This window comes from Pieris napi, chromosome 17, assembly GCF_905475465.1.
Source record: "Pieris napi chromosome 17, ilPieNapi1.2, whole genome shotgun sequence".
NCBI lineage: Eukaryota > Metazoa > Arthropoda > Insecta > Lepidoptera > Pieridae > Pieris > Pieris napi.
In genome coordinates this window covers 9,686,970-9,755,711 of record NC_062250.1, presented here as the reverse complement: position 1 = coordinate 9,755,711, position 68,742 = coordinate 9,686,970, and the positions used below count along the sequence as shown (strand labels likewise).

The 68,742-nt window shown below is 33.9% G+C and overlaps 2 protein-coding genes across 2 annotated transcripts; both read left to right on the top strand.

Moving 5' to 3' along the window:
• Positions 1–20,534: 20,534 nt before the first annotated feature.
• LOC125057919 (macrophage mannose receptor 1-like) lies at positions 20,535–25,813 on the top strand. The gene is made up of 6 exons (XM_047661888.1): positions 20,535–20,613; positions 21,602–21,715; positions 22,797–22,937; positions 23,900–24,094; positions 24,675–24,917; positions 25,511–25,813. The coding sequence occupies exons 1-6, from the start codon at positions 20,565–20,567 to the stop codon at positions 25,696–25,698; spliced, it is 930 nt and encodes a 309-aa protein (XP_047517844.1). The 5' UTR covers positions 20,535–20,564; the 3' UTR covers positions 25,699–25,813.
• A 7,482-nt stretch (positions 25,814–33,295) lies between these two features.
• LOC125057920 (lymphocyte antigen 75-like) lies at positions 33,296–38,461 on the top strand. The gene is made up of 6 exons (XM_047661889.1): positions 33,296–33,394; positions 33,956–34,069; positions 34,856–34,996; positions 36,242–36,436; positions 37,308–37,550; positions 38,180–38,461. Exons 1-6 carry the CDS (start codon positions 33,346–33,348, stop codon positions 38,365–38,367), a joined length of 930 nt encoding a protein of 309 aa, XP_047517845.1. The 5' UTR covers positions 33,296–33,345; the 3' UTR covers positions 38,368–38,461.
• Positions 38,462–68,742: the final 30,281 nt, after the last annotated feature.

Here is a 68,742-nt window from a genome sequence, read left to right as displayed (position 1 = left end):
TTATTAAGAAAATGTTATCGCAACCCTCTTTTGGAAAGCGATTCAAGTCAAATGAGACTTCAGTTCTTAACAGTCATAATAATCGTATAAACTATGTCATCTGAAAACTGCGTATACTGTATACAATATACTATCTTAAAAGCGAAACACAGGCTTGAAAGGTGTATTGAAACTAAATAGTTCTATAATAAAATAATAATAATAAAATATTTATTTGTTTTCTCTCACACAAAAAATACAGACACAAAATACAAATTTCAGCATTAACAGGCAAAATCTGTGTGAGAGACTGGCGACTGTACTAGGATACCTGTATTACAGATTGCCAGTCCCTCCGCATCCGGACCGAATGGAATTTAAGTAGGTACATCAATTTGATCGAGAAACTATTACAAATATTACAAATATACTCACATTTAAGTGGGTGTATGTGATGGTGCATGTATGGTTTAGTGTATGTAAGTGTTAATGTATGTATGTGTTAGTGAATTTATGACTTAGTGTATATATGTCTTAGTGAAGCATATATGAGCATGGGTGATAGTGTACCTATGTACTCGTATACATAACGTGTTAGTGTTAGGTATTAGCTGAGGACTACTAACAACTTCTCAGTCCCCTCGTAGTCTAGATTTTTAAGCCATTTGACTGTAGCTTTTTTACACTCATATTTAGTAAGCGGATATATGTTGATCAACCTGTTTATCTTGTTATATAGGTGACAGCCCATAAAACCAAAAAACCTTCTTGAGAAAGCTGTGGACCAACGGGTATCTGAGGTGCAGACTTTATATTTGCATCGTTTGTTGTCATTCAAAGAAGGATCATAGCGAGTTATGGAGTGTTGTTTGAGCACAGTGTTCAGTATAAATAGTTGACGAACACTCAACACGTCAGATAAAAGATATAGATCTTTGGTAGGGTAAAAAAATGGTTTAGAATAACTTACTTTCAATAACGCACGCTGAGCCCTCTCCAGTTTTATAAGATTAGTTTTACAAGCCCCTCCCCAGACAGTAACACAATAGCTTAAAACGGATTGGCAGAGGGATTGATAAACCATTTTAATTATCGATTTTTCAGCAATATTACGGAGATTCTTAAAGGTGAAGATAAGTTTCCGAGTTCGCGATAGTAGCAGGTCAATGTGGTAGTTAAACTTTAGCGTGCTATCAACAACGACACCTAGATACTTAGTATTGTTGGCAACAAAGATCTTTTGACAGTCACAAGAATCAGTATCAGAACATACATGAGCAGTTAAACCAAGGTTAGTACTAGAACCAGGAGTTTTTATATAGAACGGTATACATTTAGTTTTATTGACATTGATAGTTAGGGCATTCATTCTGAGCCATTTGTTAACAACGTCGAATCCTCTTTGAGCAATGTCGACAGTATCTTTCCAGCTATCACCATGAAACACAAGTGCAGTATCATCTGCAAATGTTATTATTTTACCATTTTGTAACTGGAGGTCACAAAGATCATTGATAAATGCCAGAAACAGTGTCGAACCTAAAACACTACCCTGTGGCACACCATAGCGTATCGGCAAATCGTCACTAACAATGTTGCCCACCCTTACTCTTTGCTGTCTATCACTCAAGTAGCTATCAAATAGTTTAAGCTGCAAACCACGAATACCCAAAGCCTCCAATTTATCCAGCAGAATAGGACCAGCGACCGCGTCAAAAGCTTTTGCAATGTCCAAAAATACAGCTAAAATTTTATTTTTCTTATCTAGTTTTGTAACAATATGATCAGTTAATTGATGAACTGCGTCGCTTGTTGATGAACCCGGTCTGAATCCAAACTGTGAGCTGGAGAGTAGGTTATTACTTTCTAAATAATCGATGAGGCGTTTGTTTATCAATTTCTCAATGATTTTGGATAGCGTAGATAGTTTAGAAATAGGTCGGTAGTTACCGACACAATCTCTATTACCACCTTTATAAACCGGAATTACTTCAGCTAGCTTGAATAGGTCCGGAAAGATCCCTGTAGAAAGAATCAAATTAAATATATATGTAAGTGGAGGGACTAAGATTTCATGATAACGTTTGAGAAAGGCTCCAGAAATATTATCTCTGCCCGCAGCACCGTCCTTCTTCAGTTGCAAGATAAGAGATTGAACTTCAACTTCATCAGTAGGTAGCATGACGAATGAGGACAGTGTAGGATTGATTGATGGTTTTTTATAAGAGCTACTAGAATATGCTTTTTCGGCAATATCTTTCCCGATAGAAACGAAATATTTATTAATGTTGTTGACTGAGACCATCGGGTCCAGTGGAGAGACCAATTCAAGTGCAGTGCTAGTTGTATTGTTAGAGTAGGTTAGTTGTTTGATAGTGTCCCAGAGAACTTTTGTATTAGTCTTAGCAGCTTTAAGTAGGCGGTTTCTCTCATAAGTATTTTTAATATTTTTTAAAAGTGAGTTGCAAAAATTTCTATACCTCTTGTAAGTTAACGTTAATATTTCGTTACTAGGATTTTTTCTTGATTTTTGATGTAGTTTGTCACGATGCTTTACACATCTTAGTAGACCTGCAGTCATCCAAGGCCTCTTGATCCTTTTACGATTTGGGATGGTTAAAGTTTTCGTATTTGCTTTAATTACAGTGTCAAGCGCAGTCAGAAGAAATGCTGTTGCCTCATTGGGATCAGTCATTTTATATACAAGGCTTAGGTTTAAGTTCTTCATAGCATCGTCCAAAGACGGGTAATCAATCTTTTTCAGAGAAGAGTATTTGTCAGTCATAGTGCTACGTTCAAGTTTCAGAATTAAAGTGTCGTGATCCGTGACTGAGGTTTCAGCAACATAACAAAAGACGCGATAAGAACATTTTAGTATTACATGGTCAAGACAAGTCCTGCCATGAGTTGGAAATATGTGGGCTGGCAATAAACCATGAGAAGCTAACATATTCAAATACGTTGAAGAATTAACATCCTTATTGTTATCCAATATATCAATATTGATATCACCTATCAGAACTTTATGAGTACTACTAATCTCAGAAAGAAGTTTGTCAAGAGATACCAAAAACCGTTGAACATCTTTGTAACCAGGTGGTCTATATACTGCAATTAGTGTTACATTATCCTCAAGGTTAATCAGTAAACAGTTGGCATCACAAAGGTCAGGCTCGGATATAACTAATTTCAAATGTTTTTTGTAAAATACTACAACTCCTTCATTCTGTGTGAAGTTTTTCTCGGTTAGAGCAGAGTTGTATCCCTCAAGAGATGGTAAGTTACGATTATTATGCAGCCAACATTCCGTTAAGATTATTAAGTCCCAATCAGTCCTGGATCTAAACAATAAGGTTTGAAAATCAGAGAAGTTACGATTTATACTACGAATGTTTTGATGGATAATTTTTAGACACTTATTCGGGCAGTTCATAAGTCTCTGGCAGTCCTCTATGTCACAAAGAGAAGATTGTGCAACATCAAGTTTATCGATATCATTTATAATTGCATTAGTTTTATCGAATTTTATTTATTGAGTCCGCAACTATGGTAAGACAAAAAGGCACGCGGTACAGCACAACCCTACGAGGATTCCACAATCCCGGGGACAACGCCACACAAGTGAGACCAACACAATACACATACACACGGCACGAAGACAGACTGAGATTGTTGTTAACAGTTACATTCTTTCTATGAGTACACTTTGTATATATTGAGTGTAAGTGATGTATAATTTCAGTGAGTGTGTGAATATAGGTTAAAATAAGTGTAAGAGCAAATACAAATTCAAACGATAATACATTATAGACTAAACGAGAACTTAACATGAAAAAATTGACTAAGGTAATTTTATTACTAGCAAGACTAAAGTAAATCAATAGAAATAAATAACAATATACAGTTAATTGGCAATATAGGTTAATGAGAAAGCAGTTACATGCAATGAGTCATGATTCCTTTGCCAGCTGAGATAAGCATTTTTCTGATTGGATTAAAATCGGTCTACCAGTCGAATCCTTACGCAAAAGTATTCTTCCATTTGAATGCCAGCACGAGTAGTTATGTTTCTTGGCAAATTGACGGGTTTCAAACATAAGTTTTCTTTGAGATGGACCTAGATGTTCGTCAATGTAAAGTGGAGTCTTTATTCCTGGCAAACCGATAGTATGAGTATTGAGCTTCTCAGAAACCGGCCTTCCTTTGTTAAAGTTTCGCAGCTTAGTCAATAAATCATCTTTAGCATTAACACTCGTAAATTCAACAACAACAGGTCTTGATACTCCTGGTCTACCCGGCAGCCGATACAAGTCACGTACATCACTCCTATTTATATCGACATCCACAGCTTTGCCGATGACAGAAAGGGTCGAGAGTAAGTTGTCAAACTTTTCGTTTTCAGAAATCGGGATATTGCGAATCTCCAGAGTTGCATCTCTTGTACGAAACTGTATATCCTGGATATGCGATTCTAAGTTTTTTATGGCATTTTTATTATTTTTTTGGTTAGTTTCAATTTCCTTTACTCTGTCATTGGTCTCCTCCTGAAGCTTGTTAATAAATTCTATTCCTTTTTCTATTTCTGAGTTAGACTTCTTTATTTCCTGGAATTCAGTTTTTATATTGGATAATTCAGAAAATAATTTGTTTAAGGTGTCATTTAGAGTGGACTTCCATTCACGTAGGTTTCGTTCTTGATCCTCTCTCCATTCAGAAAGCATTTTCAGGACATCCGCTCTTAAGTCGCTACTTTCGGAACTAGAATGAGCATTCGGGGAAGAGGTCTCCATTCGTTGTCGCTTGGAGCGCGTTGTTATATTGGTGTCACCCTTGGCAATACAGCCCGCACTCGTCATCGGAGACTTCGAAAGATCAGACTCCGATCGGGAACAAGACATCACAGAAGTGTTACGAGGGGGTGAGTGTTGGATATTGGGCATATCTTCAATGAACCCAGAGTTCAATATCGCAAAGCAACAATAGACAATCGCACCAGGTGATCGTAGCAGGTATAACAGCTTTGTAGTAACGTAGCAAATCACAAGCGTCGTAGTCTAACTTACGTCATTAGCCGAATGTGATGTAGAATTTCGACTCGCCGGCACTCAACCGTTTGGTGTAATGGCAAACAACAGCGCTCACCTCACAGCTTATCCAAGAAGAGGCACGGGTTCAAAACCACAAAAATCCAAATAGTTCAATTTAGTATTTTAATTTAAGATTTTAAATTTAAATTTCTCACAAAACTCAACACAGTGGACACGTCCAAGCGCTTCCGCGGTCCGGAGGGGAGAGGGTTACTATGTTATCCCAATAGATGGCGTTATATTAAACACTACTAATATTTCTACATATTATATTTATTTGATTATTACCTTAGCTACCTTATTATAGAATGAACGTGTGGGAACTAGTTTGAGTTTTTCTTTCATTCTAGGCGAAAATTAAGTCTATTTAGAAATATTTAGTCCACATTTCTTATTAGATTAATGTAATTGTAAGGGACTTGTTGGATTATAATAGATCCAACCAAGCTGATATTTTAAGGTCTTTTGTAAGGTCCAAGCAAATACTAATTAGCTAGTTATACATATTAATTAAGACTCTTTAACTTTTTTATTATAATTATTTTTTTAGATTTTAGTTTAGCATTGTATAATTCTAGTGTTACGTGTTATTTTATGCTTTAGATAATTATATGAATATTATATTATGTGCTTCTTGTACCCACAAATGTTGGCTGAAAGCTATCGCTTGTTATTGATAAGTCGCCGTTGCCTAACCTGTAACCTCTTATTTTTATATGTAAGTGCATTTTCTTTTGCGAACTAGCGAACTGTGGAATCGACTCACGGTGGGGGTCTTCCCTCAGAGATACGACCTCCAAATGTTTAAAAAGCGAGTGTACTCCTCCCTCAAAGGCCGGCAACGCACCCACTAAAAATGGGTGTCTATGGGCTGTGAAGACTGCCCTTTTTGGTCGTCCCGCAAGATCGTTTGCCCCCCTATTATATAAAAAAAAATTGTGGGGTAAATAAATATATAATCTTAGGGTGTATGTGATAAATACTATTATCGAGCTACATCATGTACACTTTTTATAATGCGGCACGAGAGTTGTCCAAACAGTGTGAACTTTCTAACGGAGCAAGGCTAATGTGGTGTTTTTTGTTAGAAATCTAACACGATCGAAATTGTTCTTGGCTACAATTTATGATGATCCGTTCAAATATTTCAAGATCATCAGCTCTTTGTCAGGTGCAGCAGTAGTCTTACAAGCATAATAGGTATTTAGGTTACCCAGGAGGCTCATCTGATGTTAAGTTATACCGCCCGTGGGCTCTCAATGCTCCAGGGCTCGCAAGTGCGCTGCCAGCCTTTTAAGAATTGGTACGATGTTTTGATAAGAGGCCCTAAGTCGAATTGGTTAGGAAATACTTCAGTGGGCAGCTGGTTACACATAGTGGTGGTGCACGGCAGAAAATGTCTTAAATCACGCTCAGTTGTGGAGCGTCGGACGTCGAGGTGATACGGGTGGACTTTCCTATTCTGCCTCGACGTCCGATGATGAGGTAAAAAAAACAGCTGCAGGTTATCCGAACAACTTCTCTGAAGTAACATATGTTTTCTTACATTTCAAACACCAACGTACCATACATACCTATACCACAGAGCTTGCAAGCGACCTCGAAAGTATTTGATAATTCTTAAGTTTATATTAAAATATACATATAGTAGTAGGAGAGTCCACGATGGTAAATGGGGATTTATTCGAGCGTATAGAGACCTAATGAGTTGCGAAGCTTAGATAATAAAAACAAAAAATGTTCACCTTTTCATCGGTGGGGAGAGCGGCATTTTATCAAAAATGTAGTAAGAAAATCTGAGCCATGGACATACTCGAGCGCGTCAGATATTGACAGCATCCATGTCCTACGTATTTTCGATAATGTACGTGGGTTAAATTGATTGTTTGGATGACGGGTTTGGTCATACGTAGGGGTTGAAAATAAGAAAAATATTTTAATCGAGCGCGTCAGATTTCTAAGGGTATGTTAATTGGACCTCAAAAAAGCTCTCCTTCCTACTATAGTAAGCGAGCAAAAACGTAATGCTTACGCAAATGTCTTTTAAACTGTGCCGTTTTGGTTCCTTTAGTTAAAGCATTTGGCGGTTTGTCGAATTCACCGGAGAAAATGATAGCTATTTAAAGTCGCTCAGAAAATTGCCATTCAAGATAACCGTAGTAATTGCTGACGATTATTGGGTTGAGAGAGATTTCAAGGAATTCAGGAATCGTATATATTTGTTCTCAAGGATTTTCGGTTCCCTCCTTTATATATATGACTACTGGGATCCAACGTCAAATCTGTGGTGTGGTGATGTAAAACGTGGCAGGTCACTAAAGACATCTAGCACCGATTCTAAGTCTTCGTCAACCGCTGTCTTCGCAGTATTCTGGGCGGTACCCTAGAATATCTCTAATGAGCAAGCAGATCAAGCGATGCAAGTGGAAATGGATAGGCCATATTGTCATGTATTTTAGAATAGATAACTTGTAACACTTACTGTAGATAAAGTATTGTATTTGATGTGGTGAACGTTAATTAAAAAATAAATATTAAATAAAAATGTGTGCGTGTACTAGGTGTACACACGTAAGAAGTGAAACTTCTTTATGACCTTATTTTTCGAAAAATGATCTACTATATGCAACTTAACGAAATTGGTTAAATAAAGTTAAACAAAAGGCTTTTATTATCATAGACATGAATACAAATACAATTATTTCATTTTACCTTATTACTACTAAGATTATTACAGAATTTCATTAATTGTAATAGAATTATTACTATCATTGTTATCGTTATTATATATTTTTGTTATTAATGGCTTCGAATCTCTTCGGATCAACCGTGGTAGGGACAAGAAAAAGATGGCGCGTAACCGAAAAACGTGACGATTTGCTACAAAATTTCTCCCATACGTCGATAAAAAATTCATTCTAACGCCCATAAAGAAGTCTGACTTCAAAAAGCAACATGGCGCGTAACCGAAAAATGTGACGCGTAACTAAAAAATGTTACACTAAATTTTTTTCCAACCCCGATAAAGAAGTTTCACTTCAAAAACTTAATTGTTGCCTAAAACCTAATTCATTCGCATTCGCTATCCGACCGAAACACATAGCAGCTGTTAACCTCGTATCTGGGTTAGATACTATTTAAATTCAAAGCAATATACAAAAAGTACATAATAAGAACTATTTAGAACGAAGCTGTCCCCGGAGCGTAGACAAATCGCTCGTAGCGTTGCCTACAATTAATATTTAGCGTAATGGTGTGACTGTGACGTTTCCTTAATTGGATGTCAAAAGTTGACAAATAAAGGAAGCTTACAAATTAGTCTACTGTCCGTCCGAAAAGATAGCCTTACCCTTATATAAGTTACTTACCTTGTATTTACGACCAGAAGTTAAATATGTACTACTATGAAATAATTCTTTTGTCTGGGATTTTTATTTTAGTATTTTTAGCTTATTGTTTAATTATACTTCAAGTTTTACACATTTCCGGATTACGTTTCCTTTGTGATTTAAACAATGAAATACAGGGAATGTCTAAATATTCCTTTTTTAGTTGATGTCGTTAGGATTGAGTAATAATATGTAAAAATCATTATTAATATGTACAGTGTACACATGTGTGTGTAGTTTTCTATTTATCTGTTTTTAATTATTATTATTACTGTAGTTTAGGAATAATAATAACAAAATGGATTGGATATATAAAAGCGAGAGATACAAATAATGCTACGCTTTATTTAGGTTTCTTTAGAAAAAGAAAACCCGTAAGTTTTGATAGATGTTACATTGTTGGAATTCGACAATATTGAATAAACGATCTATTATAGTTAAGATGTCATGTGGAACATGATGTAATGGTTGCAGCTCCTTACAAACGTTGTGTAAAAAAAACATGGCGATTAAAAAGAGTGGCGGAGAGTTTATTGCCAGTTCTTCGTACCGTTCTACGCCCTTGATTTGAGAACTGGCACTAAATATAAAGTTAGAAGCATTTCATATACATTTCTTCTTTCTTCTCTTTTTTTTGACGATCATAAGTGTACCTTGTGTTACCAATATGATTCATTGATTTTTGAATTGAATTATTTAGACCTTCAGGCAATTGTGCTTAATTTGGTTATCTCTAACTTCTCTTAAACCAAAGGCTATATAGGCGTGTATATTTCAATTCAGAGAACAGTCCAAGTTTTGACGATATTCCACGAATTTCTAAAGGGGATAATAATTTCTATATGATATTAAGTTAATACCCAATATAATAATAAACTGGTTTGAATAATATTGGCAGGTATTTAATGGTAATTTAAACATCAAAATTCTAAGCAAGACGGAATATGTTTAATTTCTATGATAAATTATTATTAATTCAACTTATAATTAACTCGACAACGGCGTCTCCGAGAGAGTCTTTGTTACAAAATTGATTTCCAATTACGAACGATCTAAGCTAACCTAGCTCGGGTCTAGACAGAAATTAATTGAAGGTTTTATCTAGGTTTCAATGCAATTGTACATTCTGTATACTCAGCTTAGCTCAATGTTGGCCATCATTGGTGATTGTTCGCAAACTGGTTTGAATTGGATTCAAATTCAGCTCAATTTAATTTAATAGTTCTTGTCAGGAAGTGACTTTCAGTTACACTTTGAAATATAATATTATTGTTACACTATTTTATTGACTCACTATTAAATGTGCTCAGATTGAATAATTCCTTTGTTACAGCTTAACACTGTGCATAATCTGTGGGTTAAGGAACCTTAACCAAGCCACCAACCCCCTTAACTTTAAAAAAAAAAAAAAAAAGATGACGAGAGGAACATATTTATTTTATACTAGCTTCCGTATTTACGTTTTTTTTACCTAGCTTTTAAGAACAGTGTTGAACTAGTGGCGTGCGACTATTATACCTGAGGTCGTAAGTTCGATACAAAGCTGTGCACCAATGGGCTTCCTTTCGCTGTGCGCATTTAACATTCGCTCGATCGGTGAAATAAAGAAAAAGAAAAAAAAGGTTGACAAATGATTATGAAACAGATACAGAAATCCAAAGCCCAGACCTAAAAAAGGTTGAAGCGCCACTGATTAATTTTAAAATAAAGAAAAGCAACATTTAGCTATGCTACCCTATAGAGTCTGCCCTGCGATTCTGTAACTCATTTCACGAACTCACACAGCGGTTTTCGCATCGGCGGTCGCTCTCAAATCAGTCGTGAAGCAGTCATTTTATGATTTGGCATTCTGATAAACAATAAATTACAAGCTCCCACCTTTTCAGAATGCCAAATCATAAAATGACTGCTTCACGATTAATTTGAGAGCGACCGCCGATGCGAAAACCGCTGTGTGAGTTCGTGAAGTGAGTTACAGAATCGCAGGGCTGTTCGCTTTTGTTAAATAAAAACCTAAGTACTGGTAAGTACTAGTACGTAGTAACCTAAGTAGTAAATAATTTTTATATATTTTACTAATTTACTTTTCTTAAAACCTTTCTCAGAGTTCAAATAAAAAAAACATTCAGATTGGTCCAGCCGTGTGTGAGTTTTCACTTGGCAACATATTTTCAAATTTTTATTTATATAGATAAGTTTCGGCTTCGAAATTTATTCAATTAGTGCCCTAATGGATGTCAAATCCAATATTTTTTGACAATTGACGCAGCCATAAGTCTTGTTGTTGAATCTTATCATAGTGTCTGCTCTACGTACTGTACTGTTACGAAACTTACGTGATTCACATCATGTATCACGTACATTACATACCTAAACTTCTCTATAGCCGATGACTCTTGTCGCAGTGGTGGTCACTACCAGTTTACCATTGTTTTGTCTTGAAACTGCTACTCCCAATACTATTTTTCTCTATTATTCGGCACGCACACGTGCGATTAAGACTTATTTGTACAGTTTAGATATAGACATAGACATAACATTTATTACAAACGAAAACACACACGCATAAACACACAAAATAACAATACTTAAAGAAAAAAATAAAATAAGACATCAAAAACAATAAAAATTAAAAATTAAAATTAAAAAATCCCTTTTGCCATTCGGTTCGCTTCCAGTGTGCAATGTGTATGTACTGTGGTTGTAATTGGCCCCGGCTCAGCATTATGCTGAGGAGCAAAAAGTTCCACAGCGCTGGTCATTCTGCCAGAGACCACAGCAGCTAATTTGCGCCTCCAATAAAATAAAATAAATAATAATAATACCAAGTAGAAAATAATAATAATATTAAAGTTAGAAGTGTGAGTAATGAAGATCGTGTGTAACGGTGTATAATAAATAAAATAAAATAAAAAGTTAAAAAAAAGAGTAATTGTAAATAAGAAGATATTTTTTGTTTTTGTTTCTATAAAATAATTAATCAATTTTCACATATTTATACTGAAGAGATAAAATTTCTGTAAATATGTTTACATTAATAATATCGTAAATTTAATTAATGAAGTAATAGAAAATATAGTGTAACGTTAAAAAATTTATGCGATTTCATAAATATACTATAAATTGTTGTAATTAGTTATGAGATGTTTTTTTTAATATAGCACAAGCTTTTGTACCATTTTACGATGAAGAAAGTTTCATTGTTACAAACAAAGAATGGTTTGTCATTAAGAAAAAATAATTAGATACAAAGTATTCTTTAACATGACACAACTAGCCTTTTATCCATAACAATGGAGGCTACGAGATAATTGTATAATACCATGAAAATCTTAACCCACTTTTTATATGCTTACAATTTATGTCAATATTATTATTGTTCCTATTCTTTCTCCTGAAATTGCACTTTTGAATTTCGAATATTTTGAATGAAAAATCTCTCAAATGGACATTTTTGTTCAGAGACCATAAAGAGATTATGAAAATGAAGCTTGTGGAGGATACATTATTTCGACTGAGAGCTAAAAATGTTGTGCTGTAGGTATTTTAAAGAGGACTTTTACGTAACGTTAATAATTGTATTTTTTTGATTGTTGTAGAACAGGGGAGTTGTCCCCTGTCCCCTTGGTCAGGAGGGGTGAGTGATACCGCCACCCATGGACGCTCTCGTTGCCAGAGGGCTCGCGAGTGTGATGCCGGTCTTTTAAGAATTGATACGTTCTTTTCTCCTCCGATCGCCACCGTTTAGTCGTCCCCTTTTATATAGTGACCCATTCTATATTACTCAGAGAATAAACTGGGACTAGTTTATTATTTATTTATTAATTTATAAAATATTTTAAAACGTCCTAAAACCATTAAAATACGAGGATTAAATTATTGAGACTACTTATGTCACGTGACACGTTTGCTCCGTCTCATCTCTCTTGGACAAGCAAAATAGCTGGGCCGACCTGGGCGGAAAATAAGAAACGGCTCAAATATAAGTCTTTCCACCAACTTAGATTTTATTCCCTTTGGAGTAGAATTCAAGTGCACACGCGCTAATTAAAGATTTAAGTTGGCACCTGGTAGACAGTACCGGTGACCCCAGAGCTGGTGCTTTCCTCGCTCAACGATTAAGTATCGCAATACAGCGAGGAAATGCTGACTGCGTTAAAGGTACACTGCCACAGGGACCAAACTTTTTAAATTTGTTTTAATTTTGTTTTTATTATTAATTTTTATTATTACTATGGTTGAGAAAATTGTAAATACTGTATATTTGATTGTTATGATTACTAATCAATTTTATAGTAAAATATTGAGATGTAGAAATAGAAAACTAAAATCTAGGAACATAAGTATATGAAAAACAGCAACAACACGCAACATTTTTGAAGTGAAAACTTCTTTAGCGGCGCTGAGCACTTTTTTGTATGGGTAAAAACTTTCAAACTCGCGTCAGGGTCACGTGATGCTGATCGAAAAAGCGTAAGATCGAGGGGAAGGGAGAGGAACTAGTATCTCCCACTCTTTCTACCGTGCCTGAGTGTGCTGCTCTGTTTAGGCGGCACAGGGCGCTTGCGCGAATGATCAATCATTAATTGAATTTTTAAATAATGAATTAGGTTTAACTAAGTATGTCAAATGATCGCAATTTTAGCACAACGAAATACAAAACTACTATTGATGCGGTCTTTATTAGAAACTTAAATAGGTTCGAATCAAAACTGTTTGTTTCTTACTTCAGTTATCATAAACCAATTGTATCAGTTGTAAAAATTTGCGATGATGATTCTGATAATAACGATGGTGTAGAAGTCGTCGAAGTTATGGATGGAAGTTGATTTTTCTGAGAGATAAAATTTAATGTAATATATAAGTAATGATATAATATTATAAATAACAACATATAAATTGTCATATTTGTGTACGATAGCGCAATAAATAAACATTGTATTCTACCTCATAAATGATAGTACTTTTATACTTATAATTAAACACAACGTTAATATTGAAGTTTTCACTTCTGCCGGCACTCCCGGAGTGCTACGTTTTTTTTTTTTAAAGACTATTCACACCAATTGACCTACTCCCATGCTAAGCTGGTGAAGCTTGTGTTATCGGTACTAGGCAACGGATATACGTATACATATTATAGATAGATAGACATATAAATACATATTTAAACACCCAAGACCTAAGCACAACACCAAATGCTCATCACATCGATGTTCGTCTCAGCCGGGGATCGAACCCGGAACCCATGGATTCGCAGTCAGGGGTACTAACCACTAGACCAATGAGTCGTCTCACATTAAAACTAAGCAAAAATTTAAACTTCATTAAGAGAATAAAATATAAGGTTTCATAGGAAGTTATTGAACATATCGTTCACATCATTTATGTTAGTCATTAAGTTATATGAACGAAATAGCGTATTCATAGAAGCGTTAAAAGGAGAGGCTCAACTGATGTTAAGTGATACCTGCTCACGTATACCCACATTGCCAGAAGGTTCGCAAGTGCGTTGCCGGCGTATAAAGAATTGGTACACTCTTGCAGGACCCTAAGTCGAATTGGTTCGGAAATACTTCAGTGGGCAGCTAGTTCCACAAAGTGGTTGCCAAATGACTTTTGAATTACATGGTAGCACATAAACTTATAGGCAAAAAAAGTAGTAGATGGCGCACCCAGATTAAACACTTGTTACAGTTGCATATCGGCAAACAATGGATACTCTAGTTACTGTAGTAACTTAACTGAAAATAAAGTATACGAATTTGGCAAACACTGGAATTTTTTTAGGCAGTTTGCCGCGTACCCACTGGGCAGAGTGGGCACCAGACCTTGATGCCGATCCACTAATTGCTGGACAGATAAAGGTCCTTACAGGTCTTACCATCACCACAGAGGCTTGCGAAGAAAGTGGAGATTGCAGGAAGTTATGCTACTAACGAGACCTTCAGAAATGAAGAGTGCGACTGAAGAACGGTGTCTTGTCGCATGTGTTAAAGATCGTCGACTAAAGAGAATCGCATAATCGTCTTTTGTATTTCAAATATATCTAAACTGTTGAATAGTCATTATCTAGTGGATAAAAGGGCCTGGGACTAGTGTTAGATAGACTACTTCTAATTAATTTGCGATATTTGTTTTAAAAGAAGTGTTGTTTGATGATTTGCTATTTTAAAAGAGTATCGAGAGTTTTTTACGCCGGCTTTTTCTCTCGGCCTACACCCTCTGTCTTCTTTGCCGATGAGTAGGGATGCCTACAAATTCAAATTTAATGACGTGGACTAAGTGATACATGTATCTTATGTTCCTTAGTAAACATTTTTTTTTTTAAAAACAATCGTTTATCAAATTATCGTTTACTAGATAAATCCATAAAACGATGTTAAATCCCCTTGAAACTTCAAAACCTTTTAGTAGTGAAACGTAGAAAGTATAAAAAGCGAACACACGCCACATTCCTTTGGCTACGAGCCTCGGGCGCTGGTTTTTTGCCAGAATTCGCAATGAAACTGCAAAGCCTCCGCGAAAATGGGGTTTGTACTTAACTTCTAAGTCCTTTTGAATCGTTTTACACTCTTATCTTTAGTTTTAAATAGAGGACTATATGTCTAGTTATTATATATAAAATTTGGGAGAAAAATGCTCAAAACAGAGAGATGGAGTCAATTGGAGGAGGCCTATACTCAATAAGAGTTCCTTGGAAAAACTGAATATATTTATATATATATATATGATGTGTGTATATATATATATGTTTGTATTTTATATGTATGTGTATATTTTGTAACTTTTTGTAAATTTTATTTTGTAAATTTATCGAGGAATAAATGAGGCTTAATTATTATTATATAAAATTTGGTGTAAGTTTGGAGTTATGGTACAAAATAAGTTATTGTAAAGTTATATTCTTGTTGTTGGCTGAAGCCTGAAGCGTGCGACTGTCATCAGGTTCGATCCCCGGCTGTGCACCAATGGACTTTATGTCTATGTGCGCATTTAACATTCGCTCGAACGGTGAAGTAAAACATCATGAGGAAACCGGCTTGCCTTAGACCCAAAAAAAGTCGAAGGAGGCTGATCACCTACTTGCCTATTAGATTGAGATATGATCACTAAACTGATTCAGAAATCTGAGGTCCAGAAATCCAGGCCTAAAAAGCGGTAATGATTTATTTTTATTTAAAGTAATATTGTTAATAATTTGGTAATGTTTTTCAAATGTGAGGTCGTGTGTTCAAACTCCGACACAAATAATTTATGCGCGTAATTAACACGTGTTCGCACGAAGGAATACATTGTGGGGAAATATGCAGTAGACGAAAAACCAACGTGTGATGGCAAAAATTCCTAGCTACGAAGAAATAGATTTCAAAAACCGATTGGGATTCTAGGATCTCTTTTTTTATAACCATGAGCCATATCCAGGAGCTGCGGGATGCCCAAAAAGGGCACATCCCAGCTCATGGACACCCAGATTAAGTGGGTGCGTTGCCGGCCTTTGAGGAGAGTACACTATAACTTTGAATAGTAGAAGGTCGTATCTCTCAGGGAAGACCCCCATCTTTGTAGCGTTGCAAATATATTTTCAGAACGTGTATTTCAAGAATCCGTCGCTCATATATTTTTTACATAGAAAAATCCTTTTCCACAACACTCAACACGATTTTAATAAAATTATGCGAATATTCGCAATCGTGGGTATAAACCTACTCACGTGGCACTTCATCACGCGGCCAATACCAAAATTAGCCCAGTGATGTCCAAACTACAGATATAAAGGATTCAGGGGGTGACGGGCCGGGAAGGGGAGGGTTAAGTGGTTGCTATGACAGATGACTCTTTTAGTCGTCCTATATAATGGATTCGATGGTTCGAAGTGAATTAACGATAAATATAATTGTGATATATTTTAGCTATACGAGATTCTAGTTATTTGAAGAATTCGAAGTCGAAGTAAGAAGTAGACATGGGGAGAATTTGCCTGTGCGGAAAATCGATCTGAAACTGTTTAGGAAAAACTTTTTCTATGTCCATTAAGGTGTACAATAATTTACCAAAAGAAGTAAGAGATTTGACTAGTCTTTAAAATCGACTTGGTGTATTACTTTTGAAAAAAAACAAATCAATAAATGATTATTTGCGTGAGACACTGTAGTTGATATAAATTTAATAACGTATGATATGTACGATACAAATAATATAAGAACTGACCAATTCATAAGACTAATAATGTAAAATGTAAAGAGCTTTAAATACAAATATGCGCGCCATTGTGTGTGGCAGAATATGCGAACTTACGATTGTACCACCTTACACATTTTTGTACCATATTCTTGCAATAAATTATTGAAATTATTATTATTATAAGGTACGGGAAATAGACGCATTGGACGCATTTTGGTAGATGGACTTAGATACTGTCATGGTACGACGGCTGCGTGATATATTTTACTTTTTATGTTTTAAATGAGAGTAATAATAATAATAGCCTTATAATTCAGATACTTTTACATTTAAACACTTTTCTATCTTTTAGGTATCTGTGTGCTCTTTTTTGGCAAAGGCCTCCTCCAAAGCCTGCCATTCCTCTCTGATCTGTGCCACTCTCTGTCATGTACCACCTGCTGTTTCTTTAATTTGGTCTATCCACCTTCTAAGTTGTCTTCCTCTTTTTCTTTTGCTGTTCCTTGAGCACCAGTTCAGTACTTTTTTTAATGAAAATATACTTTATTCTCGTTAATCAAATTTCGTTATTGTCGTAATAATGATATACAGAATAAATTTACACGATTCCTTTTTTACAGACTGTATGGCGTCTATCCATTCTATCCTTTAACGTATCCACATTATTTGTCTTAGATATGGTGGGGTACAAAGAATTTGAAATAGTTGGCCTACTATTATATTTATAGTTTATACTATTATACTTATACAGTCAAAACCGTTTATAACGACATCGTTTACAACGACCTATCGGTTATTACAACCACATTGTATGGTCCCGTCCGAATCCCTAGTAAACTATTCAGTAAACAAACCGCTTATAACAACATCGGATACAGCGACATATCGCTTACAACGACGAAATTTTATCGATATTCATCGGCTATAACGACCAACCGCTTCCTGTCTCAGCAAAACAAAACAATACAAACGATTTTAAATCTTATTTAAAGGCATTGAATGAATATTTAGGCATATACCTACGCACTTTCTCCCAACGAACAGTTTCAGCCAACAACGATTTCGGAGGCTCTTAACGCTGTAACAATTTTGCAAAAATTTGTTGCCTTTAACGAACAGTTTGATACTGGTGATACTCATACCTTGAGGAGTATGAAACGTAAAATGCAAAAAATAATTAATTAATAAATGATTGATTACTTTTGTACCTAATTATTTCGTAATAAATATTTTTGTTTCTTTTTTGACTCGTTTACATATTATAATATTAACATACCATATTATAACCCATACCTACCTATTCTAGATAGATAACTATGAAAATATAACTTGTAGATAGTGTACATACATATTAACTATACTTGTGTATATATAATATATGACATTGCTTATAACGACTATCGGATATAACGTCGGCAACTATACGGTCCCTTCAATGTCGTTATAACCGGTTTTGACTGTAGTTTCAGTTTGTATGTGTTGCAGTTGAATGACCGTTTTAAGAGTTGCTCTGTAGCTATTGGATATATGGTAAACATATGAATAGCTTCAGTACTCTTTGTGAAAGGCTCTATATTAGTTCTCTTTATCGAATCAGTTCTAATTCCGTACCACACACACACGTAAGCGAACTTTTACGCATTACAATATTATGATTATCCTTTTTTTTTAAATAAAACGGCATAATATTTTAAAATTTACCATCGCGCTTTAGTAAAGCGAATTTCCAGTACATTTACGAAGCTTCAGAATTAAGACGCGAAAGTCACCTGATTAATTTAGATGCGCGCTCCGTGCCTCGCGATTCAAAATCTTCGACATAATCTCTAAATTCGGGTCAGGCTCATTGGATTAACGAGAATTCTACTTTCCTTCATAATTAGCTTTTATATTAATTAAGCATATTCAAGGTTTTAATGATTTTGTTTACAGATTTCAGTCAAATTCAAAATCATTTATTCATTTACACTTACAATGTAAAAAAGAAATACAGTCATGTATCGTATACCTTCAGATTATAACAGAAATTACCAGCAAATAGATATATGTATTTAATGTATCTAAAAAATGCTTAAGAAATTATATAAAAATTCAAGTAGGTATCCTTTATTAGATAGAATGGCTTTGTTATTCCTCATGAACTATGAATCTTAGAATTTAGAATTTATTATAAATACATATATTCTTTATATTTTTGTGCTTTGTGTGTGTTTATACACATTGTATTCCGTTTTTGGCATGTGTATAGTGTAATTTTTTGAATATTGTATAGTACTCGTAAGTAGCTGTAGGAATACCGTTAAGCAAATAAATAAAATAAATAAATAAATATTAAATGCTTCTAATTTTTATTTACTGCCAGTTCTTAAGTCATGGGCGTAGAACGGACGAGATGAACTGGCCATAAACTCTCCGCCACTCTTTTTACTCACCAAGTTTTTCGTTTTACACAATGTTTGTAAGGAGCTGCAACCATTACACCATGTTCCACATGACATCTTAATTAATAGTTAATTAAAAATTAAAATTAATTAAAAACCAAATTTTTGTCCTCTATCAGCAGTAGGCATGGTGAAATAGAAGCACGCACACATTCTCGTGGGAACAACACGCAAATACATTATGAGAAGGTCAATGTATGAAAAGCAACCTTTAATAACTCAAAAGGCTTTTGGACAGTTAATAACGAAAATATCTTTTGTTTAAGAGGAGCTTGAGATTTTTGATAAACTATATATTTGAATTTTCGTAACTCAAATCTGAAAGAGCATATCCATCTCATCATAGGATTTTCTGAAAAACTACCTTTAGGAAAAGACAAATTCCAGTTTAATTGGAGTCCTTTTATGTATGACACACTCTTTAAATCTTCTGTCTTAATAATCTGGCTATTAGTAGGTTAATATATAACGAATATATAAGGAATTATGTTAAGTAAAGTTTATTATAAAAATTAGTTATGGATTAACCAAGTCCAACACAGCCATAGATGTGTTTCATTCAGCTTTTGCTGAAACTTCGAACAAAGTGGAAAAAATAAACGAATCCGTCTTTAGAAGTTTCCCTATGGAATATATCAAAGTGTACATCTGTTTAGGGTTTCCATTAAATTTTCCGTCCAATTAAGCGAAGTGGAAACAGACAAGTTGAGAATGTATAAAGAGATAATTGTATGTTTTACAATTACAAGACCTGTCTCGGTACCTAGCCATCCATTTATGTGTGTGTTAGTCTGAATTTCATACGTTTGTTTGTCTTCTACGATACAGAAACCATTTTATTTATTTATACTTCATTGACATAATACAAATAATTATACATATAGAAAAAAATCCAAAAAGTAAGTAGGTTACATAAGTTAATAGGCAACGAGCAGCCTTATCGCTAACAAGCGATTTCTTCCAGGCAACCCAAAAATGGAACAATAGAAAAAAATAAACACCTACAGAGGGTAAAGTACAAGAGATCCATAATTTATTAACAAAAGGATACTAAAAATAACATGCAACTATAACTAAAATTAAATAAAATAAAATCTAAAGAAAAGGTATAAATAATAGTATGTATAAACATACATGTAAAAGCTCAGCCTAAGCTTAATTGACTCACAATTAATATATAAAAGTAGTAGCTAATCACGAGGTAGAAAAAAGATGATCAAAAGGAGATTTTTAAATAAATCATCCTAGTTTAAAAGGGTATAGTCGAACAAGCTTCTTGAAATATCTATTTTTGCCACTTGATGTTATTGTTGGTTTACAATTCAGTAGAATTTGATAAAAAAAAGCAAGGAAGCGAAAATTTGGTTGATAATACACGCGTCACCTTACCGCATCCGACTTCGACCACAATTATAAAAATGAAATAATTAATTTCTGAGTTGTATTTATTTCTCTGTAGTTCGTAATAGGTGGTGGTCATTGAAATGGGAACTAAATTATTTGTTGCCCTTTTCCTAGTTTTTAATATTTATGGTAAGATTTTTATTTCTATTAAATAGCCCAGTATATAGATATACAATATATTCATATGAATGCCCACGAGTATTCTCGAATGCCAAAGCCACAGTTTTTTCAAACTTTTGCAATTCGTGAGTTATGTGACTTAACATTAATTAAGTTGTACATATTTATTTTAGTTAATTATTAAAAGTGTAAACAATATGAGCCCTTTAGTTTTTACCACACTCATAAATTGTAATTTAACATTCTCGTTTCCGATAATGTCCAATAACATAAGTGTCACTTAGATTTAAGAAATATTCATGAAGTCAAGTAAGTTTTTTGTTAATCCAGCGTCGTCCACTACCCCTAATGTTATCTTAGTTATAAGCTCATGTTTTAAACAATTAAAGCCAGTTCTTACCCAGCTTCAACAAACTTAATTCGCGATATGATTTAAATTTTACTCACTCACTGTGTTATAATCAGATATTTTTAGCTTTTAAGTATATATTTTGTACAAAAAGTACAAATCATGTTGTTTTGCCCCTTAAAGAATAATGTCTGATAGCAAACCTTTTTTATAAATTATAAATAAATGGACTACATCTTCATTACTTGCGATAAAGTACTTAAATAAAAGAGTGGAATTACATAGTTGCATAAAATAACATCCTACCCACCTATCATATACGATAATTTCGGGTAGGTATTATATATATATATATAGAGTATTATATATATATAGGTAGAGAACGTTGAGGTACCGCGGCTAATAAATGGTCTACCCAATCAGATATTAGATTGCCGAACGCCAACTAACATAAACAATAAATTAAAAAACTACTTTTATATGCATTTGTCGCGCTCCTAAACAAGACTGCTATGGTTACATTAATACAAACCACAACGGTTTTCTAATGTAACATATTGTGATTATATTATATTATTTTGTAAAATAAAGAAATTTATTTTACAAAATAATATATATAAATATGTATGATTATATATTTTTTTTCAGAATGCCGTCAATACCGCTATGATTATAAATTCGTAACGGAAATTGACGGTTGGATAAAATTACACCAAGTTCCTGCTACCTGGGATGAAGCCAGGTTGAGATGCCAACTAGAAGGTACACACGTGTGAATTTCAATATACTTTATATTCAGAAATAAACAGAATATGAAAGGTCGCGTGAAAGAAAACATTCATTTGTTTAAAGAAAACCAATTCGTGTCAGTTCAGTCTGGGTTATTAAAGAAATATTGTTTTCTTTAGCGTGGGACTCTCATCCCTGAGATTGAAGGTTCGAAACCCGGCTGTGCTGTGACTGTTTCTATATGCGCATTTAGTGTGGCCATAGACGGGGACCGCATGTTGCTGTCAAAACCGACTGCTGTAGAGAGGTCGCGTTGAAGTCGTGGCGTGCGGTCGGCAGCAACCGCTTGTAGCGGTCCGTGTATGGTGGATCCGGCAGCTCTAAGCAGTCGACCGCAGAGCGACTGCTCCAACCGCTTAGGAACTGCTCGAGCGGTCCGTGTATCGCGGATATGAATTTATAATGGAAACTGCAGATCGCCTTGCGGCGACCGCTTCGATGGCCATCTTTACACTTGCTCGTGTGGTAAATGAAAACATCGTCAAAACGGTATGCCATAGACCCAAAAACGTTGACGTCGTGTGTCAGGCAAAGAAGGGTCACATTCATCAGAAATATCAGGCCCGGATTTACAATGTTGTCGCTTGTTTTATTTTGTTTTAAATATAATAAGCGATAAAGATATGAAAACTGGAACAATTAGAAATTTAAATTTATACCGTTACAAAGCCTTTGTACATAATACACAATTATTGAGAATAAAGTTGATCAAAATTTAACGATCATTTGTAATAGTTCTAGTTAAACCAATAATGGTAATATACTCAAAAACTTAACTTAATCCAACTATATGTTCTCAGACCAGTAGGGTTTCTCAATAATTTTCTGTAATTAATAGTCTCTAAGAAACAAATCAATATTCAATCAAGTTAAGATTTGTTCCTATCTTCTTTGACTAGTACCTACAAAGAAGGGAGTGTTATTGTAAATGCATATATTGTGAATATCATGAAATATGTAAATGGCAACGAATTACGAAAAAAAAAAAGAAAAAGATTGATCTTTAAATGGTAACGCAATTATTCGTTAAATAAAAGTTTATTTATTATTTTAGGAGCGATCCTGTGTTCACCTAAAACAATTAACCTAGTGGCGGTAATGAAGTTTGTCATGCAAAATACTAGGGCCGGGGTATCCGGTGTGTTTACAGGCACACACGCAACATTCTCTAAAGGAGACTTTCATTCAGTTGATGGTAAATACACAATTTTTTTTAATTAAAGTTGATATGCGTAGATTTATATGACCAATTCAGTGCATTTGCAGTCCAGAAGTTTTGTTTAAACCATGAGACGTTCTTCCACGCGCCAATCCTTAGGGTCGGTTCATATCTAACGGAAAATGCGTTGTGCGTATCATTCGTCGCGTCTATTCGGTCAGAATAGACCTGTCACATTACGCGTCTAGGCAGTTTCTGCGTTTAGTATCTACAGAGCGGTTGTGTTGTGTAATATTTAATTTATATGTAGCCTATCGAACTAGACCGAAAAAGGAAACGTATATATTGGGTCCTTTAAATACCAAAAGAATATCAATTAAAATACATGTAGCACACGTTACTGCTCTTATGTCGACCGTCAACCGACCGACGCGTTTAAGGAAACGGAATAGACGCTATACGCTCGACGCACTAACGTATCATCGGTTGAGTGTGAACGGTCGAGGGTTTTTCTATACATTTGTCTGTTCTGGCGTTACGTGACCGACAATATGCGACGAATCATCCGTTATATGTGAACCGAACCTAAGTTTAACACTTTAAGGGTCTGTTTCACAATGTATGGATAAAGTACCAAATAGCTATGCAACACATAAATTATTTGGAAGATAAATTGTGCTATTTGACACTTCATCGGACTCATAACTTATGATGGACTTTATGTGACGAATAGCGCTATCTGACAGTCGTGAAACGCAACAATAGTGTTTATCTTACCAATAAGTAATAAATACCTAATTTGGAACTTATGTAGAACTTATCCGTACATAGTGAAACAGACCCTAAAAATAATTATATGTTATACTTTTCATCAATGTGTCCCATACGCTATTTTTTTCAATTCACAACTATTGCTAATTTACAAATCATATAAAGAAGAAATTACTTTATAGAATAATGTCACAGAAAATATATAGGAATATTTTATTCCCATGCAGGTTTTCCCCTAAGCAAGATGCCAGTAGAATGGATGCCAATGGAGCCAGATAATGAGAATAATAGTGAGAGCTGTATCGTGATGCTTAGAAATGGTACCATAGCTGATATCAACTGTGACGAGGTTTTTCCATATATTTGCTACAGAAAACGTTCAAAAAAGGAGGTTATAACTGAATGTGGGACTGTTGATACAGGTGCATATTTTCGTTCTGGTTTATTATCTTCTACATATGTACTTTGTTTTTTGCGGCTTAGTGAAGTCATTGGGGACGTTCAAGTACTACGTAAGCACTATAGATCTTTATATAGGTTTTTGATTCTTATTCTCTCTTATTCTAATTTGGTGATTACGTCAACAGTAATTATTTACTTTTTTACACATATTACATGAAATGCTTTTTCGAGGATTCCTACAAACAACTAATATGTTTATGTTCTATTATTTTTGAGAAATTTGCTAACTTTTGTCTTCCTCCTTGGGGGATAAATTGCAGTAAAGCAGCTTACACAATAATTGAACGGCACCATTTATAAGAATTAATATTCTTGGCATAGTAAAATAAAAAATATTGGCGCTCCAACCAATCCGCTTCATGATCATTTGTCAATTTAATAGGCAAGTAGGTGATCAGCCTCCCGTGCCTGACACACATCATCGACTTTTTAGGTCTAAGGCAAGTCAGTTCCCTCACGATGTTTTCCTTCACCCATCGACCGAATGTCTAGCCACTAGACCAACACTGCATTAGACATTTACCAGCAAATAAGTTTCAGCATACAAACTGGATCAAAGAACCGGAAGTTGTTACAAGTTTCACACAGATGAGAGAAATTGGACGCGTGCTTTCATGACGTGTGCAGCTGAGGGTGGACATCTTGCTATCATCAACAGTGATGAAGAAGCCAAAGTAATGAGGGACCTTTTGAAGGTGCACGCAGCTGGCAGTATTCGGTATGACACTGTCTTGATGGGGTTCCACGATTGGGGAGAACGTGGTGTTTGGACAACAATACATGGTAGGTTTTGTTGACCAGTATTAACACTTTACAAAGACAACATCTAATATTAAAATTTTCGTGTCACAATGTTCGTTCCTATACTCCTCCGAAACGGCTCGACCGATTCTTATGAAATTTTTATGCATAACTTTCAAACCCTTACGTGATAAGGGGTATTCAGCCTAAAATTTTATTTTCTTAGACATTTTTTTTTGTTTTTATTTTTTATGATATATAAACCCTTAATTTTCATCTACCCTCTACGATCAACCCTTATTTTTTACTTGTTAGTAAGAACTTATAACTTGAATTCAGAGGTTTATATAGAGATAAATCTCAGAAACACCTAAAAAGTTTTCATTCCGGAAAATCGAACAGTCTCAGGGGTAGCATAGCAAAATGTTCCATGTTGGTATGTACTAAAAAGGTAGGCTAAATAAAATCACATTAAGGAGAAACGAAGTTCGTCGGGGCAGCTAGTAATCTATATGGATTTGGTAGTGTTTAAAGAAAGTACACATGTATAAATTCTCGCTGTTATATATTTTCACTTGAAAGCTATGTTGGATCTCCATATATCCAGTTGGTTTCGATGTTCGTTTGTTTTACAGGTCAATCATTACAAGAGGCTGGGTATGACATGTTTGAACCTGGCCAACCTGATTCAGCAGCTCCAGGCGAGTACTGTGGAGGGATGTTCAGGGCTGCTATATTGAATGACGTGTGGTGTCATGAAAGTCTTTCATTCATCTGTGAGAAGACTGTTGACAGTTTACTGGATTGGAATGATAATTATTAGTTACTAACTGGCCTGGTGAACATCGTACCGCCTAACAGTCGATTCTTTATTTTTTTTTAATACTTTTTCTGCTATTCGGGACACCGGCACCGGTCTAGCTAGTAAGGTAAAAAAAAAGAAAGTTGATAAGACAACAAATACATTATGTCAAAAAATAAAAATTTACCTTCCCGGAACCCCTCCACTAACACTTGAACTTTATGATATGGTATTAAAGTTCAAATTGACTTTTAAGTATTATTACGAATATTTGTATGGGAATATAGAAAAGTATTGTTTTTAGACTTTTTCACTCAATTTTTTTAAATTTTTCTCTCCGTAAGAACCATCCTCGTACTTCAAGGAATATTATAAAGAATAATTGGTCAAATTGGTCCAGGCGTTGTTGAGTTATGCGCTTATGCAACACATTTTGCGATTCATTTTTATATTATAGATTATTAGTTTAATTTGTGTATTTATTTCTTTTACATTACCTATTTAAAAGAAAATCTATTAAAGATGTACTTAGAAATACATGTTTTTATTTCATAAATTTCTATCTAATATATAAAATTCTCGTGTCGCGGTGTTTGTAGTTAAACTCCTCCGAAACGGCTTGACCGATTCTCATGAAATTTTGTGTGCATATTGGGTATGTCTGAGAATCGGAAAACATCTATTTTTCATCCCCCTAAATGTTAAGGGTAGGCCTAAATTTTTTTTTTAATCTATTGATAATTTTTTTTATGATACAGCATTAAAAAATATATACAACCCCTAATTGTCACCCCTCTACGATCAACCCCTATTTTTTATTATAAATGATATACATGGCAAAACGACGTTTGCCGGATCAGCTAGTGATCTATAATTTTTTAGATTGCAGTTGCTTTTTCGCTCGAATTATGCTAGACGCATTTTTATTTTTAATCCCTTTTAGCCAATTATATTCATTATTCGTTTATTTTTTATTAAAGGACTTATTTATTAATAACATTAATAAGTCCTTACTTCATTAGTTCACAAGTTAAATGTCATAAGAGTCTAAGGGTCTGTTTCACAATGTACGGATAAGTCCTACATAAGTTCCAAATTAGCTATTTATTACTTATTGGTAGGATAAACACAATTGTTGCGTTTCACGACCGTCAGATAGTGCTATTTGTCACATAAAGTCCATCATAAGCTATGAGTCCAATGAATGTCAAATAGCACAATTTATCTTCCAAATAATTTATGTGTTGCATAGCTATTTGGTACTTTATCCATACCTTGTGAACCAGACCCTAAGAATTAAAAATAAAATATTTTTTGGCATACGAGTTTATCATTCTACAGTGACGATATATTGATTTCAGTATTATCCTCGTTAACGAATTCAAAATGAATTAATTAATTTTGTCTGCAATTCAAATTTTCTTTGAGAAGTTGGTTCGTTTGTTAATTTAATTACACTGGAGTTTGTTGGCCTTGTTTTATTTGTGAGGGCCTTCATATTTCGCCATTTAAGTGCCTTTTAACCTTAGGGTTTAGTTCCGATACAATAGCCTTAAATTAAGTTCTTGCTTTTATTATTACGGATATTTTACATTGAAATTTGGAGAATGTTCATGTACTTTTATTAAATATTAAACAAGAATTATCACTGCTGCTTAATGAACTTTAGTCCAGAGCTGACGGTGAGGTATACGTTCATCTAGTTGTATTATTTATAATATTTTGAATGAATTTCAAAATTTCAAATTCAAATTTCAAAAATTATTTAATCATAGGTATAGGTAACACATTGTACACTTATGATCGTCAAAAAGTTGGACTGCAAAATACATAATTTTCATTTCGAAAATAAAAATCGAATTGCTCACTTGAAATTTTAATGATAGGTTATAGGAAGAAATTACTGGGAAACTGTTAACGAAACACAGTAAGTACATTACAAAACATTTAATTCATAACTAAAATTACAAATAATTATTTAAAAATAGAAAAATTTGATTAACTATCAAATTGAATCCCCCAGGGTCGTGGGAAACACTGGTATAGACTATTCTTATTTACTAGAGAGAAGGATTTTCCATTTTAAGCGCTCGTCGTCACTAAGGTCGTGAGTTCAAATACCGGTCGGACATTTGCTCTTGTTTAATCAATTATTTTGACTACTCGTGAGTGAAGTTGAGTGAAGGTAAAAATCGTGTGATTCATGTCTTGACTCAAAAACGGATGACATGACGTGTTAGACACAGAACACACACAGAGACTGATCTAGTTGTCTATAAAATAATATAATTAAGAATATACTGTGCAAGTAGAAGCCAAGGTAGTTTGATTCTTATATTACTAGAACTTCGTTTCGCCCTAATATGAGTTTTAATACGTTGCCTACCTTTTTAGTAGCTAAAAACCTAAGTACTAGAAATATTTCAATGTTTTTTTTACATTCTTCCAATTTTTCTCTTCATAAAAACCGTCTTCAGAGTTCAAGAAATAAATAAAAAATAAACACTCGAATGGTAATAATTAAGTTAATACAGGACAAGATTTCTTGAAATATTGACTATATTTATAAATGTAAAATGTGCAGTGATACAATTTACATGGAATCACTAGAAATGCTCACATGAAATATCTTTTGAGCTCGAATAAAATTTGATTCGCAATTTGTCGAATGCTTTCCGCGTAGTTCATAGTGACCTAACTGTATAGAAGCTCACGGAGAAATGAGAAAACATTCCACTCAAATGTACAGGAGTTCCTAAACGGGAAATATTCTGTATTAAAATATGTATTTTCTTATGACCTAATTCTACAAAAACAGTGGGACCTTTAGGTCTGGGCCTCAGATTTCAGCTTCGTGATTGTGATGTTCCAAATAGGCAAGCAGATGATGAGCCTTCTATGACACGTCGTCGTACAAGCGAGTGTTAAATGCGTACTTTGAAAGATAAATCCATTCGGGTGTGACTCAAACACACGACTTTAGAGTTGAGAGGCGTACACTCAACCCACTAGGCCATCATTGCTCTGTATAATTCGGTATGTTCTTTACAACCATTTCTCGAAACAATTCAGGCCATTTTCGACCCTCTGTAACTTCGTAGTGTATAAAACTAGATACCTGGTTTTCATGCGGGATTGTATAAATACAGTGTATTTAAAATTTCATTAAATTTGAACCAGTAATTTAAGATTTATAACTAGTCAAAGTTTCTTAATTTTGTCACTCACTCACTCACTGAATGACTGACCAATCACCAACACTCTAAAAGTCATAGAAGCTTCAAATTTAGATTACAAAATTAGTGTTTAGTGTATAAAATATTTAGAAATTTCAGTTGTAGATATTTATATACACTAGCTGCAAAAATTCATATGCAGTGAATGAATCAATGTACCTGTATATGTATAATATAAGGGAATTCTGAATTGTTTAAAAAGTAGAAGTTACCGGTAAGGATAAAACGTTAGACTATCTAAAGACTTAAAATACCTTAGAAAAACCAAGTCTCGTTCAACCGTACAAAGTTGTAAGTAACAACATCTTATAGTGACCATATCAATATTAAAAATCTTTTATGTTTTAAATAAATGGATGAGACTAGTTTTATTTAATACTTTGTTGTACACGCAAAAAAAGGTTTAAACGATTAGGCAGGTAACGCTGTGTTGCTTAAGAGAAATGAAACTGAAAACAAAAGAATGTCAATTGGATATTCATTTGTTTTCATATTGTTAGGAGATTGTGTGCGGTTTTGTTTATTATGTGACTAAGACCACAAGCATATTATAAACTTGAGACGTTATAAGGCTGAATACAGCCAACGTAACCAACTGTAGAGCACAGCTACGCGAACGTGAACACAAGTTATAGAAAAGTGATTGAATGTTTGCCATTTTATTGCTAATAAAACTGATACTTCTTGATTTATTTAAATTAAATTCTATATATTAATTGTTTGACCGGAACTATAACTATGTTGTTGTATGTAACACATCCTCGATCTGAAAACTCAACAATTTTTTGAGGGCGGATTAATAAAAAAATATTTGTATTCAAAATCTTGGTTGAATCATGATTTTGAATCAAGGTCAAATATTTTAATTCGTGTCTCATGTCACAATCTCGAATTGAGCGCTGTTTAATGTGTGAAACTTCATACAGAAGCCGCTAACATGAAGACGGGTTCGGCAGAGATTACGTACTTTTCATATAGGAAATCGGAAACATCTTTTTTTATTTCTTTCAAAAACCGATTGAGCTTAGTAACGTGTAACTATAAAAACTTAAGGTAAACAAACAAACATATTTAGTGTGTGTGTATTTGTGTGAATATCACGGACAGTATGCATAAGATGACATGGACAGTGTGTATGTTTTATATTGGTAGGATTGTATCCGCTCGGCGACTACAAATTTATGTTGTGAGACGAGATTGTGCTAAGGTCGTTGAAATGGGATGGGCCATTGCACGCCACCAGTGGCGGATTTAATTTAGGCTGCGTAGGCTGGAGCCTAGGGCGGCAAATTTAGGAACCGATTTTTATTGCTACCTCATAGAAATCAAAAAGACGGTTTTCTAGTGTTTTACAGATAGAAGTCTGCAACAAATTTTGACCAACCCGTAAACTGTAACATAACTCAATGTTTTTACATGTAAACTACATTTGATTACCGCAAATAATCTTTTTACATAAACACGCAATCTACAACTATTCATTTACTAGACCAGTGTTACCCAACGTGGGGCACACGCCCCACATGGCGCAATTTGTTGAGGTTGAAGCTTACCAAATTGGAACCTATTTTAAATCTCAGAAGTAGCATCAAGATAAATTAATATAAAAAAATTTTTTTGTTGTTTTGAAAATTTACTTACTGTGTTTCGTTAACAATTACCTAGTCATTTCTTCATAAAGCCTATCAATTAAGTTTCTTAAGTCAACAATTCAGTTTTTTAATATAAAAAAATTGTAGAATCTTAGAAAGTCTAAGGCGCATGGCACAAAAAAACACTGTACTAGATAAATCAGAATCATCAAAATTATGGCCGTCCAAAACAAATCCTATAAAGAACGCCATAAGTTGTGTTCGACTTCTATACATTATGTATGATCTAAGAGCTCTATTGTAATGGTATTCCACTGTCTTGAACTTAAGCTGACTGCTTCTTAACTAATTCAGAGGACGTCTGCGTCACTCCTAATGTAGTCAAATTAAATAGAAGTCAGTGTTGAATTGCAATTCCAATGCGATTTTCTCACTTCGGCTTCTAAGCTTCATTTTAATATGAAAATTAAGCGAAACTTTAGTTATATTAATTTTTGAAATCCTATTAACTCAATTGTAAACGATAGCTTTTATAAGATTGACACGATTGGATATCTACTATATAAAAATAAGTCGGGTTTTCCTTCCTGACGCTATAACTCCAGAACGCACGTACCGATTTCCACGGTTTTGCATTCGTCGAAAATTCAGGAAAAATTTCAACAGAAAAGCGGGATCACCAAACGAAATGTTACATAAAACGAAGCCATCTGGTGGTGAAACGGAGTTCGCCGGGTTTGCTAGTTTATCTTATAAAATAGTGTTAGAAATGGGTTCAGTAATTATCAGTTTCAATTGTCAAAAGTAAAATTGTGTAATTAAACAATGTAATGAATATCAAACGACCCTAGTCAAGGTGTTTGTGAATTCGGCTAAAGTTTAGTAAAATAAACGTCGCATTGTGGCGTAATTATATTAAAACACCAATGTTCAGTGTCCAATAGCGAAAATTACGAACGTACAAACAAAAGCGTTGCGCTTTTAAATGTGGACCAAGTTAGAGGAAAGAACGTATTAAGGGGAGGCATGGTGAAATAGAAGCACGCACACATTCTCGTGGGAACAACACGCAAATACATTATGAGAAGGTTAATGTATGAATAGCAACCTATAAAATAACTAACAACAACTCAAAAGGCTTTTGGACAGTTAATAACGAAAATATCTTTTGTTTAAGAGCTTGAGATTTTTGATAAACTATATATTTGAATTTTCGCTACTCAAATCCGACAGAGCATATCCATCTCATCATAGGATTTTCTGAAACTGAACTACCTTTAGGAAAAAACAAATTCCACTTTAAGTGGAGTCCTTTTATGTATGACACACTCTTTAAATCTACTGACTTAATAATCTCGCTATTAGTAGATAAATATAAGGAATATATAAGGAATTATGTTAAGTAAAGTTTATTATAAAAGTTATGGATTAACCGAGTCCAACACAGCCATAGATGTGTTTCAGCTTTTGCTGAAACTTCGAACAAAGTGGAAAAAATAAATGAATCAGCCTTGCGATTCTGTAACTCACTTTTCGAACTCACACAGCGGTTTTCGCATCGGCGGTCGCTCTCAAATCAGTCGTGAAGCAGTCATTTTATGATTTGGCATTCTGATAAGGTTGGAGCTGCTTGTAGTTTATTGTTTATCAGAATGCCAAATCATAAAATAACTGCTTCACGACTGATTCGAAAAGTGAGTTACAGAGTCGCAGGGCAGTCTTTAGAAGTTTCCCTATGGAATATATCAAAGTGTACATGTGTTTTGGTTTCCATTAAATTTTCCATCCAATTAAGCGAAGTGGAAACAGACAAGTTGAGAATGTATAAAGAGATAATTGTATGTTTTACAATTACAAGAACTGTCTCGGCACATTTATGTGTGTGTGTCTGAATTTCGTACGTTTGTTTGTCAAAGTCAAATCATTTATTTCAACTAGACCAATGGCACTTTAGAACGTCAAACAAAATACAAAGAAGATTCTAGTTGCCCCTTCCAAAAGGTAGTTTCGTGTGGAGAAGAATGGGCAAGAAACTCCACACTTACTCTTTTAAAATAGGTTTATAATATTTTGTTTACATTAGTTAAATAATTATACATATACGAAGACAATGTACTCTTAGAATAAAACTACTATACCTACTAAAAAAGTTAGTATACTTACATGTTCCTACATAGTTACAAATATCGAAACCGTAGAAAATTATACATTAGAGAGTAATAAAAATAATAGAAAAAACACAATAAAACACAAAAAAATGTGTGAGATAACATAAATTATTACATTTTGTTGTATAATAATTAAAAAAAACATAACAAAAATATGTTAAAGCAAAAAATCAGCAACCAATTTGATTTTGTCCAGGCTCTATGATTGTCCTATGGAGCAGGACCAGCATGTTTCCAAGCAATCTTATCTTGACTGTCTTCTACGATATAGAAATCATCTTAGTTTAATAGGGTATAGTCGAACAAGCTTTTTGAAATATTTAATTGCCACTTGACAATAATAACTTTTCTATGTTTGATGTTATTACCGCTCTACGCCCTTGACTTGCGAACTGGTAGTAAATGTAAATTTACAATTAATTTAACTTATTTTTGACGATTCATAAGTGTACTTGTTTACCTATATGAATAAAGATATTTTCAGTTTGAGTTTATTGTTAGTTTACAAATTCAGTAGAATTTGATAAAAAAAAGCAAGGAAGCGACAATTTGGTTGATAATACACGCGTCACCTTACCGCATCCGACTTCGACCACAATTATAAAAATGAATTAATTAATTTCTGAGTTGTATTTATTTCTCTGTAGTTCGTGATAGGTGGTGGTCATTGAAATGGGAACTAAATTATTTGTTGCCCTTTTCCTAGTTTTTAATATTTATGGTAAGATTTTTATTTGTATTGAATAGCCCAGTATATAGATATACAATATATTCATATGAATGCCCACGAGTATTCTCGAATGCCAAAGCCACAGTTTCTTAAAAATTTTGCAAGTCGCGAGTTATGTGACTTAAGATTAATTAAGTTGTATCTACATATTTATTTTAGTTAATTATTAATAGCGTAAACGAAAAGCCAATTAAAGCCAGTTCTTACCCAGCTTCAAACAAACTTAATTCGCGATATGATTTAAATTTTACTCACTCACTGTGTTATAATCAGATATGTTTAGTTTTTAAGTATTTTGTTCAAAAAGTACAAAGCATGCTGTACTTTTGTACAAAATACAAATAAATGGGACTACATGTTAATTATTTTCGATAAAGTATTTAAAGAAAAGAGTGCAATTACATAGTTAAGTTAGATTTTACGAATAATTTTTATAAATAAAATTAGGGGGCAGGGGATTAGATTATTAAGATTTAAATATTCTACCTACCTATCATATACGATAATTTGGGGTCGGTAGTATATACATAACATTATTCTATTTATTTTCAGAATGCCGTCAATACCGCTATGATTATAAATTCGTAACGGAAGTTGACGGTTGGATAAAATTACACCAAGTTCCTGCTACCTGGGATGAAGCCAGGTTGAGATGCCAACTAGAAGGTACACATGTGTGAATTTGAATATACTTTATATTCAGAAATAAACTTATAGAATATGAAAAATCGCGTGATTAAAATAAAACATTCATTTGTTTAAAGAAAAACAATTCGTGTTTGCTTCAGCGTGTGACTCTCATCCCTAAGGTTGAAGGTTCGTAACACGGCTGTGCTGTGACTGTTTCTATATAATATGCGCATGCCTTAGACCCAAAAACGTTGAGGTCGTGTGTCAGGCAAAGAAGGGTCATCAAGGGTCAAGGGTCACATTCATCAGAAATCTCAGGCCGAGATTTACAATGTTTTCGCTTGTTTTATTTTGTTTTAAATATAATAAGCGATAAAGATATGAAAACTGGAACAATTCGAAATTTAAATTTATACCGTTTTTATGACACAATTATTGAGAATAAAGGTGATCAAAGTTTAACGATTATTTGTAATAGTTCTAGTTAAATCAATAATGATAATAATGCTTCATAAGTTAATTTAATCCAACTATATATTATATGTTCTCAGACCAGTAGGGTATCTCAATAATTTTCTGTAAATAGTCTCTAAGAAACAAATTGTGACATCATTGACCTACACAACCAAGTTTCGATACTGGAGATACAAAATCAATATTGAATCAAATTTGTTCCCATCTTCTTTGTACTAGTGCGAGTGTTTTTATAAATGCGCATAGTGTGAATTTAATGAAAGGTGACGAAAAAAAAAAATAAAAAAAATGTTATCTTTAAATGGTAAAGCAATTATTCGTTAAATAAAAGTTTATTTATTATTTTAGGAGCGATCCTGTGTTCACCTAATACAATTAACCTAGTGGAGGTAATGAAGTTTGTCATGCAAAATACTAGGGCCGGGGTATCCGGTGTGTTTACAGGCACACACGCAACATTCTCTAAAGGAGACTTTCATTCAGTTGATGGTAAATACACAAAAAAATTGTAATTAAAGTTGATACGCATAGATTTGTATGACCAATTCAGTGAATTTGCAGCCCAGAAGTTTTGTTTGAACTATCAGACGTTTTTGTTTTTTTTTATTTTTTTGTATGGCTCTGGCAGGGTTGTGCATTAGCCAGCGACAAGTAAAAGGATTTTTATAATTCGTGTTTTTTGCCTTAGAAATTCGACCATGTCCTCCATGTACGGTTTAGGCACTCGCCCGGTACCGCACAACCCTCCCTAATGCCGAGAACAAATTTAAATTAAATTAAAACTTGCCCTTGAACCGGGAATCGAACCCATTACCCTACACCTAGCTGCCACTTAATAAGACCGCTAGGCTATGAGGCCCCTACTATCAGACGTTCTTCCACGCGCCAATCCTTAGGGTCGGTTCATATCTAACGGAAAATGCGTTGTGCGTATCATTCGTCGCGTCTATTCGGTCAGAATAGACCTGTCACATTACGCATCTAGGCAGTTTCTGCGTTTAGCATCTACAGAGCGGTTGTGTTGTGTGATATTTAATTTATATGTAGCCTATCGAACTAGACCGAAAAAGGAAACGTTGATATTGGGTCCTTTACATACTAAAATAATATCAATCAAAATACATGTAGCACACGTTACTGCTCTTACGTCGACCGACAATGCGACGTCGTTTATGGTAACGGAATAGACGCTATACGCTCGACGCACTAACGTATCATCGGTTGAGTGTGAACGGTCGAGGGTTTTTCTATACATTTGTCTGTTCTGGCGTTACGTGACCGACAATATGCGACGAATCGTCCGTTACATGTGAACCGAACCTAAGTTTAGCACTTTATGGGTCTGTTTCACAATGTATGGATAAAGTACCAAATAGCTATGCAACACATAAATTATTTCGAAGAAAAATTTTGCTATTTGACACTTCATCGTACTCATAACTTATGATGGACTTTATGTGACGAATAGCGCTATCTGACAGTCGTGAAACGCAACAATAGTGTTTATCTTACCAATAAGTAATAAATAGCTAATTTGGAACTTATCTAGAACTTATCCGTACATAGTGAAACAGACACTAAAAATAATTATATGTTATACTTTTCAACAATGTGTCCCATACGCAAATTTTTTTCAATTCACAACTATTGCTAATTTACAAATCATATAAAGAAGAAATTATTTTATAGAATAATGTCATACAAAATATATAGGAATATTTTTTTTCAATGCAGGTTTTCCCCTAAGCAAGATGCCAGTAGAGTGGATGCCAATGGAGCCAGATAATGAGAATAATAGTGAGAGCTGTATCGTGATGCTTAGAAATGGTACCATAGCTGATATCAACTGTGACGAGGTGTTTCCATATATTTGCTACAGAAAACGTTCAAAAAAGGAGGTTTTAACTGAATGTGGGACTGTTGATACAGGTGCATATTTTCATTCTGGTTTATTATCTTCTACTTATCTTCTACATACTTTGTTTCTTGCGGCTTAGTGAAGTCATTGGGGCCGTTGAAGTACTTCTTAAGCACTATAGGGTTTTTGATTTTCTTATTTGGTGATTGCGTACACATACACACATTACACATACATTGACACATATTGCACATTGTCTATTTTCGATAACGAAATGCTTTTCGAGGATTCCTACAAACAATTAATACGTTTATGTTCTATTATTTTTGAGAAATTTTCTTACTTTTGCTGACGGGAGGAAGGGGGGGGATAATATATTAATATTTCAGTAAATCTGCTTACATAATACTTGAACGGCACCATTTATAAGAAATAAATGACTACTACGCGACCTCTCATTACGGCAAACAGCTCCTACGAGCACAAGGCACAGTGGCCCTGTGTGACTAAGTTATTGCGGAGCTATGAAGTTTACTCATACATAGAACCTTGGTAAATAATATAACGTATATGTACGGTCTCTACATGAATAATCAGTGAATCGATTTTAGTTCTGTGCGTCGCAATTATCGTTAAACTTTCTGTAGGGCTGTATAAGAACGGCTTAATAAATATTCTAGGCATAGAAAAATAAAAAATATTGGCGCTCCAACCTTGTTAGGTTTGGGCCTCAGATTGTTGAATCTGTTTCATGATTATTTGTCAATCTAATAGGCAAGTAGGTTATCGGCCTCCAGTGCCTGACACACACCATCGACTTTTTGGGTCTAAGGCAAGTCGGTTCCCTCACGATGTTTTCGAGTGTTCATTGGTGCACAGCCGGGGATCGAACTGCCACTAGACCGACACTGCATTAGACATTTAACAGCAAACAAGTTTCAGCATACAGACTGGATCAAAGAACCGGGAGTTGTTACAAGTTTCACACAGATGAGAGAAATTGGACGCGTGCTTTCATGACGTGTGCTGCTGAGGGTGGGCATCTTGCTATCATCAACAGTGATGAAGAAGCCAAAGTAATGAGGGACCTAATCAGGGTGTACGCAGCTGGCAGTATTCGGTATGACACTATCTTGATGGGGTTCCACGATTGGGGAGAACGTGGTGTTTGGACAACGATACATGGTAGGTTTTGTTGACCAGTATTAACACATTACAAAGACAACATGTAATATATAAAATTCTCGTGTCACAATGTTCGTTCCCATACTCCTCTGAAACGGCTCGATCGATTCTTATGAAATTTTTATGAAGATATGCATCAAACCCTTAAATGATAAGGGTTGTTCAACCTAAAATTTTATATTTTTAGACAATTTTTTTGTTTTTATTTTTTATGATACAGTATACAAAAATAGATACGACCCTTAATTTTCATCTACCCTCTACGATCAACCTATTTTTTATTTGTTAGTAAGAACTTATAACTTGAACTCTGAGGTTTATATAGAGAAAAATCTCAGAAACACCTAAAAAGTTTTCATTCCGAAAAATCTAACAGTCTCCGGGGTAGCAAAGCAAAATGTTCCAATGGTATGTACTAAAAAGGTAGGCTAAATAAAATCACAATAAGGAGAAGCGAAGTTCGTGGGGGCAGCTAGTAATCTATAGAAATCTTTTAGGATTCGGTAGTGTTTAAAGAAAGTACACAATACACATATATAAATTTTATTAAAAGCTGTATATATTTTGACTTGAAAGCTATGTTGGATCTCCATATTTCCAGTTGGTTCCGATATTCGTTTGTTTTACAGGTCAATCATTACAAGAGGCTGGGTATGACATGTTTGAACCTGGCCAACCCGATTCAGCAGCTCCAGGCGAGTACTGTGGAGGGATGTTCTGGGCTGCGACATTGAATGACGTGTGGTGTCATGAAAGTCTTTCTTTCATCTGTGAGAAGACTGTTGACAGTTTACTGGATTGGAATGATACTTATTAGTTACTAGCTGGCCTGGCGAACATCGTACCGCCTAACAGTCGATTCTTTATTTTTTTTTTTAATTCTTATTCTGCTATTCGGGACACCGGTCTAGCTAGTAAGATAAAAAAAAGAAAATTGATTAGACAACAAATACATTATGTCAAAAAGTTAAAATTTACCTTCCCGGAACCCCTCCACTAACACTTGAACTTTATGATATGGTATTAAAGTTCAAATTGACTTTTAAGTATTATTACGAATATTTGTATGGGAATATAGAAAAGTATTGTTTTTAGACATTTTCACTCAATTTTTTTTAATTTTTCTCTCCGTTAGAACCATCCTCGTACTTCAAGAAATATTATAAAAAAATAATTGGCCAAATTGGTCCAGGCGTTGTTGAGATATGCGCCTACCAACACATTTTGCGATTCATTTTTATATTATAGATTATTAGTTTAATTTGTGTATTTATTTCTTTTACATTACCTATTTAAAAGAAAACCTATTTAGGATGTACTGAGAAATACATGTTTTTATTTCATAAAATTTTATGATCTATAATTTTTTAGATTGCTGTTGCTTTTTCGCTCGAATTATGGTACACGCATTTTTATTTTTAATCCCTTTTAGTCAATTATATTCATTATTCGTTTATTGCTTGTTAAAGAAATTATTTATTTATAACATTAATAAGTCCTTACTTCATTAGTTCACAAGTTAAATGTCATAAGAGTCTAAGGGTCTGTTTCACAATGTACGGATAAGTTCTACATAAGTTCCAAATTAGCTATTTATTACTTATCGGTAGGATAAACACAATTGTTGCGTTTCATGACCGTCAGATAGTGCTATTTGTCACATAAAGTCCATCATAAGCTATGAGTCCAATGAATGTCAAATAGCACAATTTATCTTCCAAATAATTTATGTGTTGCATAGCTATTTGGTACTTTATCCATACATTGTGAAATAGACCCTAAGAATTAAAAATAAAATATTTTTTGGCATACGAGTTTATCATTCTACAGTGACGATATATTGATTTCAGTATTATCCTCGTTAACGAATTCAAAATGAATTAATTAATTTTGTCTGCAATTCAAATTTTCTTTGAGAAGTTGGTTCGTTTGTTAATTTAATTACACTGGAGTTTGTTGGCCTTGTTTTATTAGTGAGGGCCTTCATATTTCGCCATTTAAGTGCCTTTTAACCTTAGGGTTTAGTTCCGATACAATAGCCTTAAATTAAGTTCTTGCTTTTATTATTACGGATATTTTACATTGAAATTTGGAGAATGTTCATGTACCTTGTTTAATTATCACTGCTGCTTAACGAAGTTTAGTCAAAAGCTGAGGTAGACGTTCATCTAGTTGTATTATAATATTTTGAATAAATTTTAAATTCAAATTTCAAAAATCATTTAATCATATAGGTAACACATTGTACACTTATGATCGTCAAAAGGTGAAAATGCGATTTAGTCTAATAATAATATGCAACATTAGTTTGTATAGACCAGCCTTAATTAATTCTTATACACCCTTGTAAAATACATAATTTTTAATATCTAAAATAGAATTGCTCATTTGAAACTTAAATGATAGGTTATAGGAAAAAATTACTTGGAAATTGTTAACGAAACACAGTAATTACATTACAAAACATATAATTCATGACTAAAATTACAAATAAGTAATTATTTAAGAATAGAAAAATTTGATTAACTATCAAATTGATATGATTAATATTTTGCGATTAATTTTGATTTATTTATAGATGATATTTTGCAATCTTTGAACGAAAGTATCTTTTGCCTCTTTTTATCAAATAGCGCTTTCGCTATGATGTAAAAAGACAGACTAAACAGTGCTAGATAAAGCTATTCTGTACTTCCTTTTGAATTAGATAACGATATATCTGTGAATTCATGAATAAAGAATATTTTGTATAAAAAAAACTTTAAATAATTTTTGATTTATTTAACACAAAGCACTTCTTAAAACAAAATATCACTATTTTAATCTAAATCTTAAGTATTACAAAATAATAATTAAGTTAATACAGGACAAGATAGCTATTTCTTGTAAGTCAAATACTATAAATTATTATTAATTACTTAAGATGTCATGTGGAACATGGTGTAATGGTTGAAGCTCCTTACAAACGTTGTGTAAAAAAAACATGGCGATTAAAAAGAGTGGCGGAGAGTTTATTGCCAGTTCTTCTCTTCCGTTCTACGCCCTTGATTTGAGAACTGGCACTAAATGTAAAATTAGAAGCACTAATATGTATTTCTTTAATGACGCATCACAAGTGTACATTGTGTTACCTACGTGAATAAATGATTTTTGAATTTTGAATTTGAATTTATATTTATAAATGTAAAATGTGCAGTGATACAATTTACATGGAATCACTAGAAATGCTCACATGAAATATCTTTTGAGCTCAAATAAAATTTGATTCGCAATTTGTCGAATGCTTTCCGCGTAGTCTATAGTGACCTAACTTTATAGAAGCTCACGGAGAAATGAGAAAACATTCCACTCAAATGTACAGGAGTTCCTAAACGGGAAATATTCTGTATTAAAATATGTATTTTCTTATGACCTAATTCTACAAAAACAGTGGGACCTTTAGGTCTGGGCCTCAGATTTCTGCTTCGTGATTATGTTTCTAATAGGCAAGTAGGTAGTCTTCTGTGACACGTCGTCGTACAAGCGAATGTGTACTTAGAAAGATAAATCCTTTCGGGTGTGATTCAAACACACGAGATCAAAGTTGAGAGGCGTACACTCAAACCACAAGGCCATCATTACTCTGTATAATTCGGTATGTTCTATACAAACATTTCTCGAAACAATTCAGGCCATTTTCGACCCCTATAACTTCGTAGTGTATAGAACTAGATACCTGATTTTAGTCATTGTATAAATACAGTGTATTTAAAATTTCATTGAATTTGAACCAGTAATTTAAGAATTATAACTAGTCAAAGTTTCTTAATTTTGTCACTCACTCACTCACTGAATGACTGACCAATCACCAACACTCTAAAAGTCATAGAAGCTTCAAATTTAGATTACAAAATTAGTGTGTAGTGTATAAAATATTTAGAAATTTCAGTTGCAGATTTTTATATACACTAGCTGCAAAAATTCATATACAGTGAATGAATCAATGTACCTGTATATGTATAATATAAGGGAATACTGAATTGTTTAAAAAGTAGAAGTTACCGGTAAGGATAAAACGTTAGACTATCTAAAGACTTAAAATAACTTAGAAAAACCAAGTCTCGTTCAACCGTACAAAGTTGTAAGTAACAACATCTTATAGTGACCATATCAATATTAAAAATCTTTTATGTTTTAAATAAATGGATGAGACTAGTTTTATTTAATACTTTGTTGTACACGCAAAAAACGGTTTAAACGATTTAGCAGGTAACGCTGTGTTGCTTAAGAGAAATGAAACTGAAAACAAAAGAATGTCAATTGGATATTCATTTGTTTTCATATTGTTAGGAGATTGTGTGCGGTTTTGTTTATTATGTGAATAAGACCACAAGCATATTATAAACTTCAGACGTTATAAGGCTGAATACAGCCAACCTAACCAACTGTAGAGCGCAGCTACGCGAACGTGAACACAAGTTATAGAAAAGTGATTGAATGTTTGCCATTTTATTGCTAATAAAACTGATACTTCTTGATTTATTTAAATTAAATTCTATATATTAATTGTTTGACCGGAACTATAACTATGTTGTTGTATGTAACACATCCTCGATCTGAAAACTCAACAATTTTTTGAGGGCGGATTAATAAAAAAATGTATTTGTAATCAAAATCTTGGTTCAATCATGATTTTGAATCAAGGTCAAATATTTTAATTCGTGTCTCATGTCACAATCTCGAATTGAGCGCTGTTTAATGCGTGAAACTTCATACAGAAGCCGCTAACATGAAGACGGGTTCGGCAGAGATTACGTACTTTTCATATAGGAAATCGGAAACATCTTTTTTTATTTCTTTCAAAAACCGATTGAGCTTAGTAACGTGTAACTATAAAAACTTAAGGTAAACAAACAAACATATTTAGTGTGTGTGTATTTGTGTGAATATCACGGACAGTATGCATAAGATGACATGGACAGTGTGTATGTTTTATATTGGTAGGATTGTATCCGCTCGGCGACTACAAATTTATGTTGTGTGACGAGATTGTGCTAAGGTCGTTGAAATGGGATGGGCTTCTGCACGCCACCAGTGGCGTATTTAATTTAGGCTGCGTAGGCTGGAGCCTAGGGCGGCAAATTTAGGAACCGATTTTTATTGCTACCTCATAGAAATCAAAAAGACGGTTTTCTAGTGTTTTACAGATAGAAGTCTGCAACAAATTTTGACCAACCCGTAAACTGTAACATAACTCAATGTTTTTACATGTAAACTACATTTGATTACCGCAAATAATCTTTTTACATAAACACGCAATCTACAACTATTCATTTACTAGACCAGTGTTACCCAACGTGGGGCACACGCCCCACATGGCGCCATTTGTTGAGGTTGAAGCTTACCAAATTGGAACCTATTTTAAATCTCAGAAGTAGCATCAAGATAAATTAATGTAAAAAAAATTGTTTGTTGTTTTGAAAATTTACTTACTGCCCTGCGATTCTGTAACTCACTTCACGAACTCACACAGCGGTTTTCGCATCGGCGGTCTCTCTCAAATCAGTCGTGAAGCAGTCATTTTATGATTTGGCATTCTGATAAACAATAAAGTACAAGCTCCCACCTTTTCAGAATGCCAAATCATAAAATGACTGCTTCACGACTGATTTGAGAGAGACCGCCGATGCGAAAACCGCTGTGTGAGTTCGTGAAGTGAGTTACAGAATCGCAGGGCTGTGTTTCGTTAACAATTACCTAGTCATTTCTTCATAAAACCTATCAATTAAGTTTCTTAAGTGAACAATTCAGTTTTTTAATAAAAAAAAATTGTATGTTACGTAAAAATCTTAAAAAGGCGCATGGCACAAAAAAACACTGTACTAGATAAATCAGAATCATCAAAATTATGGCCGTCCAAAACAAATCCTATAAAGAACGCCATAAGTTGTGTTCGACTTCTATACATTATGTATGATCTAAGAGCTCTATTGTAATGGTATTCCACTGTCTTGAACTTAAGCTGACTGCTTCTTAACTAATTCAGAGGACGTCTGCGTCATTCCTAATGTAGTCAAATTAAATAGAAGTCAGTGTTGAATTGCAATTCCAATGCGATTTTCTCACTTCGGCTTCGAAGCTTCCCATCTTCATTTTAATATAGAAAATTAAGCAAAACTTTAGTTATACTAATTTTTGAAATCCATTTTACTCAATTGTAAAAACGATAATATTTTATAAGGACTTTGACACGATTAGATATCTACTATATAAAAATAAGTCGGGTTTTCCTTCCTGACGCTATAACTCCAGAACGCACGAACCGATTTCCACGATTTTGCATTCGTTGGAAAGGTCTCGGGCTCGGTGAGGTTTATAGCAAAGAAAATTCAGGAAAAATTTCAACAGAAAAGCGGGATCACCAAACGAAATGTTACATAAAACGAAGCCATCTGGTGGTGAAACGGAGTTCGCTGGGTTTGCTAGTTTATCTTATAAAATAGTGTTTGAAATGGGTTCAGTAATTATCAGTTTCAATTGTCAAAAGTAAAATTGTGTAATTAAACAATGTAATGAATATCAAACGACCCTAGTCAAGGTGTTTGTGAATTCGGATAAAGTTTAGCAAAATAAAGGTCGCATTGTGGCGTAATTATATTATAACACCAATGTTCAGTGTCCAATGGCGAAAATTACGAAGGTACAAACAAAAGCGTTGCGCTTTTAAATGTGGGCCAAGTTAGAGGAAAGTACGTATTTAAGATTTTTTAAATATTATTAATTTTATTGGAAATGATACGGACTTGTATAAATAATGGGGCTTTTATTTAATACTAGTAAACAACCAGGGCGGACAGAATACAAGAGACCTCCGAGCATTGGCGTAACTATACCATCTGGGGCCCATGGCAAATTCTTTTGATGGGGCCCTATCAGTAAAAATCGTCACGTTGTACTCAGTGTAATTTTTATATCTAAACTTCGAGATTTTCGGCGTACTCAATTACACGTTGTATAATATGTCCCACTAATGGCCATAGGCCTCCTCTCTTAGGCGAGAAGGAATGGTCAGTAGTCCCCACTCTAGCCCAACGCGTATTGGAGACTTCCCATTCATCCATATAACATAATATCTCTTGGTCAGGGGCCCTCTTGGGTCAGGGGCCCGTGGCAGTTTGCCAGCCCTGCCACCCTATTGTTACGCCACTACCTCCGAGAGCGAGAGAGCCATCTAAAGTAAACATTATTATTATAATATTCTATTTAGAATATCATTGTCAGTAAAGGAATAACTCTTGATTAATCTGCAATATTATATTTGAATAATTTTAACAGTGCACCGTGGGTATTTGGAACTTAAAAACAGCGCAAATGTTATTCGCTTTATTAATATTTAACTGTGTGTATTATACCTAGTACAAATTCGTATAGAATACTATAATATATTGATAAAGCTAGCATAGTAGTATAAATAAAAACTCTATTCTATATAATCCAGTCTTTGCGTCTTATTTGCATTTGTTTTTATCACTTTATAGCCACAGCCTTCTGTTGGGTCTAAGACATGTCCAGTTCCTCACGACGTTTTCCATCCCGCTACAAGTTCTAAGAGTGCACATAGATAATTCCATTGAAGAGTCGAAGCTCGAACCCAAGACATCGAGGTGAAGCTCGCATGATTAATGGGCTCGGGCGCTAGGCAAAGTTTAAATAATTTAAAACAGTTTTTTATACGGAAGGAAAAAAGTCCAAGCTCCGAAAGTTCATGTCGTAAAACTCACCCTTCCGGCTTTCGCCACGAAATACATTTTAATTGTTTTATAAACGAGCCAAGGCGCGGCTCAATAAAAGCTTATTACAAGTTACAGGGAACGCCTGTGGCGTGTAAACTTTGCACGAATAGACATAACCACTGAGAAATATCTTGAAACTTTCAATATTTAATACTTAGCGGAAGCTCGCATTTTTCATGTTTAGGCTTTTAAACAATGTTATTGTATCCATTGTAGGTAATAAGCGATATAATGCTATCCTTCTGAGATATTCCACTATTTGTTTGAGTTACGTCTAAGCACTAATAAAGTTATTATGGGCACTTTCTTGAAGCAACATATCGTGAGCTAGAATGTCGTCAGCGTTAATCAAAATGCAAAACTTCTTGGAATAAATAATTGTTTAATTTCCTAAATTAAAAATTCATCCCCCTAAATGTTAGGGTTAGTCCACCCCTAAATTTTTATTTTTATTTTTTAGACAAAATTTTTAATTTCTATTTTTTTATGATACAACATTAAAAAATACATACAACCCCTATTTTTTATTATAAATGATATACATGACAAAACGACGTTTGCCGGATCAGCTAGTAAATAATAATAAGCCTTTTGTTTACTCTAAAATTTACAATGGATTAATTGTTTCACTATTTATGAGTTAATAGTTTTGGAAACTGACTTAATTAATAGTATAAATCCACTTTTGGGTAAGTCATCTCTATTTCCGTCCAATGTTCTGCTGGGGTTTCTCGATGCCGGTTTCCTCACGATGTTTTCCTTCTTACGAGCGAGTGTTAAATGCACACATAGACAGAAAGTTGTTTGGTGCACAGCCGGACATAGTGCTCCACTCTATTCCACTGTCCTTGTATAGACAAAATGTAAAATATATTATATTTCAGACAATGGAGAAGGCTTATCCTTGATAAACGCACATGGCGTATAATCCTGATCGATTCCCGGTGAGACCGTAATTTCAATAGTATAGCATAAAGGGCTGAAAATCTGAAATATATGTTAACGTAAAATTGTAAAAACCGTTAGATTGTAATCTATCGGTTATCGGTTATCGGTATTCGGTAGATTGTACTACACTAACTTAGTTATCATTCAAACTTCTTTGGTCAATTACAGATTAACTTTACTTCCCAACAATTTCATATAACTACCGAATTAATACGTTAATTTGTAAGCAAATCGTTGAGGTTCACAATCGTTCGACAGTTTACAATCTCGCGAGATAGATTACAATCTAACGGTTTTTACAATTTTACGGTGACATATATACCCTCAAGGCGTTAATAATCTTGTCGATATATTTTTCAATCCTTTGGACTTAATAAATTATTACAGGAATGCGGAAGCTAACAATAAAATCGACATTGGCCTGTAGACGTTGAATAGCGGAATCCGAATAACGATCAAAATACATCACTTTTACGACTATTTTTACTCCCAGTCTCGGAATATTTACGACAAACAAAGTTACGATCTACTAGTGATGCTATTTGAGTTATTTAGTTTCATAAAAATGTTACATACAGTGTAACTTGGGTGTCTTTATACCGTCAGTTGTGTTTATTGTATAGATTAGGTTGAATGTAGGATTGGTCATTGTGAAAAAAAATACTCAAATTTATTGTGTGTAAGCAAAAGGAAGTTGTCCGAAATAATGATATTTCATTTGTGTATACCTTCTGCGCAATCATGTAAAACTATATAGTTGATAAAATTAGAGTTCTTTTATGTAGTTCATTGACCTCTATAATATGGATATGGTTAATAATTAGATTGAAACTGAATTATTTATTATTAAAAAGAAATAAGTACTTTTTATGAGATTAACGTCACCTTTATTTAAAATACCAACAACAATATAACTGGCGGTCACCTTAACGAAATACTGTTTGCAAAAAAGTATTAAAAGTAAGTTGTATTAAGTAGTGCCAGTTAAATGTTTTTACTACTACAACCTACAAAATCTGGACCTTATTGAGATATGCTAATAGTAAAATTTGAATTAAATTTGTTTAATCTTATCGAACTAGCACGGCAATGCAAGAGGTTGCCGCTTTTGATTGTCGGATTGAGTTTGCAATAGTGTATAATTAACAATTTTATTATTTACGACTAACGGACCCGACAGACGTTGTCCTGTCTTAACTATGAACATACATAAGGTTACATCAAAAAGTTTGAATTGTAAAAGCGCTATGCACTCTGACATGTGACACAAAAGTCAGGATTACTCAATATGGTGGTTAAGTATTATTAAAATTTCTAATTTTCCGCGCAATTTCCTTTTTTTTCTTTCATAAGAAAAAACCTTTCTTCTTTCTTTCCTGCCAATAACAAACAGAAAAAAAGAATTAGCGAAATCGGTCCAGCCGTTCACGCGTGATGCCGTGACTAAGGGAAATAGGGATTCATTTCTATAGATAATATCCAGATTACACATATTACACCCATATCCTTGCATTACAGAAAAATCCCACAACATTTTTCTACTTGATATCACTTTGTTCTGTCAATAAGTCGTAATGTGGAAAACATATTGTGTTTTGCTTACAATCGATCTTCCCAAACACATGTAATCTCATAAAAACTTATTGCTTTGGGCCGAAACATTCTACGAATTAAGATATTTCTACGAATAAGTGTTAAATAAAATCGTGAACCCTTTGTATGCGTAGGGGCCTGAAGGACCCTTCAAGCACACAATAAAACTAATAAACCTTACCGTATTATTATTGGGTTGTGGCAAATACAGTTTCATACTCATTGTATCATAAATTATATTCTCTAAGGGTAATCTTTTTGGTATTTGATAAATTTTTGCAGGTTTACAATTGAAATATTCTTTAATAATATATGGCACAAGTTAATTAAGAGCAAACAACGAACCGGTAAATCAGAATAAGAACAAAAGCATAGGTTTAGATTCTTCAAATCTTAGGATAAGATTCATAGTCGAGACTTAGCTTAGTCAAAAATTAATTTGACAAACGGGTGCCATACTTAAAAATAAAAATAAATCAGTGGCGATACAACCTTTTTAGATCAGAGCCTCAAATATCTGTATCTGTTAAGGACATCAAAAGTCAACATCATTTATTCACATAGGTAACATAATGTACACTTATGAACGTCTTAAAAAGAAATATACATTAAATGCTCCTAATTTTATATTTACTTCCAGTTCTCAAATCAAGGGCGTATAACGGAAGCGAACTGGCAAGAAACTCTCCGCCACTCACATGATCATGATCATTTGTCAACCTAATAGGCAAGTAGGTGAATAGCCTCCTGCCTGATAAACAATAAACTACAACCTTTTCAGAATGCCAAATCATAAAATGACTGCTTCACGACTGATTTGAGAGCGACCGCCGATGCGAAAACCGCTGTGTGAGTTCGAAAAGTGAGTTACAGAATCGCAGGGCTGTGCCTGACACACGCCGTCGCACTGTTAAATGCGCTCATAGAAATAAAGTCCATTGGTCGCACGCTTAAGCTACTAGGTCAATACTGCCCTTGACAGGGTTATTATTATAATTAGAACTAAAAGGAAGATTGATAAGATATTACAAAGTCAACTTTTATTCATTTAGAATAACATACTATCTTTCAAAAGTCACTGAAGATTAACTTATTCTTTACACAAAATTACACTTTAGACTTAGAGTACTGGTTAGAAGCAATAACATGTCCTCCTAATAACACTCTTAAGCAGTGTTTCTCAACGTGGGGCCCACGCCTCACAGGAGGGCAATTTGATTATTAAGGAGGGCTAATTGAAAATTTATTAAAAGTACTTGGAATTTAAATTTCAGTTTTTATGTATTGAAAATTTCATACTGTGTTTCGTTTACAATTTCCTTGTATCAAACCTATTTAAGTTACTTAAGTGAACAAATCAATTTTTTAATATTAATAATTATGTATGTTACATAAGACAAAAAAGGGAAACACTGTACTAAAGGCAAATTGGACTCGTCCATAACTAAACAGTCGATCCATAACAAAGCCACAAGGTATACATAACTTTATAAGCGATGACGTTCTTAAGGATTTAGCTGTAAGAAACGCAACATGCATTTAGCCTGGGAGCAAATCGTTAGCCGGGCTTGTTCGCTGAACGTGTGAACTACAATTGGTGTTCTCTCGATATGCAGATGTTCCCTCTACTCGTTAACTCGTGTGAGCTTGTAACCGATTCCCACAGGGTTGTAAAAACTCCTTTGCTAAATTATACCTCTTCATTGTATAAGTGTTCTAAAATAAACTCTGAATACAACTTCACGTCCGAATTTGCAATTTCAATACTATAAATGTTATATTATAAGGTATCTTCAAATGTGTCTGCGGTTTCAATCGTTTTTTTGAAATAAAAATACATATTTACCACAAAACTTAATCAACTTAAAAACGCAACTTAGTCGCAGCCAACTTTCATCTTTTTTCATATTTATGTCACATGGTCACTCTATCGTACAAATGGCCTAAGAATTAACCAGCCAGTTTATTAAATGTTGTAACAAACGCTACGGCTGAATATATTCACTCATATTCAATATATTTAATTATATATATCCTTCAGGCCGCTAGTTAAACGGCGCTGTTTAGTTAAGACGCTAGGCTGTTTATTGAACAGCTGACTAGTTGGCTATGACATATTACTAGATAACTAATGTCTCATTAAAATTTTAAAACTTTGAAACATTAGTTGCTTCACACTATTTGACAAACAATATCAAAATTGCATGAAAAATCAGGTTATCCAAAATGGCTGCAATTTTCATTGTACAAGTATAACTTTTTTTTTGTTTTTGTAAAAAGTTTTGTAAAATTTGCCAACCCTAAAGAAGATGAAATTGACAAGATGTAAAACGCTCTATTTTTTTGCATTACAGCTATCCTTGTTTGTTCAAAATTAGATTGTCTAGGATCCAGATTTATCCATACATATACTACAATGGCATCATTTAAATTTTAGATATTCTCTAGAAATGTACCTATATCTAGTTATTTGAAATTCCAATACTAAATGTATCAAATAAAAAAGGCGCACTTTTAAGTTCCACTAAAGTCATATGGAACAGGTTTTACCTTTGCGACTAACACAAGTGCAATTTACTTTAATTACATTCGCCCAATCCAATAGAACAAAGGATTCTATTTAAAATTAAAATCCTTAGTTACACAAAAACAAAAGTTAGTTATAGTCTAGAAATACCTTCTACTATACGCCGACAACGAATTATATCATATCGGTCATATAACTCGCAGATGCGATGAGAACGTGGAAAAGTAATCGTGGTTGGTAACAAAGAAGGCGATCACGTGTTCGTTCACCAACCAGATGGACCAATCAAGTAAAAGACTCATCGTCCTCAAAACTATACAGTGTTATAAGAGAGGCGCTGAAACCGGTGGAAACAGATTGTCCGCTCCAGATGTTTCCTTGCTGACCACTCAGACATCAGCTACTGAAAAGAAAGAGAGAGAGAGGGATAGTCTGATGTTTTTTCTTCTTTATGAGACGCGTTTGCTTTAAGTTTTTATAAGTGAATCACTTTATCTAAAAAAAAATGATGAAGTGAGTGTCAAGTTAGCTTAGTTTAATAAAAGCCAGAGTTTTAACCCCCTCGACGGTAGCATACTACGTACAGATACCGGCAAACATTTTGAACATTAAACAAGGGAGTGGGTGAAAGTTCGCGCAGCGCGGGACAGCAACGTCAACTGATTTACCAATTACGTTGACACGTCACTCTCCCGCCGCCGCGCACCCCCACCCGCCGAGACCTAAAAATCGCTTCTGCGCAGGCAAGGACATTTTTTCAAGATGTTTGCCGGTATCTGTATTTTACATACGTAGTTTAACTAACACGGTTAGTTTAACGAATTGATTAAGTGCATTTACATTAAATGAAATATTTTAATAAGGCAACCATTTCTCCACAAGGAATAGCGAGAAATGCATTTAACAAGTCGTTGTCATTCTAAAGTCGCCGCTTTTAGGTCAACAGTTACACTTGGGACGAGAATGCTATCTGCATTTTGTATTTGTCATTGTTTTTACGGTTTTGGTGATGGAATTTTTTGTTTCCATTGCTACAATCACGCATATTTTATGTAAAAAAACAGGTTAAAACCTTCGTGGCTTCAGATTTCTGTATCTGTTGACATTTTTTTTTCATATCAGCCTTTTGTTTATGGATCTTACGCGGTTCCGGTTTCTTTCACCGTATGAACAGTGTAATATGTGGAATGACGTTACAAAACTCAGCGATGAGAGTCGCACGCCTATGGACTACTAGGGCTGTGTAAACCTTAGATTAAAGACTATTAGGATTAGCTTCAAAGCTTGTTCAAAGATTCAAAATTATTAATACGATGTTTGATGTGAACAACCGTGTGAACAATGCACTAAATTATTCTTTCACTTCTTCGTACCTGGCCGTAAGTTAGCTCTTTGTGTCTTAAATAATTGATCGAAACTTAATGTATGTTTTAAACTAGAGTTAAGTTTGGTTATGAAGTGAAAAAAAATATAGATACAGCCTTGCGGGTAAGGAGGGAGGTTGTAGTTTATTGTTTATCAGAATGCCAAATCGTAAAATGACTGCTTTACGACTGATTTCAGCGCGGCCGCTGCTGTGAAAACCGCTGTGAGAGTTCGAAAAGTGAGTTACAGAATCGCAAGGCTGTTCTTAGTTCTTAATGTTTGAAAAACATTACTCATGCATACATGCAGCAGCATATAACATTTCCGCTGCATTTTTAAAACGTCTGCCATATGGACATATCACAATTATTGTCACGCATTGAACCTGAGATCTCTGTGTCAATCCACTAAGTTACGGATGCGCGTTCATCTTGCAAAAAACTCTCAGTTTTATATTAAAACTACGGATTGAATTTTGAAGATTTTATTTTTTATAATGCAACTCGAATTTTTTAAAGGTTTTATTTTGTGTTAATAAAATATTTTCTCTTTTTATCTCACATAATATTTTTAAGTCAAATAGTATTACGGAACTTATACTGATACGCAACCTCTAGTGGGCTAACGAGCTTATAGAAGTTGGTGGGGAAGATCGGAAGAAAAAAGCTCAAGAGTGATGATGATAGAACCGGTTGGAGGAAGCCTTTACTCAAGAGGTCCTTGGAAAAACCATAGTTTTGTTTTGTTTTGCTGGTAATTTTTTTTCTGCTTAACAAATATTTCTGGTATTTTTATTTTATCTTTTATATATTTTAATTGTATTTTTGTAACATTATGTTTACCAAAATTGTAAACTATGATAAATAAATAAATTAAGTAAAGTAAATAGTATTATTTCCAGGAATAAATGAGGTTTAATTATTGCAGTTTTTATTCTAAAAAATAATAGTATTTTCATCTATGTACCTACTACTACTTATCTCGTTTAAAATGTTAGTCATGAGCTAGTAATATTAAACAAATAATTCCTGCCATTGTAAGCATTGAAAACAGATATTAAAAAAGCAATCGCAGCAGGTGGTGAAATTAATTTCGCACAAATCACCGATCTTTTTCATTACAACCTTTTTTCAACAACCTTTTTCGATTAGGACGTCCGCATTGTGTCTGAGTAATTGCAGAGCCATTGTGATTTCAAACCAGGATCCAGGAAACACTCCTGCTTCCTGGTAACTGTTTAGATTTTCCAAGACGTCCGAGGCAATTAATAAGGCTTCATTGCGGGAATTGCGGCTCCGAAATAATTAGAAGGTAAAATTGGGGTAATTGTAAGAGTTTGTTCATTTATTACACGCTTTTAAGAATAATCTTTTATAAGTTTTCTTCAAATGCCAAGTAATAGTTACTTAAATTGGCTATATTAATTAATGATTATAGTATATATTATAATGAGCTTATTGTGAATATGAATTATAGTGTTGGCCTAGTGGCTTCAGCGTGCGACTCTCATACTTGAGGTCGTATGTTCGATTGGCTGTGCACCAATGGACTTTCTTTAACATTTGCTCGAACGGTGAAGGAAAACATCGTGAGGAAACCGACATGTCTTAGACCCAAAAAGTCGACGGCGTGTGTCAATCACTGGAGGCTGATCACCTACTTTCCTATTAGATTTAAAAATGATCATGAAACAGTATCAGAAATCTGAGGTCAAGACCTAAAGAGGTTGCAGCGCCACTGATTTATTTTATTTTAAATGAATATACAAGTATATGTAGGGCAATAATATATAAATAATGTTGGATATAGACTTGAATATTTTATATTAACATTATGAGCCGTTGTTGTGACACAAAGAGGTAACATTGTACAGTTGACGTTTAATTAATTAAAATTGGTAATTAACCATAAAAGTTGTATGTGTGCTCAGAAAAGTTTAGTTGGAATTGGGACTTGAAAAACAATAATGGTTTCGGATTCGTAGATTATACATAACACAAATAGGCAAGTTAAACGTGTTTCTAATCTCATACCAGAACGCTTAGCAATTACGTCATAATGCTAATTGTTATAGAATTTCCAATTGCGTTTATAGTACCTACCAATTATTACATTGTGATCAATAATTAATTATTATTGTGGCGAATGTCAGCGGCGTGTTAAGTGATTGATGGTCAGTTAGGTTATGCTGAGTGTTCAATAATTAATTAATTAATTACTCAAGGAAAAAGCTGACTGAAATGTCGTGGAATACGTAATGGAATACGACAGTACGTCGTCTAGCCTATATTGGAAGTAGTGTTCTATGTACAAAACTAGCCGGCGTTTTTTTAAATTATTAAGTGGCTTATCAATAATTCTGGTACGCGACCTATTAAGTCACATGAATGGATAGCTGGAAAAAACCTGGTCCTGGTAAAAAGATTACGGAGGCGGGAGGCGTAGCTATTACTCCAATAATATTTCTAATATAGGAAAACACAACTACTCCCGTCCTACGCATTTGATGAAGTGAGTGTGTTTGTTTATTTCGAGTACCATTATATCGATCAGGCCCAGCGGTGTTATCAGCGTTAATTCGGACATAAAATGATGTATTGTGGTCTTTCCACGCACAACATTTTTTACAATTCAAAGGAGAAGTTCCTACGATTTCAACCCAACAAACTCACCTTTATAGTGTAATGAATTTTCAAAGACTAGAAAAGTGAGCATAGATCAAATATAACGATATTTCAACTGGTTGATAGTATCTATAGGCTATAACATTAATACTAGCTATAAAAATTTGTCTTTATATATCTCTCATCCGAGTTGTTAATCATCTAGACTTATAATGCTGACGTGAGTTTGAATCAATATTACATATGAAATTGTCGTTTTGTATGGGAGGAAGAAAAAAGGGTGCGTGTACTTATGTACGCGCGTAAGAAGTTATACTTCTTTGGCAATATTAAAAATAGTTTTTGATTGCATCCAAAGATTTAATTACAATTAAACAATCAAAGACTGGAAAATGAGTCATTATAGTCAATTAAGTTCAGTTTCGACTCCCCTAACACAGTTGAATTTTTTACCTTGCAAGAAGTAATCCTAATTTCGAAAAAATGGTAATCTATTACCATTACAGAACAAGGTCCAGAGAGTAGGTACAATGGATGTCTAAGATATTCCAATTGAAGCTCCTCTAATTTAGTAACGTCTGTTATGTAGTGTGTGTTCAATTCAATATCATCTATTTATTTACCTTCTAAAAGGTTGCCAAACTCAGTTTCCCAAACAAATAATTGTTATTTAAATGATTGGCTAATAGTATTTCATATCCTTACTATAATTTATTTAGTAATTAATTATTGTGCGCTGATCCTCCACAGACATGGGACGATCGGGGTGCCATAAACTGCAAAGTTTAATTGTTTATGGTTTAAATTTCAAAGTTCACTTGTTTGTGATCAATCTACATTGCCAACAGCGAGGCGTCGGTTGAACTTGAGGGAATTTATGTTTACAATGAAGGGTTAGAACTTTTAATTGTATGGATCATTGTGTGTTTATAATTGGTTGTTATGGCTACATTGAACAATATTGATGCTTGAACAAAAAACATATTTGTTTATTATAATTTTAATTAGAAGAGTTGACGTGATAAGGCTTTTCAGAGTTATTCTGGTAATGTTGCAAATGTATAGATCACTTATTGTTTAATACCAGGTAAAAATGATCAAATAAATATATATTTAGTGCATAACGCGAACCTAATGTTTTGCTGGTACTTTTTTTTAGCTTAACATAAATTGCTTATGTATTTTTTTACATTTATGAGCAGTGTTGGCCTAGTGGTTTCAGCGTTCGACTCTCATCCCTGAGTTAGTAGGTTCGAGCCCCGGCTGTGCACCGAAACCGTTATGTCTTAGACCCAAAAAGTCGACGGCGTGTGTCAGGCACTGTAGGCTGATCACCTACTTGCCTATTAGATTTAAAAATGATCATGAAACAAATTCAGAAATCTGAGGCCTAAAGAGGTTGTAGCGCCACTGATTCATTTTTTAACATTTATGTTAACCATATTTGTCACATATTTTAGATAAAAGAGCTTATAACATATACCGTAGATAAAGTATTATGTATGATGTGATAAACTTGAATAAATAAATATATCTATAATATATATGCTGAAGATTCGGACGCTAGTTCAAATGCGAACTCACTTTTCCATCTGTCATCATTCGATCACAACTCAAGAGAATTCTTGACATTTTTTATTGGAGAATGGAAGCTTAATAAATTTGGTTTGTTTTTTTCCACTCATATGCTTTGTTTTATGTATTAAGTGTTAATAGGTAAAATGACTTAGGTTAAAAGACTTTATTTCTCAAAAAGACAAAAAATGTCACTTACATGAGAATAATACTCTAGATTAACATAACATTGTAGTCGTTCTTAAAATAATCACAATAAAATATATCCGTACATGCAATAAACTTAAAAATTAAAGTAACCAAAGAAATATGAATTAAAAGTAATTATAAGAAATGAATTTAAAAGTAATTTTGTTTAACATTTTCACTTAGCTTCGATTTGAATGAATTGATAGCAGTAATATTTTTTATATCTGTGGGTAGTTTATTATACAGCTGTGCGCCTTCGTAGGTAAACATTTCTTTGCCGTAGTTCGTACGTACTTTAGGTAATGCAAGATAACTCGTTCGACGCATACTTCTATGAGTCACACGTGGCGGCTTTTGAAAAGCTTGACCAGCGTCCACCGATTTCGTTATAATGATTGTACTTTGCCAGTATCATACATACGTACAAAACAAGTATTTTATAACTGTAGATAATTGTAGATAACACGAAAAAATATACCCTAGTTTGAACAATTTTGTAAATTAAATAATTAAAATTAAATTTAAGCGAAGTTCTGCGGTGGATTCTAAGAGCGACAAAGATAGCGGATGTAAGAGATAGAAGACCTGGTAGGTGGATCCAACATTTTTGGTGAGTTCAAAGCCCAAAGACTTAGACTGGTCGTTCTGAGACCGGCAGGAGATCGAGGTGTTAAAAAGTGTATTTCGGATAACGGACAGCCCAGATATCTTTGGAAGGACGCCTTGGAGAAGGACCTACGCGAGCTCCAAGTCGCCTATGGACAAAATTCTCGTTCTCTAGTTTCAGAAGGCTAAAACTCATTTTGGGTCGGTGAGCCAGGGAAGTATTTTTTTTTTAAGACAATTCACACCTAAGCTGGTGAGGCTTGTGTTATGGGTACTAAGCATACATATTATTATTATATACATACATATTATAGATAGATAGACATATAAATACATATTTAAACACCCAAGACCTAAGCACAACACCAAATGCTCATCACATCGATGTTCGTCTCAGCCGGAGATCGAACCCGGGACCCATGGATTCGCAGTCAGGGCAGTCACCACTAGACCAATGAGTCGTCTGTATAAGTAAAAGCAGGCTTAAAATTAATCCTTAAAATAATTTATTTAAAATTGAGTGTAAACATAATTTTAATGTCTAAATATGATATTTAAATGAGCGTTCTAGTTTTGCGGTTGATACTCAAACGCTATGTTATTTCATAATCTTTGCAGATTCCCGCGCAAATACTCTGATGTAATATCCGCCTGTGGGCTTGCTGCATGTTGTTTTATAATATCCCTGCTTTCTATTAAAATAGTTTATTATGTTTGTCTTTCTTTCTTTGTAATGTTAGAAGAATCATATTAAGATTTTATTTATGGTACAACATACAGATGATTGGCACTTTTTACTTAAATATACATATAAGCTTATAATATCCTAGTTTTTAAGAAACTAAGGTTTTCTCTGAAGCACTGTCAAAAATGTTAAACTTTATGCAGAAAAAATGCTGTCAAGCCATTCTCTTGAAACTTAAATGATTTATGTTTGATTGACATTCTAGACTACAGGTCAAAAACTGACAAATATGAGTGTCATTTCTCGAATTTAAATATTTTTATATTATTATGATTGAAATATGATTTAATAATCATCAATAAAAATAAAAATTTTATTTTAAAAACGGTACGGAAATAGTTCTACCAAGATGGCGTGTTGGTGATGGTTGATGACATCGTTTGATAGCCAAGACTTTACAAGACCATTAAATAATGCTGATTAAATCACCTCTCGTATTATATAATTAAAATTGATGTTAATTCAAAAACAAATTAATTTTCTCCAAAGCAGTGCACTTTATCTAAACTGGTAACATTATTCGTTATACGAGTGCTTTAAACGTAGCTGTATATAGTTTTAATCTACCAAAACTGTTTCCGGATTTACAGAAATTCATAGCTTTGCGTTTTACGGATTACATTGAGTTAGTTAGTTATCCATACAAAGAAATATAAAGCAGGCTTTTAACTTGACATTGACAATGGACAAATTTATTCGAATGTATTTAATTAGCCTCGAACTGAACTTCCATAAGGTTTTAATTTAATTAAACCTTTACGAAGCACAGAGAGCAGCTTCAGCGTGTGACTTTTATCCCAGAGGTCGTAGGTTCGATTCCCAGCTGCGCATCAATGGAATTTTTTGTGCGCATTTAGCACTCACTCGTAAGGTCGTTTTTATTTATTACGAAGTGGGACTTAACAAGATCTATATGACTAACAAACGATAAAAGGTAAATAATTGTGCGTTATACAAATGTTTAATTTCTTTAAGGCATTGGCAACACCTAACACCTTCGTTCCAAATTTAAAATACAAGATTTTACAAGTCGATAATTCTACTAGATGGATAGCTGTCAAAAGCGCCCGTATCAATTACGAATTACTGTGATATAGGACTCGGGTGTTTTACATTCAAATTGTTTTGTTTAAGTCTTGATTTGAATTAAAGTTTTACCTACTCAAGTTTTGTAGTGAATCCTTAATTAGAAGGTTCTGAAATTGTTACCAGTGAAGCAGGTTTCAGCTTTAAGTAAAAGCTTAAGGGTATAACTACATTTTACTGTAATTAAATGTATCTGGTTCTTAGTGGTTCTTTTCTTTGTGTTACATAAACTAATTTCATTTTGTATTTACTACATCCAAGTAAGAAAAGTATAAATTACAGAACTGTCAATCACAAACACAGCAAAAATAAATGGCAGTTTATTTGAGCAACGCCTATATTTTAAATAAATCATAAATGATTTTGATTGAATTGTAATTAAAAATATTTTATAGACATTTACAACCAGCTCTCAAATTAAGGGCGTAGAACAGATGAGAACTTGCTGGCGCATGATATTTGCTTAAAAGTATCATTTTGGTAAAGAGGCAAGTATGCTTTGACGAAACTTAAAATTAAAAGCTTTGACGTAATGTGCGGGTACCATTTTCCAGTCTGCATAATGTAAGACGCAAGTTTAAACATAATTTCTCAAAGTTTCGATTTATTATTAGAGCTGCAAGGTCGGTAGGCTATCGTATCTTTTAGCTCCAACTTAAGATACGGTTTAAATAAGACATAAAATGCGGTAAACTGTACTCAATTTTCGCTCAAACGTAAACTTCAGTTTTTTTATGGTATGTGTGTTGTGTGGGGTTCAAGTACACAGGCGTTTGTTAAAGATTTAAGTTGGCGCCTAGTAGATAGTACCGGTGACCCCAGAGCTGGCACTTTCCTGGCTCAACGAATAAGTATCGCAATACAGCGAGGAAATGCTGCCAGCGTTAAAGGTACACTGCCACAGGAACCAATCTTTTTAAATTTGTTTTGATTTTCTTTTTAATTAATTTTAACTATTTCTATTATTACTTTGTAGGTTAAGAAAATTGTAAATACTGTATACTTGTGTGTTATTAAGTTTGTATATTTATACCAATTGTATATAGTCAATACCGTTTACGACAACCTCGTTTAACATACCGGTTATATTGACCAAAATCAAAGATCCCGGCTGAATTCTATTTGACCGCCTTATAAAGAAAAACAGATTTTTTTAATGTACAAAAATAATAATTATATGTACGTAAAGTCTTTTTATAATAATTTTCCTGTGAAATATAAAAAATATAGTTTTATTTTATACATGAGTATATTAATCACACATTCAATAATAAGTATGTACATATTAGGTACTTAATAACAACGTCATCGGCTGTTTTTTTTATTTTTTATTATTTAAACGTTTCCAGATTATTCCCCGACTATGTAGTCGTCGGAGGTGTTAAAAAGCTTACATAAATGTATTGTTAACCCGAATGTTTATTACTACTTTCTATTACTATATGACTATATTACTACTCTACTACTACCTATTTCTTTTGACAACCCCCTGCATGACCCTCACACCAAATCCCAAAAAGATGCCCCTCAACCTAACATTGAGCATTAGCGTCATCAGCTGTTACGACTATCGGTTTTAACGACCAAATATGAGTAATTGAGTAGTCCCTTCGACGTCGTTATAATAGATTTTGACTGTATTTTATTTGGGAATTCTGAGACTTGTTAATTTTATTGAAAAATTTATTTATTAAAAAAAAATCATACACTCTCCTTATGTAAGCCAATACGACATAGGATACACAATATCGCTACTGTAAAATCACTCTGCGAACATATAAAGATGTCAATAGTGTCGGAGACAGTATATGTTAACGGGGATCTGTCCAACAGACTAGTTCTAGCCCTTGGTATCTCACACGACTTTGGCCTTCGCACATCTCTAGGCACAACTGAGGTCTTGAAGAATACTTGGGTTGCTCACCACTCACCGCCAGACTTTAAGTAGATAAACCCTTATTGTTTCTAATTGTACCACACCTGGGGTTATAGGTTCAGCCCTGGATGTGCACCAATGGACTATTTTCTATGTGCGCATTTAAAATTTGCTCGAACGGTGAAGGAAAATACCTTGAGGAAACCGGCTTGCCTTAGACCTAAAAAGTCGGCGTGTGCCAGGCACAGGAGGATCACCTACTTGCCTATTAGATTGACAAATGATCATGAAACAGAAATCTTACCTAAAAGGTTGTAGCGCAACTGATTTATTAAATTTCATGCCGAAAATACAGTTGGGTGTCTATTTCCAGGTCTCCTATCGACGTTGCAGTTATACTGACAGGGTAATTTGGCGCGACTGAATGTTGACACATTTGTCATTATTTAATTGGAGCTTTTTTTGGTACATTATTTAGTTAGTTAATCTAAATAAGTTGTTGACGTTAAATTATAATAAAAGTTGGTCCTTCAATATTAAAACACAGTTATCGATAATATATACAAAAAATGCTTTAGTTAGAGAGTTACCCAGAAATTTAATTTTTACTCCATCTCATTCTTTGTCTCCATTAAAATAGGTTTTATGATTCTGAGTGTCGGAAAACTGCACTTGATGAATACAGTTTTGTTAAAAATAAATTTCTGTTGGATATTTTTTTTGTTTTTACGACAATTTCAATTCGTCCATAATCTAATGCTATATTAACTATCATAAATTTCCGCAAAATAACTGGAAATCTCAGCCAATGACATTACAAACTCCAGCCAAGAAAAGATTGAACCATCGACAAATCCGCTAAGCCATAGAGAAACTAGGAGCAATGCGAACGTGTACAAAATATAGAAAACGATTTGTCTATGTCGTCTGTCGGAACTTTTTGCGCGATTTCACGAAGCGGGCTTTGCCGGATTATGAATAAGCTAAAGTAATGTTTATTCAATGGTATAATACATTGAATTATGACTTTTCCAAAATTTTGTGAATGTGTTTATTGAATACGTTACAAATGGTTTGATGTGAGACCGCAAATGGACATTTATAATGAATATCGGATTGCACTAAACCCGTTAATCCATTTCCATACAAGTTTCGTATATAAGAGGCTGCTTATAATTAAAAACTACGTAAATACGTCGTGCCTCTTTAAGAAATATCTTGTGAGTTTCAGTTGTTTGTTTATTGTTAAAGCTTTCTACCAAACCCAAAAATTTTCATAGTTGTTTATATTTAATATGCATATAAGTGTACTTAGAAAATTAAGTTCTGACATTAAGAATAGCAAAATATACTGCCGAACATGGATTTATTTGGATTGCTAATCACCAAATTTACTTGTACCAATATTTTTTGATGTAGAAAACTTATTTCTTAGGATAAACTAGTATTTTGGAAGAGAGTGCTACTTCGCCCACAGGTGAACAGCGGTTTGTAACACTCGGTGGCTTGCATGCTTCAAGGTTTCAAATTCATAATCCGCCCCATGAGTGTCGGACCCATAAAGACCTTACCTACATACACACCATCACCCGTCACCAAGACAGGTTACCTTGTAAAGAGGATATTTCTGTGCTTTTCACCTACGTATCGCGACAGAAGTTTTTATCGATCCACTCTCTTTAATTGTAAATAATGATTTAGGGCATGTCCTGTATATCGACGATTAGCACCGAGCTTCTCTTCTTCTTCTTCGATCTTGTTTTATAATACGCAACAGACAACCTAGTGGGATCCTCATTTTTTTTGAGGTTCTAACAGCAATTCTTACAGGTGTTAAGAACATACCTTCTGAGTTCAGTTATTCTGGTAATAAAAACATCGTGAAATGCAACCATGTCTGATCAAATATATTCACAACATGCATGTAGTTGTTATCAAGAAATGTTAAGTCCTTTTTGTATTTTTCGCAATAAAGTTCTTGTTTTTATTCGATTTAAAACTAGCTAATAAAGTTACGGTGAACCAGATGTTTAATTTATTTAATTTCCTATGCTTTAGAGACAAATGGAATGTATTGAGAAACTCAACACGTCCTCTTAATTATATCGGAAACAATGCCCTTACATAATTAATTTTCCTTCACGGCTGTAGAAATACAATCACATTTGATAAGATAATTTAACCTCATAAGGAACATTAATAACAAATGTAATTATGAGGGAATTATCACACCTGTTTCAAGTACCTATATTACGACCTTTGTGGTTTAGCGATGTTCAACACCTGAGTTTGATTCCCGGCAAAATAGATTTCAAATTAATATCTTGGGCTAAACAATGTGACAGACTCCACAATGAATATTGCGCGATTTGAAGCACAATTAATTCACGGGTTTAAGGTAGGAACATGTTCCGATCTGCGAGAAAGCTAGAAATCCAGTTGCATAATTTCTCGGGAGCCCATAGCCCATCAGCTGGTGGACCTCAGATACTTCAGGAGCTGTCCGTTCATAATTGTTTCCATTATATTGGAGAACAAGGAGGTTATAGCTAATGGGCGATAGTTGGACGGAACAGAGCGATCGCCTTTTTTGGGGATCGGATATATTGAAGCGCTCTTCCAGCACTTAGGGACAATCTGAGTACCGGTACCGGAAAAGACCAGCCAACTCAGAAGCACAAGTACGCAACACATGGGGGATGCCATCAGGCCTCGACTTATGGATGTCCAAGGAAGAAAAAGCTTTGCAGAAATTTAAAGAGAAACCAGAAACTTTGGCTGAAGGTGAAGAATAATTCTTTAAGACAAATTTGCGCGCCATCGTGTGTGGCAGAATATGCGAACGATTTACGATTGGATCACCTTAACATTTTATACCATATTCTTGCAATAAATACATTATTATAATTATAATAGACTTTAATTTTGAAAAATGTTTTAATTTCACAACAGTGAAATTATGAACAGGAGTAATATAATATATTAATGTAATTTATTAGTGATATTTTAATTTAACACATTCGACCTACTTTTCATTTGGGGAGGGCTGGTCGTCGAGGGAGCGCCTTGTGATTAATTAAAATTGTGTTTTCTAGCGGGTTTATGTTTAATATTTTATGGATAATCTAATATAAAATAAAGTCGTGTTAGTTACACCACTTAACTCAAGATCGGCTGGACCGATGTTAGTTATCTCTTTTTTGGTGGATTCTTGTCCACTATAAGTAATAAAATATCGGATGAGTTAGATAGAAATAAATAAATAAATTTTACGAATGCAAACAGCAGGTGGCGCCATCTGTTGACAAAATTACGCATATAAAAGAAACCTACCACTTTGTTCTTGCGCCGGATAACAAAACAAAAAATGTTGTATATCAGAAAGTGCTTTAACATGCAGTATCGCAATATTGGCACTAGAGAGGAGGCCTAATGTGTAAAACTGCCATTCTTTTTTTGCAATGCCAAGCAAAAAAACATTTCTGTATTTGCAAAAAAAGTTGTATTAATAAACCTTAATGAAATCCTAAATTAAGTTTAACTAAAGTTAACACGATATTATTAGACTGTTACGGAACGAAGTTGTTAAGTTACGATGTGTTATAAAACCTAATTATACACATTTAGATATTGGCACTTGTTTCAACTAAGAACTAAGCACTTAAGGACATAATTGTAACTTTGTAAGTTAAATACACTATAAAACAAAACACGGAAGACGTCAATTGCGAATAAAGCGAATTTCGTGTGAGTTATGGCAACGAAATAATATTTTCCTGTTAAATCAGCTTAAGTTTAATCGGGGAAAAATACAAGTCTTCCCTCTTACTTCGATTTTATTCCTTATCAGATACAGACTCTTGAAAACTGGAATTAAAGATTTAAGGAAGCATATAGACAGGAAACCTTTGCGTCCAAGACTGATTTTTTTAAATATGTATTGTTTTAATTTCGCATAAGCGCCTTCAAATCATAGTGATCAGTCTATCAGAAGATATATAGGATCAGAAGGTTCTTTGTTTAGTCCCCATTTCACTTTGATTTGACACATTTGATAATAAATTGTTTAATATCGAATCATGATTACTAAAATAATTATTTAATTGTTACAATCATTACAATTAAGTTTTTTAAGGCAGTTTTTGTTTTTCACCACTATGTGGAACCAACTGCCCACTGAAGTATTTCCGAAACAATTCGACTTAGAGTCCTTCAAGAAAAGAGCGTACTAATTCTTAAAAGGCCGGCAATGCACTCGCAACCCTCTAGCATTGAGGGTATCTTATAGGCCGCGGTATAACATCAGATAAGCAAGCAGGAGTTGCTTGCCCCATAATAAAAAAAAACATATTCCTTTCTTTTTTTTTAAAGACAATTCACACCAATTGACCTAGTCTTAGGTGAAGCTTGTGTTATGGGTACTATGCAACGGATATACATACATATTATAGATAGATAGACATATAAATACATATTTAAACACCCAAGACCTAAGCACAACACCAAATGATCATCACATCGATGTTCGTCTCAGCCGGGGATCGAACCCGGGACCCGTGGATTCGCAGTCAGGGGTACTAACCACTAGACCAATGAGTCGTCAACACTATGTTGTATGTTGTCGTATGTTTCTACACATATGTATACTTTTAATACAGGAAATGTCTAAAACAAATACAGCAATTATTCAGTCGATTTGTGGGCAAATAAAGAGAAAGAAATTAGAAGCGAGGTCGTGGCTGGCGCGATTCAATTACCTAATGGGTTCGCAAAAATGAACACACCTTTTCCTTTTTATACTCAATCGTTGAGAGACGATGACTTGTAAATATCTTTAAAATAAGGGATAAAAGGGGAGGATTGTCATTGTGAATGTGTTAACCGAGTTTAAGAGGTTTAATCTTTTTTTATTTATATTTATCGTATCTCTTTCGTACTGATCTGAAATTGTCGTAATTCATGTGTCCTTTTTTTATTATTGTCCCTTTCACTGTTTACATATCTATTAATTGCTTTGTTTTGCTCCATTAGTTTTGTCTCAACTATGTCTTCTGTAGTTTTGAACTTCTTTATCTATTTTTTGACGTGTGACATCGTTTCGTTTTAGTCGGGTGACATGTTCAGAAACTTGTGTCACACCAAAACCTCACGAGCGCGATCGCAGGTATAACGAGAGAGAGACGGACCGATCTCCCGTCTCATCTCACTCTAGCGGCATACAAACGAATGGAGATTTTCTCGTGCGGTTAAGTTTTCGTTGAAAGTTTAACAGTGAAACAAAATGTGAAGTGCAAGTGAAGTGTTACAACAATTGCAACAAAAAAAGGTGAATAAAATAAAATAGCCTACTTACTAACAATTAACATTCTTGAATAAACTTGTAAAAGTAATGAAAGATGGAAAAAAGACACGTGTAAACAAACGAAATTTAGAGGTTATGTTATGATAAAAAACTTATATCACCAATAAGACGTTATCACGTAAACATCTCGATCGTAAACCTACTTTACAAACAACCAATACAAGTTTTTTTTTATATATACTATATTTTATATGTACTTACTATATTTCTGTATATTTGCAACGAAGTATTAATAAATACAACATTTGAAAGTGTCGTAAATATTATATATTCCATTATTGACTATATTTTTAGTGTAATTGTTTGTTTTTATATATATTTTTTGTTATCCCTACAGTTAACCCTACAGGGGTTACGAAATAAATATTGGTATGACAGCCAACTGCTTAAAATATGTAATAGTATCTTAGACTAACCTATCCCTACACACATTCCTTAGTATAGTTTCCAGGTTATTGAACCGAAGCTTGCTAATGTATGGTTATCAAACAAAAGTTTACGGTTCGATATTTCTTGCTGTTTTTATTACTTCTGACTTCAGACAGCTGGATATATTTTTTTATTTTCGTAATAAATATAGTCTATGTTTATAGATTGTGTAATTTTCTTCGTAACAATAAAAAACACACCTTGCTTTTAAAGTTATTAATAATTATAAGATAGGATTAGAGACCATTATATTTTAGTAATCATGTTTGTAGTCTTTTTAAAGATATTGTATAAAAATTTAACCTATAAATATTGTTATTATATTTAAATAATTCGTACTTAAATAGTATGAAATTGTTACATGATAAGATTATTAAAACAAGAGTGTTTTTTGAATAAAGCACATGAACATAACCTAGGCATTATTCTAGATGAAAAAGGCGCGTAATATACGAAGACGCGCAAAGCGAGCGCGTCCACAGATAACTATAATTGTAATCTGCCATAGACTATAGACATTTCGCTGCATACTAAACTTCTTGGGGATACGAATATCGTGGAATTGACTTAAACTGTATCATAATGTCAGAATGACATTTACTTTGAAAATTAATCACTTTTAATTTCGATATTGTATTTAAAAAGTCATTGGTTAATAATGTGAAATTACTCTATTATCGATTTACGAAATTTAAGCGAAATATTGTGCATTGGGTCGTTTTTATTATTTTCAATCAATATTTTTGTTATATCGTAATTATTAATTTTCCTTCAAATCTTTTCTAACTCAAGCCAACAAGCTATCAAGTATTATTCAATTAGAGCTGTTTACTTTATACAAAATTAAGATTAGTTTGCGTACAAATTAGGATCCTTTTATAATTTACGAAGCGGGCCGTCGCTTACAGTTTGTTGACGTTGATGAAACAAAACCATCATAAGGGTTCTACAAGACGGTATAATTAACGATTTTCGTCATATAATCTTATATGAGAAGGAAAAAGTAAATAAAAAAGTACTATTCACAGATATTTGTGCGTTGATTAAACATGACAAATGTAATTGAATTTTCCCGCCTTCTTTATAGAATGTCAATGTTAAATTAAGATGTCTCTCTCGCTCTTGGAGGCCCTCTCTCTCACACACTTTGTTCGCCCTCGTTTCCAAGTGTTAAATACAAGCGTAATTATATTAGTCTGCTAGTTCAAATATTACTAAAACGCCAGTTTACGATGGAAACTTGTATAAAACAATAACATTATGCATTTAGGAACCACTCTGTAATCCAGTAATTCTTCTTCTTCTGGTGCCATCTCCTTTTGATCATCATGGTTTCTTTCACCTCAACCATTCCCTAAGATTTTTCTCTTCTTCTTCTGTCTAGAATATAAAGTTGTTTTATTGGATGTATACTAAAGCAGTATGACAGAAACAAAATCGTGACAGCAGAACGGAAAGATAAGTAGGCATATTTGGACGAATATATATAGGCCGACAACAATTTATTTAAGTTTAAATATAGTTAAGGAAACAAACGTGTCCTTACTAAGAAATTTAGAAGTAAAAATTCTTCTTTTGACACTTTACCAAGGCACTGAGTTTTTTGGACATGTAATACGCAGAGATCTATATTTAGAAAACTTATCGTAACTGGCAGAGTGGTAAAGCTGGACCGATCAATTAAAGGCCCTTACACGTTTTACCATCACCCTGGGCAGAGGCTTGTCGAAGACAGAGGAGAGTGGAGGAAGTTGTGCGGTGCCACTAACATGATCTTCAGAAATTAAGAGTGCGGCTGAAGAAGAAGAAGAATAGTTAGATACTCTATAAGTGTTATATCGAATAAACTATTTGAACCCGTAATGTGTAGGTTTTCGTTGTTGGGTAAATTAATCTCGTGTGAAGTGTTTCGGGCTCCGACATCGTTGATGAAAATGAGCTGAAGTAATAGTATTTCCTGTACGACCCTATTAAGGACGCACAAATGGCTAATAATTAAAAGCATTATTATGTGCTCGGTGTTTATGAAGAAGAGAAATCTCTAGAACCAAAATAATAATAAAAAATCTAGTATATTAGCTTTGAAGTTTTTAGTTTGTTATTAATATTTTTTTTTGTATTACTGTAGATTAAGGATTCGGCACTTCTCGCACGCATGTTTCTTTTTTATTTCTTTTTAAGTTTTCTCTTAACTAGGGTTGCCTGGAAGAGATCGCTTATTAGCGATAAGGCCGCCCGTTGCATCCCTTATAATTTTTATGTATTGTGTTTCATTTGCAACGAAGTGTAAATAAATAAAATAAAAATATATTTTTTATAGAACAGAAGTCAAACGGGCAGGAGGGTCACCCGATGTTAAGTGATAACACCGACCAATCAATGTCAGAGGGCTCGCGCGTGCGTTGCCGGCCTTTTAAGATTTAGTACCTTCTTTCTTAAAGGACCCTAAGAGGAATTAGTGCCGCAATAATAAAAATATTAAAAATTAATAAAAA

Coding starts and splice junctions, on each gene's coding strand:
- LOC125057919 (XM_047661888.1), top strand. CDS start 20,565: ATGGGAACTAAATTATTTGTTGCCCTTTTCCTAGTTTTTAATATTTAT. Junction 20,614..21,601: donor CCTAGTTTTTAATATTTATG/GTAAGATTTTTA, acceptor ATTTTTTTTCAG/AATGCCGTCAATACCGCTAT. Junction 22,938..23,899: donor AGACTTTCATTCAGTTGATG/GTAAATACACAA, acceptor ATTCCCATGCAG/GTTTTCCCCTAAGCAAGATG.
- LOC125057920 (XM_047661889.1), top strand. CDS start 33,346: ATGGGAACTAAATTATTTGTTGCCCTTTTCCTAGTTTTTAATATTTAT. Junction 36,437..37,307: donor ATGTGGGACTGTTGATACAG/GTGCATATTTTC, acceptor AACAAGTTTCAG/CATACAGACTGGATCAAAGA. Junction 37,551..38,179: donor TGTTTGGACAACGATACATG/GTAGGTTTTGTT, acceptor TTTGTTTTACAG/GTCAATCATTACAAGAGGCT.